The sequence below is a fragment of the Arvicanthis niloticus genome, chromosome 11, assembly GCF_011762505.2.
Source record: "Arvicanthis niloticus isolate mArvNil1 chromosome 11, mArvNil1.pat.X, whole genome shotgun sequence".
Classification (NCBI taxonomy): Eukaryota; Metazoa; Chordata; class Mammalia; order Rodentia; family Muridae; genus Arvicanthis; species Arvicanthis niloticus.
This window is the reverse complement of record NC_047668.1, coordinates 13,895,653-13,959,131: the sequence shown is the minus strand read 5'-3', so window position 1 is coordinate 13,959,131 and position 63,479 is coordinate 13,895,653. Positions and strand designations below refer to the sequence as shown.

At 43.3% G+C, this 63,479-nt stretch overlaps 1 protein-coding gene across 4 annotated transcripts; it reads right to left on the bottom strand.

The window, feature by feature from the left end:
* Window positions 1-4,423: 4,423 nt before the first annotated feature.
* Snx6 (sorting nexin 6) lies at window positions 4,424-44,782 on the bottom strand. Of its 4 annotated transcripts, none has more exons than XM_034514108.3 (14): window positions 44,692-44,782; window positions 44,499-44,546; window positions 32,350-32,454; window positions 31,681-31,791; window positions 28,827-28,948; window positions 25,946-26,069; window positions 22,411-22,506; window positions 19,579-19,684; window positions 17,162-17,237; window positions 14,247-14,286; window positions 11,167-11,253; window positions 9,341-9,500; window positions 9,177-9,262; window positions 4,424-5,130 (listed from the first exon to the last, which is right to left on the bottom strand). In XM_034514108.3, the coding sequence occupies exons 1-14, from the start codon at window positions 44,695-44,697 to the stop codon at window positions 5,077-5,079; spliced, it is 1,221 nt and encodes a 406-aa protein (XP_034369999.1). In that variant the 5' UTR covers window positions 44,698-44,782; the 3' UTR covers window positions 4,424-5,076. The 4 variants fall into 4 exon arrangements, with proteins under 4 accessions (XP_034369999.1, XP_076797982.1, XP_034370005.1 ...); XM_076941867.1 differs by lacking the exon at window positions 44,692-44,782 and adding an exon at window positions 34,219-34,442 and having other exon boundaries at window positions 44,499-44,528; XM_034514114.2 differs by lacking the exon at window positions 28,827-28,948 and having other exon boundaries at window positions 44,692-44,780.
* Window positions 44,783-63,479: the final 18,697 nt, after the last annotated feature.

Sequence of the window (63,479 nt, the reverse complement as noted above, 5' to 3'; positions counted from 1 at the left end):
TTTGTTGTTTTTTTTTTTTTAAATTACGAGTTGTTGTGCGACAAGACTTTTCCTGGGGACTCACGACACACATCTACGCACTCCACATCCGGGCCCCACAGCAGACAAAAGTACGGATACCACCAAAGTCCAACTCCAACTCGGTGGACCCAGGAGTTTCATTGGAGTTGCTTACGGGTGAGGGGTGACTTACAGGAACAGGGATGCCTCAAAGACAGCTTTGTGGAGAGACTCTCTTGGGTCCTGTATGGAAGCATCACCTGTCAATCAATACAAAAGCTGTTGGCCTATTAGCTTAGGCGGGAAGTAGGAGGCGGGAGTGTCGTGCCAAGAACCGTCCACGAACCCGAATCCGATGCAAGCGCATTAGGGTCTCTCTATTTAAGGTCGAATTTGGGCCACATCACTGTCTCTGTCGCAGGAGAACGGGACGTGGCCCGGACCTCAGTGTCAGGCAAGCATTTATAGAGGCAAGAAAGGGGTAACTAGCCTGGTACACATCTGACTGGGGTGGGGTGGGGGCATTACGGCCTTTAACGTAATCGGCTGGTGCTGGGAGCCAAACTCTAAACTCAATTCTGTTTTCCTCCCCATTGGTGCTTCTTAGGAAGTGAAGGGTCTGGGGCAGGCTTGTGGAGATGCAGATTTGTTGGGTGAGTAACCTGGAAACTGGTGCGGGTCTTGTTGGGGGTAGCCTGGAAACTGGCTACATACCCTCCTGTTAGTTAACTCGAGTTCAGCCTTAGGTCAGGTTCTCTAAGATGGAGTCTGAACCCAAAAGATTTGGTGTCTCAGGAGTTCCGGCAGGGAGAGAGGATTCTGGGATAGAGTTATTCGCCCAGAATGCTGATGGAGAATGTCACACGAACCTGAGGAGCCATAACTAGCTAGCCACGTGGCAGGACTTAGAAGAGAACGAGTGGGAACGAGCCAAAGCTTTTGGCCTAGGCACTTATTCACAAACATTTCAATCTCAGAGTTGTTATTCTGTTGTTACAAGCTGCATCACCAGAGCCCTCCCCAGTCTGGGAAACAGTTCACAAAAGCCAGGGCCCCGGGCTGCACAGAACAGCCTGCAGGCCGCTGCAGAGCAGGTTGGACAGTATCCCCTCCAGGTGGCTCAGTTGATCTACACCTCAGCTGCTCTGCTCTCAGAGGCTCCTCTGCAGCTTGCTTCTCTGAAGGCAACTCTCAGCAGCCTTTACTGTTTACTCCTGGGTGGGGGGGGGGGGGCGGGGACCAGTGGAGCTGGTCAGTTTCAGGGACTTCCTGAAGCTATTCTGAGTTCTGTTGCCTCCAGCTTAAGAAGTTGCCGTAGTGTGGAGAAAAGGCTACACAACAATGTGTGTGTATGTGTGTGTGTGTGTGTCTGTGTGTGTGTGCGCTATTCGAGAGAAGGGTATGGAATACCCTGGAAGTGGGAGTTACAGGCTGTCGGGCTGTCAAGGGATGCCTAAAGTGGATGCTGATGATCCCACTCTGGTCCTCTGCAAGAGTGGTACAGGCTCTTGCCAGATGGGCCCTCCCTCAACCCCAGCTCCAAATAGATGAATCCGTCACCCAACAGCAGCAGTACCTTTTTAAAAACCATCTGCTGGAGACTGCCTCAATCCAGTTTCTGCACCGTGCTCTGCTTGACCCAACTTTTCTGCCTCATGGGCCCAATAAGTCAGCCAGTGAGGGGACTCTAGACAGCTGGAACACGCAAGCATTCGGCGAGCATGACAAGCAATAAGCCCTTGGCCTTCTCCCCCCATTTCCTCTGCCTTGCTAAAATACCCTTAGATGACACTCCTAAAGCTAGCCACCCAGGTCATTTGGTCACGTCCTCCTCCAGAGGCTGACTACCAAGGTCCAGCTATCAAAGTATTCAAGTTCAGCAATTAAAAGCTCCGTTTCGACTACCTCAACTAACAAGTCCAACCAAGTCCAAACACCTCATTTTAGCACGGGCTTTCCCATTTTATCTCATAAGCTGCCATTTGCCAGTGGGTTGAGTCTGTCCCTCTCTTTCCACCTTTGGTAGTCTCTCCCACCCCCGACTCCCACTCCACCCCCCACCCTGTTATGTATCCCTTCCCCCTTGTCCTCTATCTCCTGTCTGTCTCGTATTTCCTGCCTTTTGTCCCTCTGGGGCAAATAAGTCTCCTTTGGGCTGAAAACTTGTCTCTCTGTATGTCTGGAGTCTATACCGGTTCCTCTAGCAAGTCCTGTCTGTGTGTGTGTGTGTGTGTGTGTGTGTGTGTGTCCCTCTTCACACTCACTGCCAAACACTTAACTCTTCCCCACCCACACTGGGCCACAGGCACAAAGTTTTCCTCAGTACGCCTCAGACAGAGCCCTGTTTGTACGGAAGTACATTCTTTTTGCTTTGGTTTTCATTAATATAAACCTAATCCTGTGCATGTGGGTGTGCCATGAGTGTCCAGGTCAGAGGCTGACTTCTGGGAGTTGGTCCTCTTCCCCTACCCCAGGGGGTCTGGGGATCAAACCCAGGTTTTCAGGCTTGACAGCAGGCAACTTTACCCAGTGAGCCACCCTGCTTGCTGCTCCAAACCCTTTTGGGGTGGGGATGGGGTACAACATCCATGTAGCCCTGGCTGGTCCGTTACTTCCTATGTAGACTAGGCTGGCATCAGACTCAGAGGTCCCCCAGGCGCAGCTGGGCTTACAGGTGTGCACCACAACGCCTGCCCTCCCTTGTTTTGAGAGGCAGGCGTTCACCTCTGGGTCTTGCCTGGCCTGAACCGCACAGCAGCAGGCCTGGGATCACAGGCATGCAGCACAAGGCCCAACTACCCAGGTTATTTTCCAGGTCTTGGTGAGAAAGCCCTGCACACTATCTGATCGTTTTGTAGGCTATGCAGCCTACCCAAGGCCTCCAGACAAGTATAGATAGCTGCTACTAACTTCCCCAGACACATGCTCACAAGGAATCCAGGACCTGATAAGTAGGTTTAGCGGGGCAAACACACCTGCCTCACAGCTGGCAGCTGGAGTTTGATCCCCACAATCCACGTGCTGGAAGATCTGACTCCCAGAAGTGCTCCTCCGACCTTCGCCCAGGTCCCTGCCCTCACACACTACACACTCATCTGCACATAGAACACGGGTTGGAGACATGTTCCGGTGATGGAGCACACTGGTTGCTCTTCCCTCGGACCCGGGGTTCGTTTTCCAGCATCCTCCACACCGAAGCTCCGGTTCTGGGGGATCCTATGTTCTCTTCTGCCTCACCTTCCCATTTTCTGGTGTTCTCTGGCACTGCACACATGGGGCACACAGAGGGGCAGGCGAAAGCACTTCTATACAGTACAGAAAAAATAAGCAAAAAATCTAATGTTCGGAATATTTACTCTTTTCCCCTCCTAAGGAGACCACGTTGATAAAAACAAACAACCCACGGGAAAGAGAACCGTCGTGTGCTTTGGGCCACTTCCATCTCTCGGAGTTTACACAGCACCTTCACATTTCCGAAGCACGGCACCAACGTTTATTAATCCTCACAACATCCCTGTGAGGTAGGTCAACCTGTCCTTTATAGCAGAGAATGGAGCCAGAAGTCAAGAGGATCTTGCCCATTCCGGATTGAGGCTTCAAGAGCAGCAGGTGAGGGCCGGACAGAATCTAGAAGCAAGGGCTCTTGGTCCTGCACTCACTCACTGGTGGACACCACGTGGGTGTATTTCTACCAATCAAGTTCGCATACATGAAGGAACGAAGGACGAAAACGATGTCTGGGGCAACAGGAAAACCAATGGAATGGCATGGGGAAACGTCAGTCGAGAGAGCAAGTACACTAACCACACAGGGAGAGAATGTGTGCTGAGAGAGGCTGAGGCTGGGTCTGGGACTTGACCTGTATGGAATCTTCAGGATGGTTTAGAGAAATGTAAACAATCTAGGAACCCGTTCCAGGGTGACCGGCTCAAGTTCCTGTGGTTTCCAAATAGGAGAGGAGTAAGGAAAAGGTAAGAGAAGTCCATCATCCAACTCAAGTTTAGGCCAGGAACACGGGGATCATGTCTGGGCCAGTCAGAAAGACCAGACGTGCCTGACACACATCCAGGGACTCACTCCAGGGACTCCGCATCCTGTCTGTACCCCACTTTCGTCCTGGGGATCCCCTCCCCCCGCCACGCTTCTCCTCCTAGCAGACAGTTCCCTCTACACCACTCACTACACAGCCATGGTAGGCACCAAGGTGCTCGGTTGACAAATGTCTCATGGTTATCTGACTGAGACAGGGACGGGAGCCAGGGAGCCATGCTGCTGCTGCATTCTCAAACAGTGCACCCAGAAAACTGGGTCACTCTATGAGAGGTAAAGCATTCAGTGAACCTGGTTTGGCCATTTCAACAGAAGAAAAAAAAAAAAAAAAGAAAGAAAGAAAGAAAGAAAGAAAAAGAAAAACCCTGCACTGTAAAGCATAATACCGGAGTAGATTTATTGTAGCTACCCCGAATTCCAGAGCGATACAAGGGGCACGGAGTAAAAACGCCGCTGGTGCCTCTGGGCGTTTACAATATTGGTTTAGTTCACAAGTTTAAGGCAAACATACTAACACATCTGCTTTTCTTCAGAGATCATACTTATAAAGCTCACATAAAGTCTGACCCAAAACTTCTACGTTCATTAATTTAAAGTAAGTCTCATCAAGATGCTTTACACGGATACATGAAAGAACTAAGGGAACAGGATGCTTAAAACAATATTGAGAAAGGCAACCTTTATCTTGTGTGAACAATGTACTTTGAGAATGTTAAAACTGGACAAGCGATTCTTAGGTAAATAAGGCCTGCAGCCATAGAATCGCCACATACGAAATAAACACAGTTAAGACAGGCTACTTAAAGAAAAGAGGTTGAACTTTGGGCTTCTTGGAAGGTGGAGTGCGAGGTGGCAGGCCGCTACCCTGCGGCCAGTGAGCCCAGCTGCTCCACTGTCTCTCAGAAGAAGAGCCGATGCACTGTGCCCGCTGTTTCTGTTGTTCCCAGTGAGCTTAGATGCCAGAGGTCGTCAGGAAAACAAACCAGATTTGAAGGCAGCCCTTTTCATCAGAAGGTGGAGTGAAGCCTATGTGTCTCCATTTAAAACGGCAAGGCAGTTCTGCAGAAGCTGGAGATTACCCTAGTAAGGAGGAAACAACCAATCACCATTTTTTTCAGTCCTAACAACTTGCAAGAGTTGTTGTTTGTAAAAAATTTTATTGTTATTTGATGATATGTATGGGTGTTTCGCCTGCATGTAAGTCAGGGGCCACACACAAGCAAGCATAAAAGAAATTGTATTCTAATGTCAACAATTCTAGAAACATCTCTTTAACAGTTTAAACACACAACTTGTTCAGTAAATAAATTTCTATCTAGATGAGAATGAATGGTTTAGATTATTTTACTTTAAAAAAAAAGAAGATTCATGTTTATTTTATGTGCGTGAGTGCTTAGTCCGAAGAGGGCATCAGGTCCCCTGAACTGGAATGACTACAACTTTAAGTCGCTGTGGGTGCTGGAACTGAAGAACCTGGGTCCTCTGCAGGAGCAGAGCAGCCAGTGCTCTCAGCAGCCAGACCATCTCTCCACATCCTTGACATGTTTTTGGCAAGGGTAAAATTAAGACTTTTGAGTCCAAAGTTAACTAGTGAATTTGATTTTTGATTGTATGTCAGGCCATTAAACTAGTATTAAAAAAAAAAACCCACTAACATTGCACACAAAAGTATTCTACAAAATTCACATGCAGGTAGCCATTTGTAGAACATCTGAAGTTGCTTCAAAACTTAAGAGATACGAGTGGCATCTGGTAGACATGCCTTTAATTCCAGCATTTGGGACATAGAGGCAGGTGGATGGAGCTATGTGAGTTCTAGTATAGCCAAGACTACGGAGAGAGACCCTGTTTAAACTCCCCTACAGCCATTGTGGTGGTTTGAGTAAGGATGGCCCCATAGACTCATATTTGAATACTTAGGGAGTGGCATTAGGAGGTGTGGACTTCTTAAAGGAACTGTGTCACAGGGGCAGGTAGGGGTGGGGTAGGCTTTGGGGTTTCTTTGCTGGTGGATCAGGCTGTGAAGGTCTCAGACTGTTCTAGCTACTGCCTGCATGCTTCCATGCTCCCTAACATGATAATAATGGACCACCCTCTGAAACTGTAAGCCAGTCCCCATTTAAATGCTTTCTTTTATAACAGGTTCTTTGAGCTGGATGGTGGTGATGCCTTTAATCCCAGCCCTTGGGAGGCAGAGGCAGATGCTGGTGGATCTCTGAGTTCCAGGCCAGCCTAGTCTACCCAGAAAAATCCTGTTTCAAAAACCAAAAAGGGAAAAGAGTTGCCCTGGTTATGGTATCTCTTCACAGAATTAGAACAATGACTAAGACACAACATTGTGCTAAAAGGAAGAACCTTCACATTGGGTGTAGAGGTTTACGCCAGTAACCCTAGCCCCTATGAGCCTGAGGCAGGAGACTGGTCAGTCTGAGACCATGCTAGACTACATAACAAAACCCTGGTACTTTAAACCTGTGGTGTAGGGAATGGGAGGCAGATGAAACAGGTAAAGGCACTTGCTTCACAAACCTGATGACCTGAGTTGAGTCCCTGAAACCCAAGTAAAGAGCTGAGTGTAGTGGAACCTCTGTAATCCCAGATGGTTGTTAGCTAGGGTTTCTATTGCTGTGAAGAAACACCACAATCATGGTAACTCTTGCAGAGGAAAACATGTATACTGGGACTGGTGTACAGGGTTACTACATGATCATCATGGTGGGAACATGGCAGCTTGGAGGCTGACGTGGTGCTGAAGAGGTAACTCAGAGTGAGTTCTGCCTCTGGATCAGTGTGGGGGGGAGGAGAGAGAGAGAGAGAGAGAGAGAGAACGAGAACACAAGCCACTATAGCACATTCTGGTAATTCCAGAACTCAGGATAGAAGTACTGCCATGAGTTTTGAGTTTAAACCAAGCCTGAATTACAGAGTGAGCTTTGGGAGATTTTAGTTTCAAATTAAAAAAAAAAAAAAAAGAGAGAGAGAGAAAGAGAGAGAGAATATCAACATTTGAAGATGGGGTATAGCTCAGTGGTAAAATACTTGCCTAGCATATGCAAAGTCCTGGATTTGATAGGCATCACAGAAAAGAAAAATGAAAATCAACATTCTGAAGCCAGCATAATAGTAGATTCAAACAAGAACCATCCATGGATTAAAAAAAAAAAGAAATCTCAGGTTTATTTTATGTATATGAGTTTTGGTACGCATGTATGTATGCACACTCCATGCATGCCTGGTGCCTATAAAGGGTCTCTAATTCTCTAGCACTGGAGTTACAAACCACATGTGGGGGCTGGGAATGAAACCCATCCTTTCTAAAAAAACAAAAACAAAAACAAAAACAAAAACAAAACAAAACAAAAAAAACCAGTGCTCTCAGCCTGTTGAGCTATTCCTCTAACACACACACACACATTGATGGGCTTTAAAAAACAGGGATCATGGGCTGGGGAGGTGGGAGGCTCAGTGGTTAAAAGCACTGATCGTTCTTCCAGAGAACCTGGGTTAATTCCCAGTACAGCAGCTCACAACTGTAACTCCAGTTCCAGGGCATCCAGTGCCTCACACAGGCACACATGCAGGCAAACACCAATGCCATGAAATAAAAATAATTAAAAAAAATATCTTGCTGGGTGGTGGTGACACACCTTTAATCCCATCGCTCTGGAAGCAGAGACAGGTGAATCTCTGTGAGTTCAAAGCCAGCCTGTTCTATAGAGCTAGTTCCAGAATAGCCACAGCTATGCAAAATCCCTGTCTCAAGAGAAAAACAAAAAATAGAAAACCTTCCATGCTCTATTAGGACTTTATTTCTTTTTTTGCTCTCGTAGAATTATAGCCTATGTATGAATACACCACAATTCATCTACTCACCCACCGGATGGAATATTGGTTTCCATTCCATTGGCTTTCATGGGTTTTTTTGTTTTGTTTTGTTTTTTTTGTTTTTTGTTTTTTTGAGACATTTTCCGTTTTTAAAAAGAGATGTTTTTATTTGTATGTGTTTACTACATATAGCCAGGTGCTTATGGAGGCCACAAAGGTCTCCATTTCCTGAACATGGAGCTAGGATGGTTTTGAGTCACCTGATTCAGGTGCCTGTAACTGTGTCATCTCTCCAGCCCCAAAGGTGTAACCCAGGCTAGCCTTGAACTTGTGACTCTACCTCTGCCTCACAACCATCTGTAATGGGATCTAATGCCCTCTTCTGGTGTATCTACAGGTATGCATTACCACCATTGGCAAACACCAAACAGTATTTTTGTTTACATTGTTTGTGTGTGCATGCATGCATGTTTGAATGTCTCAGCATGTGTGTAGATCACACAGTACAGCCTCCCAAGTAGAGGCTGAGGCAGGAAGAACACTGAGTTTAAGCCCAACCTGGTCTACCTAGTGAGCTCTAACCAAGCCTGTAGAGTTAAGAAGCTGCCTCAACAACCAGACCACCTCATTCCCATGCTCTCAGGATGGGAGTGTAGCTGAGTGACAGAATGCTGGCTGGCATGCACAGAATCCTGGGTAAAAGTCTAGTACTGAAGACAACAAAATCCCAAATAAGGACTGCTGAGAGGGCCAATCAACTACGAGCTTTTACTGCATAAGCCCGAACCCTCAGCTCATCTGGAAACTCATACGAGGGAGGAGCAAACCCAAGAGGTGGCCTTTGATCTTTACACGTACACACATGCAAACGTGTGCACACACACACAAGTGTAAAGAAAATATCCAAGTAATCCAAGGACAGTTGGATCAACCTCCTGCAGGAGGCGGACCAAAGGGTCAGCATCTATTCTATAACTGACTCAATTTAAAACTTACATGATTGAAGATTCTTTTGAGCTGGGCAGTGGTGGTGCACACCTTTAATCCCAGCACTTGGGAGGCAGAGGCAGGTGGATTTCTGGCCTCGAACTCTGCCACCACCTCCCCGCGAGATTTATTTTATGTATATGAGTACACTGTAGCTGTCTTCAGACACAACAGAAGAGGGCATCGGATCTCATTACAGATGGTTGTGAGCCACCATGTGGTTGCTGGGAATTGAACTCAAGAGCTCTGGGAAAGCAGTCAGTGCTTTTAAGCCATCTCTCCAGCCCTCATGATTAAATATTTAATGACACTACCTTTGCATGCTTCAGTTCTAGTTCTGCAAGTTCCACTAAATTTTTTCTGAATGCAGCAACTCTTCTTGTCTTAAAATCTATCAGTTCTGTAAACAAAAATAAAACAATTAGAATGGCCATCATAAAGCACGCACTGAGCACAAAGGCACACACGTCATCAGTACCTTGTTTTGCAGATTCGGATATTTTTTCAAACTTTTGACAACACAACTGTTGGGACGTTTCAGCCTGTAGAACATCTTTGTTTTTTGCTCTTGCCTTGTCCAGTGCTTTATTGGCATTCTCATAATCCACCAGCGATCTAGACCTTCTGTAGAGGAGGTCCTGCGAGACAGAACACTCACAGTGCATGCTGCACCCTTACCACAGTGGGGACTTCTAAATACTTTGTTTTGGGCTCGAACCAGGACTCACACTTTATGCTCTCAGCCCCTAAATGTTTTTTAATAAATAACAGCTTAATTGAAATAGAATTCCCATACTTTACAACTCACCCAAATAAAATATACAACTCAGGGCTTATACTATGTGCAGAGCTGAATAACTATCTGAACCAATTTTAGACACTATTCACCATTCAATAAGAAAAGTCCATACTCACTATCAGCTTTCTGTCTCCATGAATTTACCTGTTCTGGCCAGGGTCCCAAGTAGTCCAGGATGGCTTCAAACTCACTACAAAGCTGAAGATGACTTAGAACTCCTGATCCAGTCTCCTCTTCCCAAGCGCCAGGACTACAGGCATCCCCAACAATAGACCTGATTTAGCCCACCTCAACCCCCATTTCTTTTTGTGAGACAGAATGTTTCACTATGTAGCCCTGGCTGGCCTAGCATTCAACAGAGATACAGCTGCCTCTGCCTTCCCAGTGCTGGGCTTAAAGGCAAGGGCTACTTTACCCAGCTGATTTCTTCCTTCTTAATCCCACAACATTTATTAAAAGGTAAATGCTGATCCTCAGATGAAGTTAGAAAATACTGAGCTGGGTGTGTTGATGTGTGACTTTAATCTGAGACAGCAAAAGCAGGCAGATCTCTGTGAACTAGAGGCCAGCCAAGGCCTTACAGTGAGACCACTCCACCTCAACCCCCAAAAGGATTCATGAATTTGCAAGTCATTCTTATATAGGGGTTACACGAATCTTCTCTACACATTCCAATTTAATACATGTGCTGCTGAAGTGAGCAGCAGCCAGATTTACTTCTAAAGCCATGTCTAAAAAGTTACCTATTTCAACCTCATTGGATAACAAAGCCTTCAGAAGTGAGTACCTGGGCTGGGGTAGAGCTAAGTAGTAGAACAAATGCAAGAACCGCATTCAAGCCAACTGGGGGCGTACATGTTTTATCCCAGCCAAACTCTGGCCAACCATGCCCATACCATGGCAGTACACAAACCACAACTGATTTGAAAATTAGGGTATTCTCAGTGCTTTTTACCCATCTGTCTTAAAATACTTGTTTTATTTTGTTTTTCTAGGTCTTTGCTGTTTGATAACTAAGTCTTTTATATACAGCAGGAAATATGAGTTGCCTTAAAATACAAGGTACTTCTATTTAATAGAATCCTCAAGTCAGCCAGAGATTTATTTAGACCAAATCAGAAACTAGTAGGTATATGAATCTTATTTGAACACTTTTTTTTTTTTCCCAGACAGGGTTTTGCTGTATAGCCCAGGCTGTCCTGCAACTAACTATACACCAGGCTGGCCTCCAACCCCAAGATCCACCTGCCTCTGCCTCTGGAGTGCTGGGATCAAAAGTGTGCACCACTATGCCTGGCTCCAGGAAAGTTACGAATTTATTTATCTTTTGAGTCACTACACAGCCCAAGACAACTTCACACTCATTTCTCCTGTCCACCCCACCAAGTGGTAGGATCCCAGCCATAACAGAGCACTGCACACAGCGTGAAAATACAAACCAGTGTCCTCATAAGCCAACTCACACTTTTCCATCCGATCATATCTGAAGAAATGACAGCAGTTACCTTAGCTGCTTGAGACTCCCGCAAGTAGTACTTTAACAGGTCAGAAAGCTTGAGGTCCTCATCAGCAGACACCCGAGCTTCTATTTTCTGAAAGAGGGGACCTGTGTATTAGGTCACCTGCTACATTCTACTTTAAGTAAAAACACTGAAGAACTATGGATCCCATTTTGCTTTTTCAGGATGTCTTTGGTAATTCCAACAAGAAATGAACAGAAAAATCAAATAACATTAATGAATGTCTACATTTGAAAACTGGTTCCCACCATTTTAGCTTCCCCATTATAGCATCTAATGCAATGGCACTGGTAGGTGCTCGTCAATGGATCGCTTTTTGAGATGAGATGGAAAGACAAGTGGTCGTGGTGATGGCTAACCTTTAATCCAGCACTCTGAGGCAGAGGTCAGTGGATCGTTTAGTTCAAGGCCAGCCTGGTCTTCAGATCAAGTTCCAGAAGAGCCAGGACTACAGTTTCCAAAAGCTGCCCCCCTCCAAGAAGGAGAAGATGATAAAGGTAATGTTTTTTAGAAAGTGTCTCACTATGTGGCCCAGGGTGGTCTGAAGCCATGATTCCCCTGCCCCAGCCTCCAAGTGCTGGGATTATAGGCATGCCCAGCCCATTACATCTGGCTCATATAATTTAGAGGGGGTGGTTTTAAAAAAAATATTATTGTACATATGTATATGTGAGTGTACACACTATGAGGTCAGAGAACAACTTCTACAAATTGGTTCCCTGCTTTCAATTTTACATTGGTTGCAGGAATTTTGAAAAGCCTTTTTGTGCTAAGTCACCTGGCCAGGTTGGAACTTAGGACCCTTGAACTTAGGACCCTACTGCTGCTGCTCACCAGTGTTGGAATTACAGCATGTCCTCAGACCTAGCTGAGAGATGCTGCCGGTTGATTTTCGGAGATAGTGAGTGTTTCATTGTGCAGCCCTGGCCAACCTTGAACTCAGAGATTCAACCAACTCTAATTCCTGAGGGCTGGGATTAAACATGTATACCAACATGTGTCCAGAGAGATGTTACACATGTTAAATGCAGTAAGGGATCCAATGTGTCTCCTGACTTACGTTATACCACAAAAAGTAACTTAATTACTTAGAAAGTAAAGGGAAAAATCTGTATTTGGTGGCATCGAGGAAAACAGTAGGTTATATTTTTTGTTTGTTTGTCTGAGACAGGGTTTCTCTGTGTAGCCCTGGCTGTCCTAGAACTCTCTCTGCAGCCTTGAATTCAGAAATCCACCTGCCTGCCTCTGCCTCCCAAGTACTGGGACTAAAGGTGTGCGCCACCACTGCCCGGCTTTTCCTTTTTTTTTTTTTTTTTTTTTAGTATTGGCTATATTAGAAAATAATTCACCTTTAAAAAGAATCAAGATGCAAATAAACACACAAACACAGACAAGCATAAATATCTGGAATAAAAAAACATAAAAAAAAAAGCAACACAGAAGTGGTGGTTTTTAGGGAGCCTTGGCAATGTGTGTGTGACCTTCTCCACTGCTCCATACTCTGCAGACTACGCTCACTACTCTGTGTACTCCCTATGAAGCTGAAATGAGGTCATCTGTGGTGGTACACACATGTGATTCCAGGACTTGAGAGGTGGAGACAGCATGATCAGTATTCCAAGGTTATCCTCAGCTATACAGAGTTCAAGGCTAGACCCTGACTCAAAAATATGTATCTAGCTGGGCGGTGGTGGTGCACGCCTTTAATCCTAGCACTTAGGAGGCAGAGACGGGCTGATTTCTGAGTTCAAGGCCAGCCTGGTCTACAGAGTGAGTTCCAGGACAGCCAGGGCTACACAGAGAAACCCTGTCTCGAAAAAACCAAAAAAAAACAAAAACCAAAAAAAAAAAAAAAAAAGTATCTAAAATTACTGTTAAAATTGTCTATTTGTTTATTTCTTAAAGCATGCTCACCAACCAGCTAAAACACAGGTGACAAAAATCACCAAGTGTGAGCAAGTTCACCATAGAATAACCATGCTCAGTTATTCAAATGGGAACAAATGTGGTGAAATGGAACTGTATGTGGTGCTAGCATTGATGTCAGAGGTCAGCCTTTAGAAGTTGCTTCTCTTCTTCTATCATGTAGGTAAGGGTCAAACTCAGGTCCTGACAGCAAAAGCCCTGTAGCCCTTGAGCCTTCTCACTGCTCCTAAGATTCTTTTTCTCAGATAGGTCATGTATGTAGTCCAGTTTGGTCTTGAATTCAAAATCCTCTTGCCTCAGCTTCTGAGTCCCAGGATTATTGGTATGGGTCACTGTAGAGAAATGGCACCAGGAGGCTGCTCCCAGCCTGCTAGCTTTGAGGTGACTGAAGGGTACCTAAGAATCCCAGCATACTGGGACAAAATAAGCATACTTTCTCTTCAGACAGTCTTGATGTTCTGCCAAGTAAGCTGTATGCCGAAGGAAGTGGCCTTCATGACCCTTTTCTCATGAGAAAGTAACTTTGTTTTTAATTATAAGAAGCAATACATCTGCAGGTGGATTTCTGAGTTTGAGGCCAGCCTGGTCTACAGAGTGAGTTTCAGGACAGCCAGGGCTATACAGAGAAACCCTGTCTTGAAAGAAAAAAAAAAAAAGGCAAGACATCTAAGCTTTGGACTGCTGACAGATTGCTCAGTCTGCAAGGAGGTCTGGGTCACACTGAACCAAGGTAAGCTATTGCTAGGGAGACAGCATCTGGTGAGAACTGCAAACTGGAAAATCTTTATTCTGCTTTGCCTTTAAAAGAAGCTGAAACTTCAAATAAACTGTGCATTGGCTGACTACGCTGTATAGTCATTGTGTCCTGTTAATGTAGCACTACATTTGGGACCCCAACACACTAGACATTGACAGGTCACCACAGCTGACATTTTGAATAATTTTTTACATTACTATGACTTTGTATCACCATGCATGGATGCATATGTATGAGAAGTGTGAGGCGTCTCTTCTGTCTCATTGTTTTACAGTGCTATACAATGTTAGTTTCACAATGGATACAATGTTAGGTTTACAATGCCACACAATGTTCAAACTAGCACAATCTATGCAGCAGTTCTCTCAAGCTTAGTACTTACTCTTGTTTTATCAAACAGTTCTGAAACTTTGAGGAAAAACCTGCAAAGAAAAAATACTTTCATCAAGATGCATCATTTGATTAATTTTTCACTTTGTTTAGAGATGACTCCAAACCATATTAATAAAGGAATTTTTGTTTCATCACATAAAGCATCTGATGATCTTGCTAACTGAAAACTTCAATAGTTAAATAACAATAAACTGCTTATTTAAAACCCCAGTATTATTTTGATTCCCTAGAATCTATATGGTGTTAAGGAGAGAAAAACTCCCCCAAATTGTTCTTCGACCTCTACACTTATGCACACATACAAGTGTGTGTCTCCCAAATAAACAGATAGCCAAGTATGGTGGTGCACACCTTCAATCCCAGCACTCAGGAGGCAGAGGCAGGTGGATTTCTGTGAGTTCTGAACCAGTCTGGTCTACAAAGATATATAGCGATATAGATATAGTGAGACACTGTTTCCAAGAACAAAAAAGGTTAAAAAAGAAAATTTTTTAAAACAAGCAATTAAAGGAAAACACTAAAGTCAGAACAGTTTTTAGAATCCTCTGATAATATTGTTTGGTTCTGGGGCTGGAGAGGTGGCTCAGCCGTTAGGAGCACTGACTGCTCTTCCAGAGGACTGAGGTGGCTCACAACCATCTGTAATGGAATCTCTTCCGGTATATCTGAAGACAGCTACAGTGTATTCATACATATAAAATAAGTAAGTAAATATTTCTTTAAAAAAATTGATTGGTTCTTTATTTTTGGCATTTAAGAAAATTGAGCCCAGGGTCTCATGCACACTAGGCAAGGGCTCTACTACCAAACTCCAGCCCCACTTTAAACACTTCCAGATGTAGCAGCCTTTTTTCTGAAAACAAAAATAAATAAGCAACTGCTGTCTCAGAATTCACTTTCAAATAGACAGTGTAGCAAGTCTAAATATCAAATTTTCAATACTCCAGGCTGGGTGTGGTGGCTTAATCTTTAAATCACAGCACTTGGGAGGCAGGCAGATCTCTGTGAGTTAAGAGACCAGCACAGTTACATAGTAAGAATCTATCTCAACAAAAAGAGGGTTGGAGTTGGAGGGGCCTGTAGTAGATAGCTCAGCAGGTAAAAGCCCTTGCTACTCTTCCAGAGGACCCGAGTCCTGCTCACAGCACCATGTCACAATTACCTGTAACTGCAGCTCCAGGGGCTATGACATACTACTTGACCTCTGAGGACACTAGCACACAGTTGTCATACACTCACACAGACACACACATATATACATAAAAATGGAAAGAAAAAACATGTATGTATATAGAACATACAAAGAATACACATCTATGAACAACTTAAATTACTTACTTTTATATGTATGGGTGTTTTGCCTGCATGTAAATGTATATCATTTAATTTTATTTATTTATTTATTTATTTATTTATTTATTTATTTAATGTTGAGTGCTCTGCTGCATATACACCTGCAGGCCAGAAGAGGGCATTGGATCCCTGTATAGACTGTTGTGAGCCACCATGTGGCTGCTGAAAATTGACCTCAGGACCTCTGGAAGAGTAGCCAATGCTCTTAACTGCTGAGCCATCTCTCTAGCCCCGTAATTTTAAATTTTAATGTAGGTATGCTGTGTGAGTATTCTATATGTGTGCAGAAGAAGCTGTTGGGTCTCCTGGAACAGAAATGACAGGTAGCTCTAAGCCACAAACATATATGCTAGGAATCAAACTGAGACATTTCTCTAGTTCCAAGATTTGACTTTTTTCCTCTTCCTTCTTGGTTTTATGAGACAGGGTCTTACTAGGATGAGATATATACCACATCTGTTCTCCAGTTTTACTTTTGAAACAAGGCGTCATGTATATCAAACTTGATCCAGCCTCAATTCCATGATGTGCTGTGATATACATCCTTATCACACATACACACACAAAATAAATAAATGTAAAAAAAATTGTTTAAATCTCAATGTCAGTGCGAGGAATGGTAGTACATGCCTGTAAATCCCAGCAGCCAGCATTCAGGTAGCAGAAGCAGGAAAATCCAGAGTCCAAGGTCACTCTTTGCTACACAGTAAGTTTGAAGCCTGCATGGGCTACATAAGATCCTTGTGACAAAGTGTTGAGAAGGGTGACAGGGGTAGGGGTCGGGGGTCACTGAGGATTTAGCTCAGTGGTAAACCACTTAAATTGTTTTAAATTAAACACCACTGGAGGTGGGAAAATGGTAACCAAGGCATTATAAAAAAAATTTAGTCTGACTTCCAATGAAATATATAGCAAATGTGTAAAGTGTCCAATGTCTGTCCGTCTGTCTCTGTCTATCGAGATATTGAAAGGTTCTATCTATCTATCTATCTATCTATCTATCTATCTATCTATCTATCTATCGAGAGGGTTTCACTATGTAGACAGAGCTGGCCTGGAACTAATTATGTAGACCATGCTAGCCTCATACTCACAGGTATCTGCCTGCCTTTGTTTCCTTGGTGCTGGGATTAAAGGATGTACTACCATGCTCAGCCTGAAGTGTTGAACATTTAAAAATAATAATTAGAAAATGAGAAGACAAAAAAGAAACCAAGTATTTTATAATACTAAAAACCCAGTTTATAAAAAAAATCCTAAATGCCTATGGAAATTACAAGTAGTATTTCCTTTGCTGCCAGCAAATCCTTTGTCTGCCGTAGTCACATGAATGTTTTTTTTTTGTTTGTTTGTTTTTTTTTTTGTTTTTTCGAGACAGGGTTTCTCTGTATAGCCTTAGCTGTTCTGATAGCCTTAGCTGTTCTGGAACTCGGTAGACCAGGCTGGCCTCGAACTCAGAAATCCACCTGCCTCTGCCTCCCAAGTGCTGGGATTAAAGGCGTGCGCCACCACTGCCCGGCCCACATGAATGTTCTTAACTATAATCCTTACTTGCATATATCTGTAGAGTCCTGAGTTCCTAAAGCATATAATGAAGACCCAATTCTATTGTAATCATCAGCAGCACCTATGGAGAAAGTTTTAAGAATTAAAAAGCAAGTTTTAATAATATATTAACCTGTTGATTTAAAAATACTGATTACCTATTTGCAAAATATAAGACACAGAGTAAAGGAACAAGCAACTGTAATGCAGTATGGTGGACACTGAACATGTGAAAATTGCTTTAGGATGGATGGGAGCAGATACAGATACACACACACACACACACACACACACACACACACACACACAAAATGCCATCTAAGCTGGGGAGATGGTGGACACTACAGAATGAACTCACGTGTGTAGGATGAGTGACTCTACCAGGCGGAGAGCGCGCCCTGACTAAGGGAAGTGTATGGGAGGGTCACAGCGACAGAGAGCAGCACACCAGACAGCAGGTGTGACTCGGTACTGCTGGAAACCAAGGGCAGCAGAGGAGGTGAAGACAGGAAAACTGGCAGCATTCTGGAGGTCAAGGTCTTACAAACCACAAGAGTTTGGGTTTGGGCCACAAATATAACTAAGTATTTAAGCCAAAAGATGGCAAAATCAACATAAAAAGGATTTTAGAGCTCTCTACCTCTCCAGAAAACTCCGCTATCTACAGCCTAAAAGTAGAAAGATTAAAAAGACAAAATTTTAAATTATCTGTATCTATGTAAGGGTATGTGTTCTTGAGTGCACATCTCCTTGGAGGCCAAAAAAGGCCACCTTCAAATCCCTTGGAGCTACGGAGTTATAGGTGGTTGTGAGCTGTCCAACATGGGTGCTGGGAATCAAACTTAGGTCCTCTGGAAGAAGAGCAAGTGCTCTTAGCAACTGATCTATCTCTCCAGACTCAATGTGTCTATTAAATTTTGAATAAATTAGGTATAAGGTGCATACCAGTAATTCCAGAACTTATTATGAGGTGACCCGAGGCTCATTCAATCCTCCTGCCTCTGCCTCCACAGTGCTAGGATTATAGGCATGCTACCACGACCTGCTTTATTTTATTCTGTGATCAACTATTATCAACTCAATCATTTCTCTTTAGGCACCATCTATTTGACCAAATTAATACAAATCACTAATATTTTCTTCAATTCATTCCCTCCCTGTACTTTTTTCTTCTTTAAAATTTTATTTGTTTAAACTTTATTATTAGGGGCTGGAGAGATAGCTCAGCGGTTAGGAGGTCCTGAGTTCAATTCCCAGCAAACACATGGTGGCTCAAAAAAAAAAAAAATCTGTAACGGAATCGATCCAATGCCCTCTTCTGATGTGTCTGAAGGCAGCTACAGTGCACTCATACATATAAATAAATAAGTAAATCTTTAAAAAAAGATAATAAATAAGAAAGAAGTTAAACATTATTAACAAGCGTGTGTTTTGAGTGTGGGCACAGGCATGTCACAGGACAAGTGTGCAAGCCAGAGGCCAACACTATGGAACTGTTCTCTTCGTCCACCTTTATGTAGGTTCCTGGGATTGAACTAAAATCACTGTGCTTGTACAATACAGATTTTACCCACTGAGCCATTTCATCTCACTTGGTACATAGCCCAGGCTGGCCCTCAAGCAATGGGATTACCAGTATATACCAACAAAACCAACAGACACACCTTAAAAAGGTCTTGGGGACAGCTGAGGCAGGAAGCCTCAAAGTTCAAGGCCAGACTGAATCAAAACAGTGTGGGGCTATGTCTGTGGCTTAACTGGGAGTGTGTTTACTAAACATTCACAAAGCACTGGGTTTGATGGTCATCACCACATAAAAACTGGATATAGCACATACCTAGAATCTCAGTTTAGGCAAAGCAAAGGCAGGAGGATCAGGGGCTCAAGGACATTTTGGTTACACAGTCATTTCAAGAACAGCTTGGGATATATATATTCTGACCCAAAGAAGACCCTTAGGGGGCCTGAACGTTATAGGCCACTGTTCTATATTCAGACTTTTCAATTGTAAGTAACATGTTGACTTTACAATTATTTCAGTTACAATATAAGTTTGGAGGACAACATGACCTAGTGGTTAAGAGCATCTGCTGGTCTTGTAGAGGACCTGCCTGGGTTTGGTTTCCAGCACTCACATCAGGTGGCTCACAACCACCTACAATTTCAGTTCTTCTTCTGGCCTCCATGGTGCACATCTATACACCAAGGCATACACGAACACACATATTTTTTGGGGGTGGGGAGGGCAGTTGGGGTAGGGTCTCTCTACAGAGCCCTGGCTGTCCTACAACTTACTATATAGACTAGGCTGGCCTTGAACTAATAGACTGCCTTCTTAGTGCTGGAATTAAAGATATGTATCACTATGGACAGCAAAACAAGCAAATCTTTAAAAACAAAAAGCTTTATCACAGAAGCCTTACTTTTGTGAGATCTTGTCATTCTGTCAGATTTAGCAGATGCATCCTTAACTCGGTTGTGATATTCTAAAAGGAATGTTCGCTCATGCTCAAAGAAGTCATCTACGTCCTGCAGAGGAAAAGGAAAGATGAGGAAAGAGCACTGGCTGTTTACACATGCTTGGTCTACTATGATATAAAACCTTGTCATCATTTAGAGCCAGGAAAGGAGCACAACTATCTTGTAGCACTCTGGTTTGACCGCATCAGCACAGGGAGACTTTAGCAGACAAGCCTATGGTTCCCAGCTGAAGGCTAGAGAGTCCGTGTTTACCCTGAAACAGGCACTCTGCTGCCACAAACATCCCTGCAGGAGAAGTGGACAAATGCTTTTGATGAAGGGGACAGTTCTGGTATCTATAAATGAGAAACCCATCTTTCCTGGTCTATTATACTGTAAGGCCCGCCAGGAGGGGAGAAACTCCCTCTCAGCCCACAGGAATTCACGGCCACCCCAATAACTGCAAGACACTGAACTTGATGCAATTAACATGAGGTATATTTGATTTCAACGCATTGAGGCCGCACTTTAAGCCTGTCCTACGCAGAGGCAAGCAATGAAGTATGACCCCCACTTAGAGAAAAGGTAGACCTCTTAAAGGAAGAACCACAACCCAGGGAGACAAAGGGGGAAATCATGATTAAGTATCTATAGAAAGCACCTGTCCAGTGTTCAGCTTCCGTGACAGGTTCAAGAAACGGTCATGAGGAAATATCTCATAGAATCAAATCCTATCCAATTTATCTTGTGGTCAGTTCTGTTCCTGGTATCCAGGGTGCACAGGCATGCTAACTTGAACTCCCAGCTCAAACCCTATTCAATCTATCTTATGGTCAGTTTTTAGTTTCTGGTACCCATGGTGCATGGTCACGTTGACCTGAACTCTCAGCTCTGAATTCCTATCTATCTATTTTGTCTTGTGGATAGCTAGTTTCCTAGGACCCAGAGCGCAGAACAAGCTGATCTGCACTCTTGACTCCATCTATGAAGTTTAAAAATTTTTTAACTCTTTCAATACATTTTACAGGTCACTCAGGGGCTGCCTCGCCTACTATCTGATTGGACAAAGCTAGCCAAATGAGCTCTGTGAACACTGATACACTCACGTACCACTTTCAATCTTTTTTCTTTTAAACAATTATCTCTTTTTCTTTCACATGTATTGGTCTTTTGCTTGCATGAATGTCTGTGTACCACCTGTGTGCCTAGTGCTCACAGAGGACAAAAGAGGGCGTTAGATCCACTGAAACTGAACTGCAGACCATGTGGATACTAGCAATCAAACCTGCGTCCACTGGAAGACAGACAGCAGTGGTATTAACACTGAACAATCATTTCTTCAGCCCCCAATCTCTTCTTGAAATAAGGCTAGATATATGTTTTAAATTAAAAAAAAAAAAACACTATTAGTGCTTTCTAGCAACTGTTCTTTGAGTTACTGATATAATTTAACATTTATAGCAACAGAATCTGAGCAAGAGTCTGCTCTAAAGAAAGGGCCACTTAACCATCACTTCAAACAGACCTCTTTTCTTTTTTTCTTTTCTTTTTTTTTTTTTTTCCGAGATAGGGTTTCTCTGTGTAGCCCTGGCTGTCCTGCCTCTGCCTTCCAAGTGCTAGGATTAAAGGTGTGTACCACCACTGCCCGGCTATCAGACCTCTTTTCTTAACCATGAAAATGAGGATAAACATATCTAACTTGTAGGGTTATAATGAAGACTGAAGCACAAGCCTCAAATTAACATATTATACATGTTCAAAAATGTCCACTGATTGCCAAAATCGTAGCTAATAGTGGTTTATATTTACAAGCTAAGAAGAACGTTAGCTATCAATGCACAGCAGCATTGGAGATGCTGCAGACTGAATCTCCGTGGGAGTGCAGCCAGCACCTGAACTGTTAACACCAGCTCAGAGTGTAAGTCAAATAGCACACACAAGCTTTCCTGCAGACTGAAGAGCTGGCAGTAACAATGAGACAGAAGCCATGGCGCACGCCTTTAATCCCAGCACTTGGGAGGCAGAGACAGGCGGATTTCTGAGTTCAAGGCCAGCCTGGTCTATACAGAGTGAGTTCCAGGACAGCCAGAGATACACAGAGAAACCCTGTCTCGAAAAACAAAAAACAAAAACAAACAAACAAAAACAAAACAATGAAATAGAAGCACTATTTATCTTAATTTTTGCTGATATTATAACATTTACAGAAAAAAGATGTCAGATAAGTAAATTCTCATACCATTTTTAAAAAGAAATTGTACTATTTAGTAGGTGACTATTAAATATTTTCTCTTATTTCATTTATCTTTCCCACAATCCCATAAATAAAGTGTTATTACTTCATTTGAAGATGGAGAAACAGATTCAGTAAGAAGACAGTTTTCCCAAGATCACCTATTTATCCAAAGACACTACTGAAACCTAGGCTGATATCTACCTAAATTCAGAACCAGGTCTGCCCAGTATTTGCAAGCAAGAACAAGTGCTCAGAGGCAGTCCGTCCTACAGCTGTCTGTCCTGCACCCTAAAGGCCCCATGTCCACGGGATTTAACATCCATTTACACAGACATTTTCCCTTATCTCTCTTCTCTCTCCTCTAACCAGCTGCCTCATGGTCAGACCTCCAGAGCATTCATAAAATACACAAGAGCACACACCTTTAATCCCAGAATCTGAGAGGTGCAGGCAAGTGGATCTGTGTGACTTCCAGTCCAGCAGGGATATACAGTAAGACTCTATCTACAAAACAAAGTCTCTCTTCCGACTAGTGCTGCTCACCAAGTATAAATTTTACCTTTACTCCTGAAACAATAACTCCATCCGCCGACTTTACCATGTTTTTAAAGAAATCCTCCAGTTTTTCTTTTTTATTTTTTCCTCGAACACTCAACTGAAAGGCAATTTTAAAAAAAGTAAGTAAGTTTAATACAGGACTTCCTTTATACATAAGAGATGTAGTACGGGCTGGAGAGGTGGCTCAGAGGTTAAGAACACTGATTGTTTTTCCAGAGACTCATTATATAGACCAAGCTAGTCTTGAACTCAGAGAGAGATCCATCAGCTTGGTCTATACAATGAGTTTCAGAACAGTCAGAGCAACATAGAAACCTTGTCTCAAAAAAAAAAAAAAAAAAAAAAAAAAAAAAAAAAAAAAACAAAACAAAACAAAACTAAAGTACAACCAGGCACGATGGCACACACCTGTAGTCTCACCACTCTGAGAGGCAGAGGTAGGAGGAGCTTTGAGTTAAGAGACCTGACTGGTCCATAGAGTGCATTCCAAGATAGCTAGGGCTGCATAAAAGACCTAGTCTAAAAACAAACAAATAGAAGTGCTACATAAATCATTTTCTTTACTCAACTTCCCTAAATGAACACCGTGGGAGGCACACTGGATGGTCAGTAAAGGTGCTAACTATGTCTAATGTCTCACTAGGTGTGCTCATGTGTGCCTGTGTCTCAACTCTGGGAGCACAAAGCAGGAGGATTCTGCAAGTCTGAGGCTAACTGGCCCTGTTTCAAAAGGCCAAAATAAAATTAAAATCCAGTCTCCATTCTTTGTTTTAGGGAGGGGAACAGGGTCTCTCTACATAGCCCAGCCCAGCCTTAAGAGAGCCACCTGCTTCTTCTTAGTCTACCACACTGGCTTTGTTAAAAACTTAAAAGTGTACAACTTTCTCTGACAACTCAAATGCTACCAAAAGCTGTTTCAAATACTGGTCAAAATGAAAGGCATGAGTAATAAGCTGTATTAAATAAAGGACAAACCCACATTACCAAACCAGGAAGATGGCTAAGTAGGTAAAGGAACTTACTACTGAACCTAGCAACCTGCCTTCAATTCTGGAATCTACATGATGGAAGGAAAGGCCTCACATACCATCCTGTGACCTCCACAAGTGTACCCACATACAATAAATAAATGTAATTAGAAATTCTTTTAAAAGTGCTGGAGTCAGGTATGATGGTACACCCTTTAATCCCAGCACTCAGGAGACAACCTGGTCAACTCCTATGTATGAAGTTCTAGACCAGCCAGTGAGAGCTGGGAGCTCAAGAGCCCAGGCTATCACATGCCAGATGAGCACCCACAACTGAGATCTATCTTTAGCCCTTTTGCAATTATTTACTTTTAAAAAAAAACTTTATTTTTATTTCATGTGCATAGGTGTTTTGCCTGCATGCACTTCCATGTCAGAGTGTGTAATCCCCTAGATCTGGAGTTATAGACAGCTTTGAGTTGCCATGTTGGTGATGGGAATTAAACCCAGGCTGTCTGGAAGAGCAGCCAGTGAGTGCTCTTAATTGCTGAGCCATCCCCCCAACCCACAGTTACTTATTCTTATAAGTACTTTTGAAATTACATTTTACTTTCATATTGGCATATTTTACTTAAAAACAAACAATACACTTACAGCCATAAAAATTGAGTATCGTCATTAGCTTACCCTTCCCGTGAATTTACAAAAGAAACTTCTCTCAGTTTCTATTTAGTTGTTGTGGTTGTCTTGTTTTATTTTTTTAAGACATCTCTGTGTAGCCCTGGCTATCCTGGAACTCACTCTGTAGACTAGGCTGGCCATGAACTCACAGAAATCCACCTGCCTCTGCTTCCAAGTGCTGAGATTATTGCCTGGCCAAAAGAAACTACTTTTTTTTTTTTTTTTTGATTTCTTTATTTATTTTATATATGTGAGTACACCATTGCTGTCTTCAGACATACCAGAAGAGGCCATCAGATCCTGTTACAGATGGTTATGAGCCACCATGTGGTTGCTGGGAATTGAACTCAGGACCTCTGGAAGAGCAGTGCTCTTAACCACTGAGCCATCTCTCCAGCCCCAAAAGAAACTTCTTATGCCAGAAAAATAAGCATTTGGCCTTACATTAATTGATACAGCTAAAATTGAGACTACTTGAATATCAAATAATCTGGCCCAGGGCTCAGCGGGGGCTTGGTGTTAAGAAAAAAGGTTATATGAAACTCAGGGGTAGAGCTCTCACATCAGGTGGCTTCTCTGAGACATCTCACAGGCCCTGAAACTTACTGAGTATGACAATGGCTTAAGGCGCCAGGCTGTGGTGGCGCACGCCTTTAATCCCAGCACTTGGGAGGCAGAGACAGGCGGATTTCTGAGTTCAAGGCCAGCCTGGTCTACCAAGTGAGTTCCAGGACAGCCAAGGCTATACAGAGAAACCCTGTCTCGAAAAACAAACAAACAAACAAACAAACAAAAAAAAGACAATGGTTTAAAAAACAAAAGGTTAAGGGGCTGGAGAGATGGCTCAGCGGTCCAGAGCACTGACTGCTCTTCCGGAGGTCCTGAGTTCAATTCCCAGTAACCACATGGTAGCTTACAATCGTCTGTAATAGAACCCAATGCCTCTTCTGGTGTGTCTGAAGACAGCTACAGTGTACTCATATACATTAAATAAATAAATATTTAAAAAAAAATAAATAAAAGGTTTGGATTTCAGTCTGGCTCTGATGGTGCATGCCTGTAATTTTAAGTACTAAGTCAGCAAGCAGAGACAGTACTGAGTTTGAGGCTGGCCTGAAATACAGACTAAAAAACAGAGGGAAAAAAAGTTTTGGGGCTAGGGATGTACCTAAGTTTAGAGAGGCTCTAGGTTCTATCCCCTGTATCACATTTCTCTCTCTCTCTCTCTCTCTCTCTCTCTCTCTGTTTTTGGAGACAGGGTTTCTCTGTGTAGTCCTGGCTGTCCTGGAATTCACTCTGTAGACCAGCCTGGCCTTGAACTCAGAAATCTGCCTGCCTCAGCCTCTCAAGTGCTGGGATTAAAGGCGTGCGCCACCACTGCCCAGCCCCTGTACCACATTCACACTGGGCATAGTAGCACATGCCTACATGCCTATAATCACAGCAATCATGATGGGGAAAGAGGATCAGATATCCTATACCATCTAGGGCTGCACGGGGTTTGAGGCCAATCTGGGATACCGTGGCTTCTGTTTCAGAGAAACAAATTTTTTGATTTTAGGCTTTTAGATTATGGAAATTCAATTTATAACTTGATCTAACTGATCCACTCAAGTTCTACTGAAACTCTACTTTACTACTGAAAATGTGGCGCTTTAAACTGCCCTGAAAAAAATCAAAGCAGGAAGATGCTCTGCTGTTAAAGGTGCCTGCTGGCAACTTAAGTGTGACCTCCAGGTCCCACGTAGTGGAAGGAGCTCTTTACTGCTCCCTCTGACTCTAAAGCATTAGGTGCTGGGCACCTGGGCCAAGGCAGCCTCCTCCCCCATCTTCCAAACCCTTACGAAAATAACAGCAACTTCCATCACTGCTTTCGCTGACACTCACATCTTGATTATATTCCAAGAAGACATGGAAATTTAAATCTTTTCTCAAAATAGGATGTGCTGCAACACGACACAGGAAGACCTCATGCATCGCAACTGTCTTCTTAAAGATGGCCAGGTACTCACTAGAAACAAGAAGTAGAGTCAACAGCGGCATCAACTACAGATTCACCCCGCGCTCCACTCACTGGAGCATTTGCAACGTAAAACTCAAATGCAAAGACATATTCATATCAACAAAACTTTTAGTTGAACTGTTAAGAAAAGGTATAAGATTTATTTCTGAGAAAGTCTCATGCTATTTTAGTATTTACTGTATCTAAATGTTAAAATCTCAACTCTTAACAAACTTTTCTATTACGTAAGTTGATGTTAGGTTGGGATATTTGTTTTTTAGGTATAATTACTTGATACAACCTTAACAACACAATTTTTATGTAATTACAGCCTGAATATACATATGCAAAAAATCCCAAATCTCATTAATCATTTTTCAGTGTTAATATTATTTTCACACACATACACCACAGAGCAACTATTTATGACATTATATTGAAGAAATGTGTTTAATTTATATTATCAATGAATTCAAGCAACCACAGAGCAGCACACAACAGTTCTGTTATGTAATGTGTGTGTGTTATGTGTACATATGTGCATGCGTGCGCGTGTTCTCACGTCTATGTGTAGTGGTGGTGGTGAGAACCACTCAAGAAAAAAGCCTGATATTCTTGCTTCAACTTCATGCAAGAAGCTTAAGTTTTATAAACCTGCACCACAGCAGGCTCAGTGTTGGGAGAAGTTTGACCTTTGGGAGGGTGGTCATTCAGTGAAGACAAAAGGAAGGGTCCAGAGGATGCAGGTGGCAGTAGGGCAAAATGTTCTGCCCTCCAACCCCTACCCGGACCACAGAAGAACCATGGTCAGGGCCACGGGGAAGCCAGAGCTTCAATAGCCATGTGTTTCTTCCGCTGGTTTCTAGTCTTATTAGACTACTGCTGTACCCAGAACTGATGTGTCACTTTCCATTTGAACAATGATCTACTTTGTCCATTTATTGCTTCACAGTAACTCAGTCAGCATCCTGAAAAGGAGTTTAGTAGCACTGTGATGAGATGCTTGAAAGCAAACTTAAAGAAAGTGCACAAAGGTAGAGATGGCCATATTGTGTTCACCGATCATCACTTAAGATCTGGAAAGGTGGCTGGCAAATACCTCTGCTGCAGACAGCCAGATGGATGCTCTGGGAAGTAAGATCACACATGATGGCAATGCCTACCATCATAAAAACTAAAGTAAATTTCCATGCTTCCCAAAACTACAAAATTCAAGAGAATGAAACTATTTTTGTCAAATATGTTAAAAGCAAAAAATTATCAAAATTTCAAGGACTTAATACATTCTGAGTGTATATAAAAATAATAATTTTGTCTGCTTGTGTTTGTGCACACGTGTTCAACTGCCAGGGAGGCCAGAAGAGGCTGTCAGATACCCCAAAGCTGGAGTTACAGTTGTAAGCCATCTGATATGCTCTGGTCCTCTGCAAGAGCTGCAAGCACTCTAGCCTCTGAGCCATCTCTCCAGACCCCTAAAAGAAATTAATGAGAAAAAAACACTTGTCTAACTATTCTCATTAGTGTGGTCCTAGCTGTCTTCTTTAGGTCACCTAGAGTTGGCAGAGGAAAGGAAATGTAATATACAAGCACTTTACACATTTTGATATTGTTGTTGTTTTGAGATGGGGTCTTATGTGGGTCTAGGTTGGCTTTAAAATCACTAAAGATGAGGCTGGCCTTGAACTCCTGATCCTCCTGCATTTACCACCCAAGTACTGGGATTAGAGGTCTGTACTGCTTTTTATTTCCCCCTATTTTGTTTGCTTTTCAAGACTGTGTCTTTCTTTGTAACAGATCTGGCTGACCTGGAACTCAGTCTGTAGAGAGGACTGGCCTCAAACTCACAGAAGTCTCTGCTTCCACAGTGCTTGGATTAAAGGCTTTTGGCAGCAGACCTAGCTGGCTTGTGCTACTAAGACTAGGCTCTTTTCATTTGGTTGACTGATTTGTTATTCTGAGACAAGAAGTCACTATGTAGCCTAGAATTCGCTGTGTAGACTGGGCTGTTCTTGATCTGACATACACCTACCTGCTTCTAGTTCCCAAGTACTAGGTTCAGAGCATGCCCCACCATGCCTGTTTTATTTTATTATTTATCTTTTATTTTTTGTTTTTTTGAGACAGGGTTTCTCTGTGTAGCCTTGGTTGTCCTGGAACTCACTCTGTAGACCAGGCCATAAAAGAAAACATGTAAAGAGTTGCTCAGCACACTTTCTACAAGAAATGGAAGCTGTAGAGCAGACACGTGCCGAGAAAACAGACTAGGCTAGTATGACTGAGGCTCTATAAATAACTTGTAGAAAATACACACTGTTAAAGTCCTACTGCCTTCCTACTACTTCAGTGAGGTTTTAGATCCTCAATTTTTCAGAGTCTATTTAAATAATTTAAAGTCTGATAGTGGGGGCTGGAGAGATGGCTCAGTGGTTAAGAGCAATGACTGCTCTTCCAGAGGTCCTGAGTTCAATTCCCAGCAACCACATAGTGGCTCAGTCATTTGTAATGGGATCTGATGCCCTCTTCTGGTGTGTCTGAAGAGAGCAATAGTGTACTCACACATAAAATAAATAAATACACCTTTATGAAATAAATAAATAAAATCTGATAATGGAAATAACGGTACACTTCCTTGAAGAGGCCCTGATCATGGTCACTAACAGACTGTTATGACTTACCCTGGCCTTTTCAGTCACTATGGTGAAATGTGTATCAGAGAGTAACAAAAGTAACAACAAAAAAAAAAAAAAAACAAAAAAAATCACATACGCTTCCAGTTCCTGTTTCATCTTTGTGAACTCTTCCTTTGTCATCGACCCTTCCCCTTCTCCAAGCTTCTGCAGTTTTTCCCGTGAAGCATCAAAATCAGGCCTTGGTGGTGCTGGTGGGATCTATAGCAAAACCAAATAACTAACTTTAAGGAACGAGTTTATTTTTTTAAACGTTTATTTGTGTGTGAGTGCATGCACACAATAATCCCAGAATGTGTACTGATCAGAGAACAACTTGCAGGACCGGGTTCTCCTCTTCTACCCTGTGAGCCCCGGGGGCAGACTCAGGTCTTCAGGGCTTGGTGGCAGACACTACCTGATAAGCATCTCCCCAGCCCCATTCCATTTCTTTCAGTACTGTGCCACGGTATCTGAGGATGATGGCTTCAGCACTCAGGAGACTGAGTAGGATGGCTGCAAATTTGAGGCCAACCTAATATTTCTGAGTACACCTTAATTACAAGTGAAAACCTGACTCAAACAAAATACAACACTGTATTGATAACGCCAAAGTGTAGAATATGAACTGAACACCAGAGATGCCAAAATTCAGATGAGAAAACGTCTCAGTTCTAGAAATCAAGAGCTGTGGTGGTGGCGGTGGTACCCATCTTCAATCCCAGCCCTCGGGAGGAAGAGGCTGATCTCTCTGAGTTCGAGGCCAGCTTGGCTGGCTTACAGAGTGAGCTACATAGAGTAAAATCCAATCTTGAAAAACCAAACTCTTTTGCCTCACCCCCTCCAAGTGGCCAGCCCCCATCATACTTTGTCTGTCTGTCTGTCTGTTTTAGGGCAGTCCTCAAAGGGTGGAGAGATGGTTTGGGGTAGGTGGTCACGGGGGCAGGCATACACCTTTGATCATAGCACTTGAGAAGCTGGTGCTCTTTTATACAGCAAACCAAAGGGCAGCCTTGGCTGCATAAGATTTTGCCTCAAAGACAGTGGTCGTCCCTGAGAAGCAGATCAGTGTCTTGCTCAGCCATCCTCAGAGAAGCTGATGGCAGCAAATACAGAGAGCCGCGACTGGGCCACATAGAGTCAGAGACCTCAGGACACCCAGTCTAAATGGATGCCTCCACCAAACCTGCCCCCTCAGGCTTTGAAGAAGTCACCGAGGAAGCAAGGCCTTCACTCCTTCTAGACACATCAGGACTGATGCACACAGGAACTTCCAGACTGGCAGTATGTACAAGGCCTGCACAGGCCTATAAGCCAGACAGGACCCCAGCAAAGAGAGGAGGAAGTAGACATGAGCTCCCATCCCTAAGCAAAAAGCTATCTCCATGACAATCTCTCTTAAAGGAAAATTAGTTTTCTCCAATAGAGTCTCACTGGGTATAAAAATCGCACTTAAGGGCAGGCTCCACTGCAGCAGCAAACGGCCAACACCAATGAACTCGACAGTATTTTTTATAGATTTTTTTTAAAATCATAATGTTTTGTCTGGGCATTTTTAACCCTTCCAGTCTTTCACTTATATATATCCTAGTTTCCAATCTGTGTGTGTGTGTGTGCGTTTGTGTGAGCTTCTCATGCCCCTCCATAAATCTGTGTGCGTTTGTGTGTGCACGTGTGTGTGTGTGTGCGCGAGCTTCTCATGCCCCTCCATAAATCTGTGTGTGCGCGTTTGTGTGTGCGCGAGCTTCTCATGCCCCTCCATAAATCTGTGTGTGCGTTTGTGTGCACGTGTGTGTGTGTGTGTGTGTGTGTGTGTGCACGAGCATCTCATGCCCCTCCATAAATCTGTGTGTGTGTGTGCGTTTGTGTGTGTGTGTGTGTGTGAGCTTCTCATGCCCCTCCATAAATCTGTGTGTGTGTGTGCGTGTGTGTGTGCACGTGTGTGTGTGAGCTTCTCATGCCCCTCCATAAATCTGTGTGCGTTTGTGTGCACGTGTGTGTGTGTGTGTGTGTGTGTGTGTGTGTGTGCGTGAGCTTCTCATGCCCCTCCATATTTGTTTTATTTGCCTGTTTTCTAAACAGGAAGGTGTGGAGATGGAAGAATATGGGGATGGATGGGTGGGGAGTTGGGGAGAACATGGGGTTGATGAAGGAAGGGAAACCATGATTAGAATATATTGCATGAAGAAAAGCTATTTTCAATTAAAAAAAAACCCAAATAAATAGATAAATATACATTGAATTTTTTTAATTAAAAAACATTCAAGAGGCATTCATGTTTTGCCTCTGACTCTGTCTGCGCACCATACGTGTGCATAGTGCCCACAGAGGCCAGAATGAAAACTCAGCCGCAGTGGTGGCTCACACCTTTAATCCCAGCACTTGGGAGGCAGAGGCAGGTGGATTTCTGAGTTTGAGGCCAGCCTGGTCTACAAAGTGAGTTCCAAGACAGCCAGAGACACACAGAGAAACCCTGTCTCAAAAAAAACCAAAAAAAAAAAAAAAAAAAAAAAAGAAAGAAAGAAAAGAAAATGAAAACTCAGCTTGGAGAGACGCTTAGCAGTAAACATCAGTGTCTTGCAGAGGACCCAAGATCAGTTCCTGATTCTGTCAGGTGGCTCACAACCACCTGTAAGTCCAGCTCTAGGGATATCAGATGTCTCTGTCACAGGCACCTGCACTGGCATGCACACACCCACACATAGCACACAGATGCACATATCCATCATTAAAAATAAACTTAAGAGCTGGAGAGATGGGTCAGCAGTTTGGAACTATTCTATAGGACCTGAATTTGGTTCCTAGCACCCATGTCTGGCAGCTTACAACTTACTATAACTCAAATTCTAGGGTATCTCTTCTGGCCTCTGTGGGTACCTGCACACACAACACCTAGATACATGCACATTAAAAAAATAAATAAATAAAGGACTCCCCCTGCCCCCAATACTTACGATGTAACCTGCATAGTCTTCATTTTCAACAAAGGAATCATGAAGCCAGATAAATTCCTCATGTTGTCGAACGACTGAAAATTCATTTTGCTTAAAATTTGGCAATGAACTCTGTAAAGACAGCAATTTTTTTGAATAAAAATAAAATTATCCTCTGATCTTTGAAAAACAAGTTAATAGGCACTTATATACTGTACTGCTATCATCCCTTAAAATGTACTCTTTAGCTGGGTGCAGAGGTACTCACTTTAATCCCAGCAGTCCAGAGGCAGAGGCAGAGGCAGGCAGACCTAGGAGTTGAGGTGAGCCCAGTCTACACAGTGAGCTCCTAGACAGCCAAAGCTACTGGGTTAGACACGTACACGCACACGCACACACACACAAAAACAGAAATATAATTTATGTCTAGGTTCTGTGATGATTCCTAAAGTCATTAAATAAGTAACTTCTCCAGCAGACTGGTTTACATAGGCAGTTCCCAGACATACTATTTCAAAAAACCACTTAACAAATAAAAAGTACCTTCCCTAATCTTGTTTGTTAAAAGAGCACATAGGTCTTAATTGACCTATGCCTCTTTCCAAGATATTTAAAACTTAAGTTCCAATCAACACATTACACAAGTAACAGCCTTTCTAAAGTAACAGAGAACACAAAGCCCCACTTTACCTTTGTGTGGACAGTGAATTTGACTTTGTCCCTTTCACTGAGAGCGTCTGAGATGTCCACCTGCAGAGCTGCATCACTTTGGAGATCTACATTTATTGCTTTAAGCTAAAAAAGAGAAAATAACAACATAAGGAGAAATCTTTCTATCTTATCTGCGTGTAAATATGTGCACCATGTGCATGAAGGAGTCCAAGAGGGTCACAAGAGGGTGCAGGACCCTCTTTGAACTGCATTACTGGCAGCTATGTGGTCTTAACCAAGCAGTCATCTTTTCAGTCTTTTTTTTTTAAAGTTTCTTTTTTAAAAGACAGACAGGTTCGCCTCAAACTTGTGATCCTCCTCCTTCTGCCTCCTGAGGGCTGAAATGAAAGGTATATATTACCAAACCTGGTTCTGTGTATTTTTAAGCAATTTCATTCTTCTACCAACAAGACAACACAAAAATAGAGCAGAGACCAGGCCTGCACTCTCCTGTGGTCATAGCACACAAGAGGCTGAGGCAGAATGGTGAATACAAGACCAGCTAGACCCCATCTTAATCTCCACCACCAAAAATGTTGGGACTCTTTTCCCTTTTTGTTTTGAACTCATGTTCAAGCCACTTTTAAAATAATTACTGTGGCAGGCTGGCTAATGGCTCCTGAAAGGTATCTGTGTCCAAATCCCCAGTCTGTAAATGGGCCTTATGTGGCCAAAAGGATTTTGGAGATGTGATTCACTTAAGAGTTTTTTCCAGAGATCATCCTGGTGCACCTTAACTCTTATTTATTTTTATTTTATTTATTTTATGTATGAGTACACTGTCACTGTCTTTAGACACACCAGAAGGGGGCATTAGATCCCATTACAGATGGTTGTGAGCCACCATGAGATTGCTCGGAATTGAACTCAGAATCTCTGGAAGGGCAGTCGGTGCTCTTAAACACTGAGCCATCTCTCCAGCCTGTACTCTGTACTTTAAGTCTTTAAGGACAAACAACTTTGCATGGACTTTTAGCAGAAAGCGGCTAGATCATCTTTGCAGCCATCTTGAGCCATATACCCTGATAAGAGACTTGGTTTTCAACAGCCTACAACAGCTGAGCACACTCTGATAAACATCTAGTTTATCCCACATATATTGTTTTTGCTGTTTAGTGACCCCAGCTGCATGGAGCACGTGGTAAAGTGTCTTCAGCTGTGTTCCCTGCTTGTGCTTATAAATACCCAGGATTTCCTTGTAATAGGAGGAGTCAATGAGAGACAGTAAAGGAGACTTGACTACACACCCTGTTTTGTCTCCATTCTTCAAGTCTCTTCTCCTTCTCCCCCCCCACCCCCCTCTATCTTTCTAGACCCTGACCCAAGGACCGGAGCAGCAGAGCAGTCCGGGACATTTTGGTGCCAAGCGTGGGGCAGGGTGGTCCTCAACACATGGTGGTCCTTACACTCTGGAGGAAGAAACAGGTGGAGCTCTGTCAGTTAGAGGCAGCCTGATCTACTGATCAAATTTCAAGCCAAAGCCAGCCAGGGCTATATGGTTTTGAGATCCTGAACTAATTAATAATTAATAATAATATTATAAATTATTAATAAATTAATAATTGAGTCAGAACTAATCCGACTGAGAGAAGGCAACATGACTGTACTGCTCAGAGCAATGCTGCCCCCACAAGACTGCTGGCAGCTACTTCTAAGTTGAAAGAAAAAGAATAAGCCCTTACAGGGCTTTGGAGAGAAGACACTGGCTCTCAGGCAGGCAGGCTGATTTCTAACAGCTGTCCTCTAGAATTATGAAAACTGCTGTTGTTTTAGCCCATTTGAGGTGCTTTGTTGCAACACCCAAAGCAAACCAGTACATTAATCGTATATTTTTGGGAATAACTTTACCTTTATTTTGTCCTTTGTGCAGGCATGCATAAGCTGAGGGTGGGTGGGGCATGGTGGCGTAGGGTGTCACGGTCGATCCCTGCTCTTGGTAAGCATGGGCTCTATGGCAGAGCTACACCCCCAGCTCACATTTCCCTTCTGTTCTGTTTTCATCGCCCACATTAGCATTGCCTAAACACAACTGGTAAGAATCCACTTGGTCCCCAGCAGGTGTGTGGTGCACTCTGCAATCCCACAGACAGGAGGTACATCAGGATCGAAAGTTCGGCTAGCTTAGGTTACATAGTAAGCAATGGGCCAGCCTGAGCTGTATGCCAGGACCCTGTCTCAGAAGGCGAAGATTACTCCAGATAATCAAAAGTTTTCTTCAACTTCCTCATCTTTCTATACTAAATGTAATGCCCTCCCCATTTATCAATGGCACGACACTTGCCTTTTCCTTGTTTGTTATCTGAGATAAGGTTTCACTTTACAGCCCTGGTTGACCTTGAATTCAAGGGTTCGTGAGGGCTGGGATTTACAGGTTCAGTGGAATTATAGGCACCCACCAGCATGCCCCAAAAGACATTTGTCTTTTTGATTCTTCTATCTTTATAAATATCCCTGTGTGACATAATGAACTTTTCTTCAGTCCAGGGTCCTCAGCCTTCCTAATGCTGCTGCCCTTTAATATAGATCCTCACGTTGTGGTCACCCTCAACCATAACATTATTTCCGTTGCTACTTCAGAACTTTAATTTTCCTGGGGTTATGAATCATAATGCAACTCTCTGTTTTCCAATTGTCTTAGGCAATCCCTACAAAAGGGCTGTCTGACCCCCAGAGGGGTTAAAACCTACAGGTTAAGAACTGCTGGTTTTCTTGATAATTTTTAGATAAAGATTTACATATAATATGCAAGACTTAACAATCAGGTTACAAAATTCCAAACTGAGATGCCTGAAGACTCCCTTCCCTTTCAGAGAGCTCTTTCCCATCCCTTTAACAAACTTCACTTTTCTGGCTTTAGTTCTTGTGTTCGGCTATGAACACGTGGGGAGGTGCATGTGCTATGTGCTGCTAAAGGCCAAGTGTCTGTGTGTCGGGTGTCACCTTCTGTCACGCTGTAACACATACATACACACACACACAGGCACGCACACACTTTTTTGAGATAAGGTATCAACTGTGTAGCCTTGGCCATACTAGAACTTTCAAACACACACAGATCAGCTAGCCTGTCCCTCTCAAGTACTAGGATTAAAGGAATATGACACCATGCCCAGACAATCCTATCTTTTGAGATGGTCTCTCATCAAACCTGAAGCTGACTGTTTGGTTGGTTACCCACCTCCAGGACCTGCCTGTACTCATGTTCCCAGTACTGGAACCTTAAGTATATACTGCCATGCCCACCTTTCTTCTTCAGCTGATTCTGGAGGTCTGAACTAAGATCCTCGTGCCTGTACGGCAAACACTTTACCTAGTAAACTATCTCTTCTTCAGCCTTTTTTTTTAAAGATTTATTATTTTTATGTGCATTGGTATTTTACTTACACATATGTCTGTGTAGAGGTGCCAGATCTTTTAGAACTGGTGTGAGCTACGGTGTGGGTGCTGGGAATTGAACTTGAGTCCTCTAGAAAAGCAGCCAGTGCGCTTAACTGCTAAGCCATCTCTCCAGCCCTGAGACCTAGCTCTCAGCTTTTTAACTTTACTACTTCTCTTTTGTACACCTTATTAAAGCATATTAGACACTTTCCATGATACCTAAGAGTTATTAATTCAATCTACTATGTCTTTTTCACTCTTTTAAAAGCTGACTTCACCACCCTGTTCCAAAAACAAAATCTAGCTCTAGAGTTCATTTTAGAAGTACACACCAAACAGGTAGTAGAGAATCATGCCTTTAATCCTAGCACTCAGAAAGCAGAAGGCAGATCTCTGAGTTCAAGGCCAGCCTAGTCCAGAGAAACCCTGTCTTAAAAAAAAAAAAGTAGAATAAAGGATTATATTATTTGACAGTAAGTTGCATTTCACACTATACATACATAAGACTTTTTTCAAGACCTAATTATAATAACCAAGACATACAATGGAGAAGCCAATCTTTAAAATGAAATCTCTCTTCTCTGCTTTCTTATCTCAGGTGGTACTGTATCACATCAGTACAAATTCCACTGAAAGTTAACTTGCTATATTATTTCAGTGATTTTTTTTTTTTTTGGAAACAGTTTCTCTGTGTAGCCCTGGCTGTCCTGAACTCTCTTTATAGACCAAAGACTGTCCTTGTTCTCAGAGATCTGCCTGCCCCTGCTTTCAGATTAAAGGTGTGTATCACCACTGCTGGGTCTTCTGTGAATATTTTTATATTTTAACATACTTGAAATAGATCTTTCAGTTAACTATACTTCTTTGTACTACACAGAAAAAAAATTTCAATCACCTTTACTTAGACATCATAAAACATTGTAATTTAATGCCAATCACATAAATTATACAGATTTCTCAGGTAGACTCTGTTTTCCATTCTGTGAGGAAAAGCCAGTAACTTTATAGATGTTTTTAATAAGGAAAAGACTTAATATAAACATCCTATGATCACCAACATTTAATCAAATTTCTGCAACTAGTGAGTTCAGTTTGAGGAAATTTCTAACGACTTCAACTGGCTTAATCCTTATTTGGTCCAATAAACTTCGTCCTTCAGAGACAGAGCAGGTTAAACAAACATTTGTGTTGTTCCTCATAAGACAGACAAGGACATAAACGTTAAACAATAACAAGTACAGTATCATTAAAAATAACTTAAAAGGCCAGGGAAGTGGTGCATACCTTTAATTCCAGGGCTGGAGGCAGCTCCTGGCAGATGTCTGGGAATTTGAGGCCAGCCTGGTCTACACAGCAAGCTTTGTCTCAAAACAAAAAAACAACAAAAAAAATACAAATAAATAAAATAAAAATTTAAAGATCTTGGGCTGGAGAGATGGCTCAGCCATTTTAAGAATGCTTGCTATTTTTCCAGAGAATAGAGGACAGAAATTTGATTTATAGCACCCACATGATGGCTCACAACTACTGATGATTCTTCCAGCTCCAGAGAATCCAACACCTTCTTCTGGCTTCTAAGGGTGTCTGCCTGCACTGCAGGTGCTTATAAACACACACACACACACACACACTTAAAAAAAAATTACAAATGATGATAATCACTTAAAGACCCTAAGTTGGGTGTGGTAGTGCACTTGGGAGGTGGAATCCCTTGGATCAAAAGTTCAAAATCAGCCTCATCTATATAGGAAGCTGAAGCCAACCTAAGCTGTACAAGACCCAGGTTCTAAGCACCAGAACACAAAAAGAAAAAAGAAGGCTGACCAGCTGCTGGGTGGTTAATTCTTCATTTATAACTACTTAGACACAAAGACATTTTCAAGGTGGTGAGACGGCTCGGTAGGCAGGTGAGTTTGCTGTGAAGCCTGATGACCTGAGTCTGATACCTGGAACCCACATACTGGAAGGAGAGTTGACCTTAACAAGTTGCCATACACATGTGTGCTGACACGAGATAAATACTAAAAAAATCAGTTTCTTTTGCTAGAAAAGCATTAGCATTAACAAATGTGTAGAGATGGCTGAGGAGGGAGAAAAATAACAATTTTGTACTCTCCTGTTGGTTTCTTGTTTCTGTTTTGCCCTTCAGCAACCTGTTCCTTATAGACTCACTGCTACAATCTCATTACACTAGATGTTATTCCTGAATTCAAAAGGTTTTCACTTCAAAAAGCCAAAATCACTAGAGCAACCCACTGGGCATTCTAACATCTCATCTGATATCATCTCTAATCCACTATGACTCTGGCTCACCGAGGTCCTGCCATGGGTCCTTGTCATCTCTAGAACACACAAGCAAGCTGCCACTTCATAAGTTTTTGCACCATACCAGAAGAGAACCCAATGTTTTGTATTCCAAGTAAAACGAATCCCGGCCCTCAGGAGAATTGCTGTGCGTCTGAGGATAGTCTGGGCTATACAACAAAAACTAAATAAAACTAAGATGACCATGGTGAACCTGCCTTTAATCCCAGCACTCCAAAGACAGAGGAAAGCAGATCTCTTGAGTTAGAGGCAGCCTGGTGAGTGAGACCCTGTTTCAAAAACAAAGTTATTTTTATTTAAAGGGGGGCTGGGGAGCTAAATTCATGGTTAGGAGTCCAGACACTAGAGCTCAGTAGTGTCTGGCTACAGCTCTACTAGCTATACATGAGCACAACCGGTGCTTCAAGCTTTCTGGATCTGTGTATGTGTGTAAATACTGTACAGGCACACAAGTAATGCAAGTATTTGTTCCAGGTTTCAAAAGAATTTCCAGTCAAAGAAAATGTGTGAGGAGCCCCTTACAGCACTGAACTGCATACACCAGGTAGACAAAAGCAGAGCTTGTGTGGGGTGGGAGAGGTGTGGACGGGCAAGCCACAAAGGGTCGTGGACAGCGATAAGTAGGAGCATTAAGATGTCTGAACTTTACTCCAAAAGAAATGGGGTACAGGGAAGTCCTTTGGGGAAGTGATTTAATGACTTTAATTATGAAACAATGAGGGAGAATGGACATCAGAAGGACAGAAGAGCAGCAGCAGCTCTGCTTCAACCCAGAGAAACCACGGCTGCAGGAGAGAGGCAAGGAGGGCAATGAGATGCCAATGGACGAAGGCACTTGCCACTTGTGCTGGTTTTTGTCGAGACAGATTAGGAGTCACTGGAAAAGAGCAAACATAACTGAGAAACTTTACCAGACTAGCCCACTGTAAGGAGTGCCCCCCTACTCAGGTGAGCTCCGACTTTACCAGACTAGCCCACTGTAAGGAGTGCCACCCTTCTTAGGTGAGCTCGGTGGTGAAGTGAAGCAGCTGAACAGGCCCGCAAGCAGCATTCCTCCACAGCTCTGCTTCAGTTCCTGCCTTGAGCTCCTGCCCTGGCTTCCCTCACTGATGGATTATATAACCTGTATGCCAAGTAAAGCCTTTCCTTCCCAGGATGGCTCTGATCAGTGTTGTATCACAACAGAAAGCAAACCAGAACACCACTCAACAGTGACAGCCTGATGACCAACCCCCAGAACCTATGTAAGGTGGAAAGAACCAACCTCATTAAGTTGTCCTTTGACCTCCACACTTCCAATTAACAATAAATAAAAGTTTTACAAATTTTTAAAAGATACAGCAAATATTTCCAAGGTGAAATTAAGCTGGCCTCCTGAGGACTGTTCTGATCTGAGGTTCCGTGTATGACTGAACTTTCTTTGCACAGCTGGAGTATGACACCACTAGGACAGGGAGTCCACAAGATGCAGCCACCCCACCCACTACAGCTGTTTTTAAACAGCATACCATTTAGAACTGAAAGCACATGCTAAGAGAATTAGGCCATTGCTCTGACATGCACTGCACATCAAAACATAGTACACCCAGTCTATTTTTTTTTTATTAAATGATGCTACTGTCCTTCATTTCTGTGTGTGGCTCCTGAAGAAAACAAGGCTTAGCCTATAGCTACGATGCTGTGAGGGTTTGTTTTGTTTTGTTTAACTTTTGGGGGGTAGAAGAGCACACCAAAATAGGGTCTCACATGCTTAGCCGGGCCATCCTTCTGCCTCAGTTCTCTCGAGAACATGGATTACTGGTATATCACCAAATATACTATTTTAAGCCTTCATTTTAGCCGCCATAAAACATTTTCTTTTTGTCCTCAGAGCCTGTCCTGATAAAAATACCCTGATGAAACCCTACATCTGTTTTAAAAGATTCCCTTTAAAATACTGGCTTTACTTTTACCTACTCATTATTCTACATGCCTGTGTTATTTCTGAATCTTTAATGTCTTTTTCTGCAACCAAGATCAAACACTCACTTTATACTTTCTCTCAGACTCCTTTTCAAAAGCTGGATGTGATGGTGCACACAGGCAGTCCCAGTACTTGGGAGGGGGAGGCAGGAAAACCATGGTTGGGGGCTACATAGGGAGCCCTATCTGAGAACAAAACAAAGGAAAGGGGGGTGGGGGCGGGGAGAAAGGCTGTTACAATGGCTCAGTGGGTGAAGGAGTCTGAGAACATGAGTTGCCACATAGTAGGAAAGAACCAATAAACGCTGGTGGTCCTTTGACCTCACATGTACATCCCCCAAACAAAATAAACAAACACAATGTGAAGGGGGAGGGGGGAGTCCCTTTTCTATAGTCTGACAAAATGCCCTAAAGCAGTGCTTCCCAACCTTCCTAATGCTGCCACCCTTTATACAGTTGTTCATGCTGCGGTAACCTCCAACCAAAGTTATTTTTGTTGCTACTTCATAACTGTAACTTTGCTCCAGTTAGGGATTGTAATGTAAATATCTGTTTTCTGATAGTCTTAGGTGACCCCTGTGAAAGGGTCCTTAGATTTCCCACAAAGGAGTCACCACCTACTGGTTGAGAACTACTGATCCGAAGTCTAAATGAAAATTGCAATGCCTTAAAAATCTGACTATGGGGATCCACTTATAACAGGACAGACATGACACATGCAAATTTAAATAGGCCAGACATTTCTATCTCTAAAATGAGGAAATAGCAAAGTAAATGTGCAACAGTAATCAAACTTCAGTGAACAAGAAACTTGGAGCCAACAAGAGAAAGCTCAGTAAGTGAACTGTGTGCTGTACAGGCCTACTGACCTGAGTTCAAGACTCAGGACCCACTGTCCCTCTGTACATGGGCTGGAGGGTTGGCTGCATGCCTGCTGCTCTTTTAGGGGACCTGTGATTGTTCCTATACTCACACTCCTTGTGGCACCGCCATCCACCACACACTCACTCTACACAAATAAATGTAAAAGGAGAGGAAACCTAGGCTTCAGATAATTCACCGAACAGTCTGCACAGTGCTTAACATAACGTCCAGTCATAACCGCTGACTCACAGTTCCACAGACTGGACGGTGCACACACCCTAATAGCCTAAAACATTTCTTTTTAGAGATTCAGGCTTTCTTCTTTTCTTTTCTTTCTTTCTTTTTTTTTTTTTTTTTTTAATTTTACTTTTTTTTTCCAAGTGAGGGACGAGGCATGCCAAAAAAAAAAAAAAAAAAAAAAAAAAAAAAAAATGCATGTGGAGATCAGTAGCTGGGCAACTTTCGAGACCTGGTTTTCTCTCCATCATCTGCATCCCAGGACTGAACTCAGGCCTTCAGTCTTGGTGGAACCACACTTGTACTACACAGTTTCTAACGCATGATGCCTTTTTCCACTTAGGGGAGAGGTGTTCAAACCCAGTCGCAGAGCTGTGCTGGGCAATGTACCACTGGACCACACGCCAGCCTGTGCCGCGTTTGTGTATTTGTTTCCCAATTAGAGTAGGCCCTCTTGGAACCTCTTCCACTCTCTGGAGTCCTTCTCACTTTTCCTTAATAAACTGACATTTGCTCTACTAAAAATAAATATTTTTTTCATTCACAACATTCCAAAATAACTCCCAGGCAGCAATGTCCTTTGCTTCCCCCCCCCTCTAATTTTGTGACATATGAAAAGTTCTCAGACATATCACTGAAGTACTTTCAGTTCTGTACACAAATTTTACAAAGGCAAAAAGCCACCAACACAAGATATGCATTAGAAAACACTCTACTTTTCATATCATTAATGTAAAAAATATTTTAAAAAAATTGACACTTTAGCAGGGCTGTGGTGATGCACACCTTTAGTCCCAGCAGAGATGAGGAGGCAGAGACAGGTGGATCTCTGAGTTTGAGGCCAGCCTGATCTACAGAGTGAGTTCCAGGACCGCCAGGGCTACACAGAAAAACCCTGTCTCTAAAAAAAAAAAAAAAAAAAAAAACAAAAAAGAAAAACCAAAACTAAACAAACAAACAACAAAATGAACACTTGAACAATTCCCATCTGCTTTTTATGATAGACTACAAAAGACATTTTGTCTAAACAACAAAGACTACATGCTTTTAGATCAGTTTAACTGAACTAAAACTAATCTCATTTCATCAATTAACTGCTAGTTTCTCCTATTTTATTTCCAGGATCTAGGATCGAGGCCATGGTCTTACACTCACCACTGATTTTCAAATCCATTCTTTTTCCCTTGAAATCCAAAATATGCCAGGCAGTGGCTCATGCCTTTAACTTTAGTACTGAGGAGGCAGAGGCAAGCAAATATAGCTATGAGTTCCTGGCCAGTCACAGCCTCAAAGCAAGGCCCTGTCTCAAAACATCAAATGAAACAAACCCCAAAATACAGTTAGTAAATTCTAATTCTGTATTATCCAAAAATCACACACACACACACACACACACACACACACACAGAGTTTTGTAATTAATACATATAAACATTGTTTTGTAGTTAACTAGAAATTAAGTTTTAGAAACCAGAAATCATATGATGCTGCTATGTTAATTGAGGGAGTTACAAAAGCATCTGGCTGCTACTCTCAAGTCTGTATCCACACCACAAGTCTTTTAAAGACACCTTAAAGAAACTTACATCCCATGCTCTTGGGTGTGTCTGTCTTTCTGAGAGAATGGCTCTTTCCTAACCCTCATGCTTAAGCCTGTATTAAATATCTTTATTAAACCCCAACCTTGGCCTGCAAAATGGCTCAGTAAAGTGTTCGCTAACAACCTGAGTTCAACCCCAGAACGCATGCATAAGTGGAAGGAGAGAGCTGACTCTTCAGGGCTGTTCTCTGCAATGGACTACATGTATGACAGGAAAGCAGAAAGGGGACTATTTGGAGGAAGGAAACGGATCAGCAGTAGATCTGCCCTTCTGTGATACTAACTTTTAAAAACTCTGCTTCAGGGGCTGGTGAGATGACTTCAGTAGTTAGAGCACACTGCTCTTACAGACCTGAATTCAGTTCCCAGCATCCACACAGACAGCTCTCAACCACCTGTAATGCCAGCCTCTGGGATGTGACATCGTCTGGCCTCTACAGGCACTTGCACACAGTTGCACCTACCCACCACACAGACAAAGAATTAATCTCTTACCAACAACAATATCCTACAATGTTTATCATCTATCCCAAACCCACTAATACCTACATGCCTCACATGATTTAACATGGATAAGTAAAAGCAAAATAGAAAACAAAGGACAACTAGGCTGGGTGGCATGCATATTTGGGAGGCAGGAAAAATGCCTCGTACAAGAAATCTTGTCTCAAAACAAAAAACAAAACAAATAAAAGTTTGAGCAGTTAAACGGTAAAATGGTGACCATAAAACTTTGCTTAGCGACAGTCATACATCAGTAGCAGTATTTTTCAATCCTGCACCTGTACAAGGTACTACATGCATTGCTACCCTTCACTAAGACAAATGGAGCGCTGGGGGGATTAAGTGAGAGGAAGAAATGAGACCTTTAAACAAGGGACAGGAAGGGGGGAAAGGGGAGGGAGTGGTCAAAGGATACAAACTTTCAGTTTCAAGTTCTGGATACTTAATGTACAGTGGAGTGATTAATAATAATGTATACTTGAAACTCTGTTGAGAGTAGCCCAAGTAAGTGTTCTCAAAAAGAAAATGAAGGTACCTGTGGGAGGTCCTGAGTGAGGTCTATGCTAATTAATTTGACAATGGTAATTATTTCACAACCTTTACACGCCTCAAAATATCACGCTGTACAGCTTTATATAAATTATTATTTTGTAAGTCATACCTTAATAGAGCTAGATGGCAAACAATACCGAGGGAACCCTGAAAAGGATGGGGGCTGAGGGATATACTAGAAAAAGTAAACATTCTGAAGGCTATCAGTTCTTTGCAAAATCTTTTAGGGCACAACTGAGATTTGCTGATTGCAAAAAAAAAAAAAAAAAAAAAAAATCATTACAAAAGAGTAAATTTAGACCAAATCCATACCATTCAGCAGAGAAAGGAGAAACGAGGTTCCAGAAAGCCACAGAAAGATGATTCTTACGGTACCACCGGGAAGGTCTGAAAATGGGTTTCCTGGCCCAGAGAGCCAAGGATGGGGGCGTCCTAACCCGGCCACCACCTTCGCCACCCCACCTGCAGCGGGGCCTGGGAAAAGCAAGCTCAGCACAGGGTTGGATCGCCCGTCCAAGGCGAGAAAGCGGCCACGGGACCAGCGGAACCGAGAAGCGCCCGACCCCAGGGAAGAAGGGCTGCAGAAGGGCGGGGCGCGCGCCGCGGAGGTCGGAAGGGCGACGCCGGGCGGCAGCGCAGCCTGGGACCCCTCCTCAGGCCACGGCGGGGGAGGGACGAGGGTCCTAGGCGACAGAAGACAACTTACTCCGCGGTCTTCCTCCGAGAGGAAGTCGGGGCCGTCATCCAAGCCTTCCTGCGGGGTCGGCGGGCCCAGCACACCGAAGGGGAGTAAGGGAAGGGGGAGACACAAAGAGAGACATTAGCGCCCAGCCCGCGCCGTCCCCGCGCCCGCCGCCCCCACCGCGCGCCCCGAGTTCGGCGCCGCCGTGAACACCCACCATCATGGCTGCTTCGAGTCCAGGGCTCGCGCAGACGCACAAGCAAGGCCACGAACCGAGCGGGCCGCGCGGGTGGGGCCGAGGGCGGAGCCGAGCGCCAGCCCCGCCCCCTGCCCGCTCCAGGAGGGGGAGCTGTCCCTGAAGGGGAAAGGACGCCGGATCCTTCGCCAGGTAGGAGTCCAGAGGCCAGCCTAGGGCAATAGTAGCTGCTCACTCCTGGGGAGCTCAGGCTTGGGAAGGCCCCAGGGCCACCGGGAGAACGGTCCAGTTCCCTTGCCCCGAGGGCCCCTAAAAAACCGTACAAGCACTCCTTGGAAGTCACAGTAAAAATTCTTGTCTTTGTATTGAGTTACGTGATGATTAATCACCATTAATACCATATTGCCTGTGGAAGTTTCAGAAACCAAGCGCCTTCGCACAGAAAGCAGACAGGGGCTGTAATCAAGCTTTTACTGCTGGGGAAGTAATAACTACCTCAGTTTGGAGTGCTAATGACTGAACACTATAAAAACAGAGCTGTTCTCATTACAAGAGTACTCCTTGGCTTTATACTAAGAAACAATCCCCAGACCTGATCTAAAGGTCCAGCTGAATAGCACCAAACCAGTATCCACAGACGCTTCAAGAAAATAATCCCTTGGGCCAGCATGATGGCTTAGCAGTCAGTGTTCAAGCCCCAGGACTGACCAACAAGGTAGAATGGTACTGCAGGTTGTCCTCTCTCACACACATACACACAACCAATAAATAGATGTAATTTTATAAAAAATAATCATTTCTAACTTCCTGCACCTCACTTCTACAAAAAAATCACTCAAGCAAAGCTTGAGTCTCCATTTAATGGAACCATCGCTTTCAAGGTTCAAGCCAGGTTTCTACTTGTCCTATTCAGATCCTTCATTTCCTCCCTCCTCACATACAAACAAATACCACCGTGTTTGCAATTGACTCGTTTTCTCCACCTCCCTTCCTACACACATACATGTATATATCCATCCCCTGGCATGAATCTTCTCCCCACCCCTGGCCTTACCAGCATCTCAGCCTTCCTGGGCTCTGACAATGACACCCTAATTTCAGCTAAGAAGCAAGTTACAGAGAGATTACATTGCTCCTTCATCATCAACAAAAAGTCTGAAATGTCAGATCCAAAAAATAATGGCTAACTGTGGTACCTACTAGCATACCAGAGTATATGCTGGCTTCCAGGCTCTCTCAGCATCTCAGATACCTGCTACAGGGCCCATGCTGGCAGCCTGGCTCCTCTCAGCTCCTCTCAGCTCTTCTCACCCCTCCCCTCCCCTAAACATCTCCAGCTCATGGGCTTCCCCTCCCCAGCTTCCACTCCTATATAGCCCCGCCCTTCTGACCATGTGCTCTCTCGGTCCCCTCCCTCTTTTGCTCTCCCTATGCCCTCTTTCTCCTTCCTCGACCTGGCTCAGTCTGCTGCTCATGTTCAATCTACTTTCTCTCCTTGTTCTGGGCTCTTCCAGATGCCTCTATCTCCTTCGTATCTACAATAAGAACTTCCCCTCAACTATACCTTTGGGAGACCTCTGAAGTAGAAACTTTAAGGGTTCTTTGGAAAGTTGGTTGGATGATGTTTTGCTGGAGCAAACACGTGAAGGAGCGTTTTGTTAAAAAGGACACAGGTGTGAAAGGCTAAGGCCGACTCGGGAAGGAACGTTTGACTAAGGCCGACACAGGAGAGAGGATGATCTGCTAAAGCAAGCCCGTGAAAGGACAGGTGGTGAAGGATTCTTTGCTAATGACACGCATGTATTGGTTCACCTTACATTGCTTAGTTGAGCTGCATTTGTCAGGACTCCATAGAGAGAAACGTACCAAAAAAACTGGTAGTGTATTAAGGTTTGTTGCTGCTTCCAAGGACTTGGGCTGATTGGATGCACGTGCTGAGGCAAGAGCTATGCTCAGGTAAGGACACATGATGGACACGTGATGTTTGGAGGGTATAAACAGGACTCTACAGAATGATGGAGACAGAGCTCGGCTTGCTGGTACAGCTAGCCGTGCACCGATTGTGGGTCTCTCATCTTCGATGATGGTTGATTCCCTGAGAGAGGCACAGCTGAGAACTTCTGGTGTTCCTGTTGGTCCCTCCTGATGATTTGAGAGAGGCTGAGGCCTGGCTGTCTCTGCTAGGTCGTGTCACCACTGTGGCTAACTGACTCTACCGAACTGGACTGCTGGTGTATCTGTGAGGTGTTTACAAGCTGCCACTACCTGCTAACCTGTGAACTGAACTGCTGATTTCCAGACAACACAGATCAGAGTTGCTCCAAAGAACCTTTCTAAACAGCTCCACTTCCCCTGTATCCTTTCTTTTCCACCACTGGTGAGTGGTAGGCTACAAGGAAGGTTAAAGCATTTAAGAACCATCATTAAGGGATTGGAGAGATGGCTCAGCAGTTAAGAGAACTGGCTGCTCTTCTCCAGAGGTCCTGAGTTCAATTTCTGGCAACCACATGGTGGCTCACAACCATCTATAATGGGATCTGATGCCCTCTTCTGGTGTGTCAGAAAAAAGCAATGGTGTACTCATATATATATATAATAAATAGATAAATCTTTTTTTATAAAAAAATGTATTGCCGGGCTGTGGTGTCACATACCTTTAGTCCCAGGACTCAGAAGGCAGGGACAGGTGGATCTCTGAGTTCAAGTCCAGCCTGGTTCACAGTATGAGTTCTAGGACAGCCAGAGCTACACAAAAAAAAAAAAAAAAAAAAAAAAAAAAAAAAAAAAAAAAAAAAAAAAAAAAAAAAAAAAAAAAAAAAAAAAAAAAAAAACAAAAAAAAACACCTTGTCTTAAAAAAACGAAATGTTTGTATGTGTGTGCACATGTGCATATATGTGTGTAGGTCAAAAGACAACCTCGGGTGTCCTCCTTAGGAAGACTGTTCACTTTCCATGACACAGGGTTTCTCATTTGGCCGAAGCTCACTAATTAGGCTAGACTGTCTTGCTAACAAGACTTCCTCATTAAGCACTGGCTTCACAAGCATGCCATGGCTTACAAACAGGCAACATCATGTCTAGCATTTTCCCACAGGTTCTAGGGATGGAATTTACTAAGTCAGATACATAACCCCTAAAATAGTCTTCTAAATTAAAATAGTCTTTGAGCCATGAGGCATCATGAAATATCAGTTAGAGCCAGGCAGTGGTGGCTCACGCCTTTAATCCCAGCACTTGGGAGGCAGAGGCAGGCGGATTTCTGAGTTCAAGGCCAGCCTGGTCTACAGAGTGAGTTCCAGGACAGTCAGAGCTATTTAGAGAAACCCTGTCTTGTAAAACCAAGAAAAGAAAGAAAGAAAGAAAGAAAAGAAAGAAAGAAAGAAAGAAAAGAAAGAAAAAAAGAAAGATCAATATCGGTTAGGTGTGATAAAGTATCAGGAGAAATGTTTTAGTCAGCCCAGGCATTTGTAGTGGTTCACATTGATAATCCCAATATTGAGGAGGCTGAGGCAGAAGAATTGCCAGGAGTTGGAGGCCAGATTAGGCTACATGGTGAGTTCTGGGACAGCATGGGCTACTTGTAAAAACCTACCTTAAAAAACAACACTAACAGCCAGGGCTATACAGAGAAACCCTGTCTCAAAAAAGAAAAAGGAAAAAAAAAAAAAAAACCACTAAAATTCCAAACAAGTAGAGGTAGGAAGATCAGGACCACAAGGAAGAAGATCAGGACCACAAGGTTTTCCTCAATTTGAAACCAGCGGAAGCCACATGGGATCCTCCCACCCTCCCTCTATTCCTCCCTCTGTCCCTGCCTCCTGCCCCTCTCTCTCTCTCTCTCTCTCTCTCTCTCTCTCTCTCTCTCTCTTTCTGAGACAGACAGATACACACATTCGCACATAAAAAAGGGAGTTCTTAGACGATTTGTTAACAGATGAAAAGGCGCTGACTTGTTTTTTGGATGAAGAAGATAAGGGTGCCTGCCATGAATAGGTTGAGAAAGAGGAGTGGACTGCAGTGAATGAGCAGGGTTTGTGTACAACTCATAGCAGAGTTGTGTTTGGCCATGGAGATGAAGGCTGAGAAGGGTCACAAGGAAACACTTCAGATGCCTTGATTATTTTTAAATTTCTTATTTATTAATATTTGTGTGTGTAATGTGAGTGAGTGTGGATAGGCACATGTGGAGGTCAGAGACAACTTTTGAGAATTGTTTCTCTCTTTTCGCCCAAAGTCTTGAACTGAAGTAATCAGCTCTACATGTCACCTTTACCCACGAGCCATCTCGCAGGCCCTACCTCAGTCATTACCCAAAAGTCTTAAATGTCATTTAAATGAAGCCCAGAAACACTGTGATCTTTATATGCCAAAGGATTAAAATCCTTATAAAAAAAAATACAGGACAGGATTGAAAATACAAGTAGCACAATTTGAATGACCAACAAAGACCTATGGTACTGACTCCAGCTGTACTCCATAGCAGAAAACTAATGTGGATAAAGAATTTGTCCTTGAAACAATAAAGTTGTTAACTAATACCTAAGCTTTCCTTTCTGAGCAAAGGTCACAAGTAATACTCTGTGAGTGATTTAAAAAGTAACTATCAGCAGAACGTGGAGGCATACACTTTTAATCTCAGCACTGGAAGCCAGAGGCAGGTGGGTCTCTTCAAATTCAAGGTCAGTCTTATCTACATATCGAATTCCAGGACAACCAGAGCTACCTAGAGAGAGACAGAGAGAGACTATCTCAAAAAACAAAAACAGTAAGAAACAGCAACTGATAGTAAACAACTCTCAAAAAGTTATAAAAGTTAAGGAGAGGCCTGGAGAGGTGGTTCCAAGGTCAGAAGCACAGGCTGATCTTTCAAAGCACCCACATTTTGTAACTCCAGCTCCTGGGATCTGATGCCCTCCTCTGCTTCCACAGGCACCTATGGCACAAGCACATCCATAGACACATAAATTTAAAAATAAATTAAAAAAATAGTTTGAGGCCAGCCCAGTCTACAGAATGAGTTCCAGGACAACCAGGGCTACACAGAGAAACTCAGTTGCACAATAAATAAACAAACAAACAGATAAATCTTTTTTAAAACTTTAAGGAGGGGTTTGGGGAGAGGCTTGGTGAATAAGACCATTTGTTTTACAACCACCAGGACCTGAGTTTGAATACCTAGCACCCACATAAAAAAAACTAAATAAGGCTGTGTTTTCCTGTAACCCCAGCACCAGGAGATAGACCCATCCCTGAGAGTTCACTGGCTGGCCAGCCTAGTGGAACTGTTTGTCAAGCTTCCTGTTCATCAAGAGAACTTATCTAGGGAGAGATGGCTCAGTGGTTAAGAGCACTGACTGCTCTGCCAGAGGTTCTGAGTTCAATTCCCAGCAACCACATGGTGGCTCACAATCTTCTGTAATGTGATTCGATACATTCTTCTAGTATGTGTCTGAAGACACCTGCAGTGTACTCATATAAATAAAATAAACAAATCTTTATAAAAAATTTAAAAAAGAAAGAGAGAGAGAGAGAGCCTATCTCAAGGCAGTATGGTGGAAAGTGATAGAAAAGGGACACATGCCGGGCAGCACTTGGGAGGCAGAGACAGGCGGATTTCTGAGTTCAAGGCCAGCCTGGCCTACAGAGTGAGTTCCAGGACAGCCAGAGCTACACAGAGAAACCCTGTTTCAAAAAACCAAACCAAACCAAAAAAACAAAAAAAAACCCAAAAAACAAACAAACAAACAAACAAAAAAAAAAAAAAGAAAGGAAAAAAGAAGAAAAGAAAAGAAAAAAGTCTTGCTCTGGCCTCTGAATTCTCACGCATGGGCTCATGCACGAGTAATCTCATATGTATGCATGGCCCACCTACAACACACTCACCTGCACATACAAGTTAAGGAATTTCTTTCTGTCTCACGTAGCCCAGATGGCCTCAAACTCTCTATATACAGTTGAGAACTGTACTAAGCCCACGTTTGGGGGCCAAAATGTCTCGGACCGCTCTATCAATGTTTGAACCTGCGCTGCCAAAAGCCTTGGGGGCTAAGCGAGGGTCGGGGTTTAGCAAGAGAGAGAGTGAAGATAGACTCGAGGAATGAAGACCAGACAGAGTGTGATTCAATCCTGTTTATTCTTCAGTCTCTCTTCCTAGTTCAAGTCCCAAGTCTTGAGTTCCTAGTCCCTAGTGCCTCCAAGTTCCAAGTTACTTCTTCTAAGTGCTAAGTGCCTAATGTCTAATAACTAACTCCTCCAAGTTGTACTGAACTCTTCTGTCTGCCTCTTGCCTTTTATATGTCTCACTTCTAAGTCACGACCTTAAGTCACGCCCTTAGGTCTTATCTCTAAATCTGATCTCTAAGTCATACCCTTAAGTCTCACACACCTAAGGGAAAATCCTGGGTATCTAAAACAAGATGTTATCAGAGTGTGTTCAGCTGTTGTAGACTATTGTAAACAAGTCTGTTGTCAGGGTATATGGCTCAAGATGGCTGCAAGGATGATAGCCACCTACTGTCGGCTCCCCACATACCCCAAGATATTTTTTAAGTTGTGATTCTCCTGCTTCCAATTCTTGAGTGCTGGGATTATAGAGATGTGCCATGGCACCTGGCTATGAGCCTATTCTTAGAAGACCTTGCAGGGGGTTGTCCAGATAACTCAGTGGATTAAAGGTACTTGCCACCAGGCTTGACAACCTGAGTTCAATCTCTAGAACCTACATGATAGAGAGAACTAATCCTACAGTTGACCTCTGACCTACATATATGCTCCATGGTGCGCACACACACACACCAATTTAATTTTTAAAAATGGTCAGAAGGTTTGGTGGGTAAAGGAACTTGCTACAACACCTTACAACCTCAATTCAATCATTGGGACCCACATGGTGATAAGATAGAACCTATCCCTGAAGTTGTGCTCAGACCTCCACACTCAGCCATGGTGTGTGCATTCACATACATAAATACACATATGCTAAATAATTTTTAAAAGACCATGTATAGTAGATGTGGCGATTTGAATGAAAATGACTCCCTATAGGCAGCCTAATGACTCCTCGAAGGCTGATATGTTTGAATTGGCCCCCAGTTGGTGGGACTGTTTGGGAAAGATTAGGAGGTGTGGCCCTGTTGGAGGGTGTGTCTCCGGGAATGGGCTGTTGTTCCATTTTCTGTGTCTCTCTGTCTCTGCCTCCTACTTTCAGATCAAGATGTCAGCTCTCAGCTATTGCTACCATCATGACTTTGCTTCTCCGTTATGGACTCCAACACTCTGAAACCATAAGACAATTGAACAATTTCTTTTCTCTCTCTCTCTCTCTCTCTCTCTCTTTTTCTTTCTTCTTCTTCTTTTTTTTTTTTTTGAACAATTTCTGAATAAGTTACTTTGGTTGTAGTTTTTTGTCCCAACAATAGAAAAGTGACAATGGGGCTGGTGAGATGGCTCAGTGGTTAAGAGCACTGACTGCTCTTCCAGAGGTCTTGAGTTCAAATACTAGCAATCACATGGTGGCTCACAACCTTCAGTAGTGAGATCTAATGCCCTCTTAAGGGGTGTCTGAAGACAGCTACAATGTACTTACATATAATAAATAAATAAAAACCTTTGGGCCATGCCGGGGACTGCTCTGCCAAATGTTGAAACCCACACTGCCAAAAGCTTGGGGGCCAAAATTGTTAGAGCCTGCACTGCCCCAAGCTTTGGGGGCTAAATTGTCCCAGCTCGTACTGCTGCTCCAGTCTGTGGGTCAGGGTTCAACAAGAAAGAGAGTGAGAGCAGACACAAAGAATGGAAACCAGACAGAGTGTGATTCAGTCCTGTTTATTCTCAAGTCTCTCTTCTCTCTTTTCAAGTTTCTTGTTCCTAGTCCAAGTCCCAAGTCTCAAATTCCTAGTCCCTAGTGCCTCCAAGGTCCAAGTTTCCAGTCCTTTCTTCTGTCTGCCTTTTATAAGTCTCACTTCTTAAGTCACGCCTTTAAGTCACACACACCTAAGGGAAAATCCCAGGTATCTAAAACAAGATGTTGTCAGAGTGTGCTCAGCTCTTGTAGGCTGTTGAAAACAAGTCTCTTGTCAGGGTATATGGCTCAAGATGGCTGCAAGGATGATAGCCACCTTCTGTTGACTCCCCACAAGGCCAGCACAAACAGGGCTGGAGGGAGAGGAAGAAGGGAAGTAGGAGGAAGTAACTATGACAGAAGGTGAGATAACTCAGCTGATAAAGATGTATTTTGCCAACAGAGGGACCTGAGTTCAACTCCTAGGACTCCACCAGGATGGAAAAAGAGAACTGGCTTTGGCAAGTTGTTCTCTGATCATATAAGTACCACAGAATGCCTGTGTGTGTGTATACACACACACACACACACACACACACACACACACACACACCCTGGGCCCCGAGTCTTTAATCCTATCACTCAAGAGGATGAGGCAGACAAATCTCTTGTGTTCAAGGTCATCCTGGTCTATAGAGCAAGTTCTAGGACAGCCAGGGCTACACGGAGAAACCTTGTCTTGAAAAACCCCAAAACAAAACAAAACAAAACAAAACAAATGAACCAAAACAAACACATTCACACATATCTTACACAACAAAATAAATATACAGAAGAGTACTCAGCACATATATACAGCTCACAGCTGTTTGTTATAATGAGATTGTCGTTTGCCTAGAATTGCCTGGTCCATTAAAGATGTATTGTATCTGTCTGTGTAAGGATATGTTCATATGAGCATGTGCATGTTTTTGGAGGACAGAGAGGGTGTCGGATCCCCTGGAACTAGAGTTACATGCATGTTTTTGGAGGACAGAGAGGGTGTCGGATCCCCTGGAACTAGAGTTACAGTTGTTTGAGAGCTGCCTGGTGTGGGTGCTAGGAACCACACTCAGGTCCTCTGTAAGACCAGTAAGTGCTCTTAACTGCTGAGCCATCTCTGCAGCCCCCACTTAAATCTCCAAGAACCAAGAAAGCTGCCTGTCTACTCTGACAGTAGACTAGGTAGAAATTCTTTTTTTTTTTTTTTTTTTTTTTTTTTTTTTTTTTTGTTGTTGTTGTTGTTGTTGTTTTTGTTTTGTTTTGTTTTTTTGGTTTGGTTTGGTTTTTTGAAACAGGGTTTCTCTGTGTAGTCCTGGCTGTCCTGGAACTCACTTTGTAGACCAGGCTGGCCTCGAACTCAGAAATCCGCCTGCCTCTGCCTCCCAAGTGCTGGGATTAAAGGCGTGCGCCACCACCGCCCGGCACAGGGAGAAATTCTTAACAGACCTTCAGTAAATATTTTTTAATTGAGTTGCAATTAAATTCAGAAAGAAGCTGAAAAATAGGAAGCAAGACTAACATTGAACAGAAAAGCTACAGAATGGGGTTTCCAAACATGGACTTAAATCAGACAGAATTGCTTGGTCTTGAGTCTTGGACTTGCCACTTAAATGAAATGGCATTTGCTTTTGTAAATACTAAAATACCAAGTTTAGCCCGACACAGTGTCACATGCCTTTAGGCCCAGTACTTGGGAAGCAGAGGCAAACTGATGTCTGAGTTGAGGCCAGCCTGTTCTACCCAGTGAGTTCCAGGACAACTAGGCTATATAGTGAAACTCTGTCTTGAATGAATGAATGAATGAATGAATGAATGTCAAATGTAAGTCTCTAAATTTTCATGTCTAAACTTTATTCTGCAGTTTCCCATTTATAGGCTAAGATTCTGGAGGTTTACTGTTCCAAGCTGAGGCTCTTCCTTCCCTGGGAGCATTGTGAGGTGAGGTACCAGCAGGCTGCCCTCTTATTATTCAGTGCAGCTCCACTCTGGCAGAGGGAACTCTGAAGGTGTGGCTTCCCCTGTGGTGTAGTGGAGCCTCCAAATCTTCCCTTCTTAACCTGCGTGAGCCTGTCCTCAAACTCCAGAGTCAGAGTCTATGCAACAGGTCTTCCGTGGCGAAGCTTTTGGTGAAGCCGGACTGAAGCCAGGGTGTGAATAGAGGTCTTCAGAGGGCTCAGAGCAAACTCGGGAAAAGGCAGAGTAGCAGATCCTGTGGTTGGGAGGCTGAGACAAGAGGACTGCCACAAGTTTAAGGGCAATGTGGTCTGAATAGTAACATAGACCCAGGCTATAAACCAAGACTGTTTCAAATAGGAAGAGGACAGGGAGGAGAAGGAAAGGAGAGGAGGGTGGAGGGAAGAAGTGGGAGGAAGAGGAAGAGGAGGGAAGAAAGTAAGAGAGAGAGGGAGAGAGGGGACAAAAAGAAAAGTAAGCCTAGGCCCTAATATAATGGTTGCCATGGCTAGCTTAGATGCTCTTCCTGTCTGTGTCTACCCTTTATCTGTTCCCATTCCTCACTACATAGGATGGATTTAGTCCTGGCCTTCTGAGAAGCCTCGAGCCAGAACCCAAGACCTCCTGCTGTTTGTTTCTGCTCTGGAGTCCAGAACTGAATTATTTACTCTGAGATTCTACGCCGGATTAGTCACTTCCTCAGCCTTGCCCTGCAGTTTCTAAAGGCAAGTAACACAGAACATGTGTGTTCGTGGCCCCACTTTAGAAGCACATAGGCAGCAGACGCTGAATTCTAAATTTACATTTCTTTATCCTTCTTCCATTTAATAGAACAGGTACCTTCCTTACCTGTGGTTTAGGAAACATTCAAAACTTCCAAAAGAAACCAACCTCGGTTGTGCAGAATTCACCAAGACACTGAGATTGTAAAGGTCATGAAAGTATGGTGTGACCAAGGTGTGCATCCTTTTTTTTCCTTCAAAGTTTGTCGTTCTTGTGGAGCCTAGCAGGATTTACCTAACTTGTGGTACCTAATGCCTAGAAACTTCTATTAAAGTCCATAAAGGAGGCAGCTCAGGAGCAGCTGTGTAAGAGAGTTCAATGGACAATGGCTGGAAATGGTGTTTCCATACCTACCCCCAATTAACCTTCTCACATGGTTAAAGTCAGGCTTGGCAGACCAGGAACCTTCTAGAGACTTGCAGGAGGTGCAAGGCCTTGCATTCTCTGCCTTCTGCATTCCTTGGCTTTATGATCCTTTCTTGCACCCAAGTATTCCAAGCACTGAATCTTGTATCTCTTGCTTAATTCTTCCTGGTTTGACTGGTTTTTGACTGGTTTGACTTTCGATCTTTTCTTAAAAAATTTTTTTTTTTTTTTTTTTTTTTTTTTTACAATTACCGATTTCTGTATTTATTGGGAGGCAGCATGAACATGCAGTAGTCAGAGAACAACTTTCACGAGTCTTTTTTCTCCTTCCTAATGTGATGGAACACAGGTCCTCAGGCTTAGGCAAGCAAGCACCTTTACCCACTGAGCCATCTTGCTGGGTCATTTGTGTTTCGGTATGTTTTCAAGGTGGGGCCTCAAACTCACAATCCTCCTGCCTCAGCTTCCTCTGTTTCTGATTACAGCTATGCACCACTATGGCTGACTCCCTTTTGACCATTTCACCTTCTTTTCTGTTGTTGTTTCTTCTGTTTTCTTGTTGGATATAGCTATGTGGCCCTAGACAAGAACTGTTAATTAAGGGAACAAAGGAAGGGAAACTCACCCACCCTGGGATCTAGGTTACCTTTTCGGCTGACCAAAGGTCAAGAATTTGACCACAACCGATAATGCCTAGATTGCCTGGAGAGAGAATGTGTTTCCCTAAAGACTTCTCAAACAAGAGTTGCTGTAAACAACAATAAACATGCTTAGTCAGGGCCAGGGTGTTTACAGCCTTGAGCTTTACTATTTAGAATTCCTGTGATCCTTACATCTAAACCTCATAAAACCACACTTCAATTTTGTTTAGAAAAGGAAACGCTTTAGGTAAGTGAGAGGAGTAAACCATGTTTTTACTTAATTGTTAAACTTTTATTTTTTAATTTGCTTAATCTTTAAACTGTACTGTAGATTACATCCTGTGAGCATTGTAACTTACAAGTTATGGATCTGGTTCTAGTAGCAGACTGTGATCCCAGTACTTGGAGGTGGAGGTAAGAGGTAATAAGGGGGACTCTCCAGCTGCAAAGCATTTAGGCTGTGTAGGCCCCATTTTCTAAAGCTTCCATTTAAATCTAAAGTGTGTATTCTCCTTTATCTTAATATACTCAGACTCAGGGACTCAGCGGTTAAAAACATTAGCTGCTCTTCCAAGGACCTGGGTTCAATTCCCAGCACCCACATGGCAGCTCACAGCTCTCTGTCCAGTTCCAGGGGATCTGGCACCCTCACACAGACAGACAAAACATCAATGTACATAAAAATAAATAAATCTTTAAAAAAATTCAGACTTATCCTAAAAGTGTTTTCTGAGACATGACCAAGAATGTAGCTTTACCTGAGTGAATATCTCTAAGTGGGAAGGGATGACATCCCCTGTTTTGATTAACATATAGTCTCTTGTCTCTTGGTGGTAGGATTACAGCCATACACAATCATACCAGGCTTCCTTTGACCATAATGTCTTCCTTTGTTGTTTCTTTGTGGTACTAGAGATAAAATCTAGGGTTTTGTAAATGCCAGGCAAGCACTTTACCACTGAGCTACACTCCTTGACCTTAAATGAGCTGATAATGCAAAAAAAAAAAAAAAAAAAAAAAAAAAAAAAAAAGGGGGGGGGGAGAGGGTGTAGGTTTCATGAAGGTGAACCCCAGGGTTGTTTATTAATCTTGCTTTACAAAGGTCTATAGGTCTCCTAACCCTGTGAAACTAAAATAAAACATAAGTTGGACATGGTAGGCTATGTATACAACCCAGCATTTAAGAGGCTGAGGCAGGGGAATGCTGAGTTTGAGGGCAGCTTGGGCTGCATAGTGAGTTCCTGGCCAAGGGATGCTAGAAGTAAGACTACCTCACAGCTAGGTGTGGTGCACATGCCTTAAGCCTCAGTGCTGCCGAGGGGGACAGGTGGACCATTGTGAGGATAAGACCAACCAGTACTACATAGTGAGGCCTCGGCTCAAAAACAAACAAACAATAAAACCCCACAAACAAACAAAAACATTTAAAGGGCGATTAGTGGGATGGCTTAGCAGTTGAAAGAGCTTATTGCTTATCACGGAGCCTGACAACCTGGTTTGACCGCTGGGACCCACGTGATAGAGCACAACCAATTCCTATAACCTCTCTTATGCCTTCAATAAACATCCCTTCCCCCAAACGAATACATTAAAAAAAAATTAAGAATGCAGTAAGACTGCCAGACATTGAGGCATATGTCTTTAATCTCAGCACTCAGGAAGCAGAAGCAGGTGGATCTCTGTGAGTTTGAGACCAGCCTGGTCTTCATATCAAGTTCTAGGACAGCCAGGACTATATGGTGAAATCCTGTCTCATAAAAACAAACCAAACAGACAAAGAAAAAGAAGAGGAGGAGGAAGAGGTAGAAGAAGAAGGAGGAAGAAAAGGAGGAGGAGGAGAAGGGAGGAGGAGGAAGAGGAGGAAGAGGAGGAAGAAGAGGAGGAGGAGGAGAAGGGAGGAGGAGGAAGAGGAGGAAGAGGAGGAAGAGGAGGAAGAAGAGGAGGAAGAGGAGGAAGAAAAGAAGGAAGAGGAGGAAGAGGAGGAGGAAGAGGAGGAAGAAGAGGAGGAGGTAGAGGAGGAGGAGGAGAATCATTGTCGTCATCTTCTGGTAAAGAGCTCACTGTGTAAGCCTGAGCCACAGAATCTAACTCTCCCTCCCTAGGAACCTCTGTGAAGGTGGAAAGAGAGAGCCGGCTCCACACACATGTCCTCTGACATGTTCCATATCATGTACCACCATCACACATACACACACTTTTTAAATCATAATAAACCTGTTAATCCCATGCTCTTTGATCTGCCTGCCACAAGCGAGCTGCTTCCTGCAGCCTCTGGCTGGGCAGTGTTGGGGTTTGGGGGAAGGAGAGTGTAGCATGTTATTACTAAGACTTGATTTGCAGCTTACTCAGGCAAGAAGCCAAAAGCTAAGTCCTGGGAGAGAATTTGTTTGTTTAACCCTTTGGGAAACTTCAACGGCACAAGGGGAAATGACTGGGTTCCTGGGCCTTAAGCCCAGCTGTGCCTCCACTGTCTGCCTTAAGCCCAGTCTAGTCTACCAAACTCCATTGCCCTAATACCCAGTTCTTTTGTGTGTGAAGCGGGGCTCATTACCCCAGGCTGGCCTCAAACTTACTCTGTAGCCAAGGATGACTTTGAACTCCCAGTCTTTCTGTTTTTACCCCTCCAGTGCTAGGGTAACAGTGGTTCATTACCACCACACCCAGCTGGTTTGTTTGTTTGAGACAGGAATTCACTTTGTATCCCAGGCTGGCCTGGAATTCACTATGTAGCTTCCAATTTGTAATAATAATTTTGCCTTAGTTGCTTGAACACTAGGATTACAGGTGTGAGTCACCATGCCTGGTTGAATGATTGTGGTTTGAAACCAATAATGTTTATGGTAGCTTACTTGAAAGCAGTGACTGGCGTAACCCCTGAAATTTGTTTTGTTTATTAAAATAAAGTCTCACCATATAACCCAGAATGGCCTTGAACTCATGGTGGGTGATCTTCCTGCCTCAGTCTTCCAAGTGAAGGGATTACATGTGTGTGCTAATAAACCAAAGACTGACTGACATCTTCTCTTCTCTTCTCTTCTCTTCTCTTCTCTTCTCTTCTCTTCTCTTCTCTTCTCTCTCTCTCTCTCTCTTCCTCCCTCCCTTCCTTTCTTCCTTCTTCTCTTCCCATCCTTCCCTTCTTTTTCTTTCTTTCTTTTCCTCTCTTTCTCTCTCTCTCTTTCTTTCTTTCTTTCTTCCTTCCTTCCTTCCTTCCTTCCTTCCTTCCTTCCTTCCTTCCTTTCTTAGACCAGGTGTCACTATGTGTCATTGGTTGCCCAGGAACTCCCTATGTAGACCAGGCTGGACTCAAACTCACAGAGATCCAATTCTCTTTCTGCTGCTGGGATCAAAGGCATGTATGTGCTACTGTGCCCAGCCTGAGACTGGAATTTCAATATTGAATGAAAATGAGGACATGATTGTTCCTAGGTAGGGTGGAGGAGAAGGTTTTTACTGTAGATATTAGGGTGAATGTGATCACATTGTGAACCCCTAGCTTGTGAACTAGAAAAACCTTGTTGTGTTGTGGCTCAGACCTAGCACACACCTTTAACCCAAGAGCTAAATAAAGTCAACCCTAGGTCAAGAGGCGGAGCAAGCAACCAGCTGACAGGGACTGAACATAAGTAAACAGAAAGGAGGGACACTGAGTCGAAGGATATTTAAGACATCTTGGAGAAGGAGCCTTTTCCTTCAGGGACATTGGTGGAGTAGGAAGGTCAGCTGGGTGCTTTCTCTGCCTCTCTGATCTAGCAGGCTTTCACCCAAGCATCGGATTCCCGAGTCTTCAATGGTAAGATTGAACAACTGAAATTTAGTTACTTAAAACAACAAGAGAAAACAGCCAGAGGCATCTGGAAGAGTCCAGATTGAAGAAGGCCAGCAGAAAAGTCCAGGGTATGAGAGGAGGGAGATGAGGGAGAGCAAGAGGAGAGAAGAGGAACAAGAGAGGACCAGGAGCCAAGAGCAGAGGACCAAGATGACAAAGGCGACAAAGAGAACTGGTGGCTGAAATGGTGGGGTTTTATAGGATTCAGAAGCTGGGAGAACAAAAGCTGAGCTCAGGAGCTGGTGAGGTTTAGGGTAGGGGGCAGGGGTGAGAAGTCCTGGGAGGAGCCAGGACTCTGGGACAGGTACTGAAGCCAATTGTACTTTGGTATGTTAAATAGGCACCAAGTTAGCCATTTGCCCTGAGTTTCTTTGGGACCTGACAATGTGTTTCACACACAAGTTACTATAAAACAGGAGTTAGGGCAGAAAGCAAGTGAGGATTCTGGGAAAATGGAACATGGTAGCCAGAGTGCAGACTGGGAGTCTTACCCCAGTGCAGCAGCTGTCCTCAGTGACAGACTGAAAGAGCAATTGTGGAAGAAAGTGGAGGAGAGGGCGCCACACAGGAGACCAAAGGTAATGACAGAACTGGAGATGGAATGCAAGGCCTGTCACATGACAAATACCTGAGCCACTGCTGACTGGGCAGCCTGGTTTTGAGACTGGAAAGCTAACTTTGGAAAGGAAAAAAATTCAAGTTGTTAGACTCTGCAAATTGATTAGAATGTGATAGTTTCAGAGAGTTGGAATGTAACAGACCCAGAGCCACAGTTAACTCCGGGTATCCCTCATTTCCTTAACGGTAATTACTACCGTTTCTATATCAGACTTCCCGTCCTTTAAACCAGTGGTTCTCAGCCTTCCTAATGCTGCCACCCTTTAATACAGTTCCTCGTGTTATGGAGACCCATGACCATAAAGTTATTTTTGTTGCTACTTCACAAGCATAATTTTGAGACTGTTACGAACTGTAATATAAATATGTGTGTTTTCTAATTGTCTTACTTGACTCCTGTGAAAGGGTTGTTGGATCCCCAAAGGGGTGGAGACTCGCAGGTTGAAAACACTGCTCTGGACTATCAAAATCTTTGTAATATATTAACTTAGCTGGCCAGTAGTTCCTTCTAATTTTAAAGCTAAGAATGTCATTTGAAAGCACCTGAAACCTACAGAAGAATTCTGTCCTCTTTGCTGTAAACCAGATACCTGATGCCCCCACTGGTGTATTTGATAAATACATTTATTTGTGCTTTTCTTTGGTTCTGTTACTATAAAAAGATCATGTAACTGAACCTGGGCATGGTGGAGCACACTTGCAATCCCAGCACTGGAAAGGTAGAGGCAGGAGGGCCAGGAGTTCAAGGTCATACTTAGCTTCAAAGGGAGTTTGAGAACAGCTTGAGCTAGAGACCTTGTCTCAAAGAATACAATACAGCTGGGTAAGGTTTAACCTTAGTAATCAAGAGGCAAAGGAAGTTAGATCGTTGCGAGTTCGAGACCAGCCTGAGCTGTCTCAAAAAGATAATATGCAATCCTAGCAGGCGTAAAATTTGAGTGCTGGTACCAAGTGCAGTGGTGCACACCTTTAACCCCGTCACTTGGTAGGCAGAGGCGGGGCGGGGGGGGTGGTGTCTCTGTGAGTTCAAGGCCAGCCTGGTCTACATAGTGAGCTCTAGAACAGCTAAGGCTACACAGAGTGAGACCCTTTCTCAAAACAAAAACAAATAGGGTGGCCAAGTACCTGAGACCAGATAAGCCAGGGACCTTGAGGAACACCAAATACTACTGTACTGCTAAAGGAACATAGACATGAAAAGACTTAACAAGATTCTGCTATGCTCCTAGACTAGTGTCTTTGTCAGTCAACATCAGAGAAGTGTCCTCCTGCAGCAGATGGGAACAAATTCAGAGACCCACTAGATGGCCTCCTACCCTATCAGAGGCCAGGCCAGTATCCTGAAAGCCAGGCAGAAGTCTCCTACCCCACCAGAGGCCAGGTCAGTATCCTGAACTCCAGAGGACCCTGGGCCAGATCAGAAGGCACACACATCAACAGACCTTCAGACCCTAACATGGGGAGAAACCTCCTGCTTAACAAGAGCAGGCTATAAGAAGTCCAGTTCCTAGCTCAGGTGGAGATCTTCTATTCAACAACAGGCCACTCCAGCCAGAAGACCAGAGAGGAAACAGAGACCAAGGAAGAAAACGCCCATCCAACAAAGACTAGCCCAGAAATTGTTGCCTAGACCTATAATCACTCCAAAACCACATTCTTAAACATCAGTGTAAGAATACCGTCGACAACAACCAGGGCAGTATGCCACCACCAGAGCCCAGCCATCTTACTACAGCAAGCCCTGACTCCAACACAGGTGAAGCATAAGAAAACAACCTTAAGATGGGTGTGGGGTGTGGTGGCACATGCCTTAATCCAGACACTTGGGGGCAGAGACAGGTGGATCTTGTGAGTTGGAGGCCAGCCTGGTCTACTAGGTGAGTTCCAGGACAGTCAGGCTGTTACATAGAGAAACCCTGTCCAAAAAAAAAAAAAAAAGAAAAGAAAAGGAAAAAAAAAAAACCTTAAAATCAACTTTATGAAGATAATGGAGGTCCTTAATGAAGAAATGAATAAATCCCTTAAAGAAGTAAAAGAACTTGGGAGGCAGAGGCAGGTGGATTTCTGAGTTCGAGGCCAGCCTGGTCTACAGAGTGAGTTCCAGGACAGCCAGGGCTACACAAAAAAAACCCTGTCTAGAGAAAAACCAAAACCAAAACAAAACAAGAAATAAACAACAATCAAACAATTGGAGGAAATCAATACATTCCTTAAAGAATGTCAAGAAAGCCAAGAGAAGAAAACAGTTGAAGGAAATGAATGGAACTGTTCAAGAGCTGATGATGGAAACAGAAGCAATGAAGGAAACAAACCGAAGGAATTCTGGAAATGGAAAATCTAGGTGAGTGAACAGGAACTATAGACGGAAGCATCACCAACAAAATACAAGAGATAGAAGAGAGAATCTCAAGCCTTGAAGACACTAGAAGCAATAGATGCATCAGTTAAAGAAAATTTTAAGTCTAAAAAATTCCCAACACGCCGGGCGGTGGCGCACGCCTTTAGTCCCAGCACTTGGGAGGTAGAGGCAGGCGGATTTCTGAGTTCGAGGCCAGCCTGGTCTACAGAGTGAGTTCCAGGACAGCCAGGGCTACACAGAGAAACCCTGTCTCGAAAAACCAAAAAAAAAAAAAAAAAAATTCCCAACACAAAACATCCTGGAAATCTGGGACATTATGAAAAGACCAAACCTAAGAATAATAGGAATAGAAGAAGAATCCCCCCTGCTCAAAGACCCAGAAAATATTTTTAACAAAATCATAGAAGAAAAAAATTCTTAACATAAAGAAGGATATGCCTA

Coding starts and splice junctions, on each gene's coding strand:
- Snx6 (XM_034514108.3), bottom strand. Junction 19,685..22,410: donor TTATTGTTTCAGGAGTAAAG/GTAAAATTTATA, acceptor TTTCCTCTGCAG/GACGTAGATGACTTCTTTGA. Junction 17,238..19,578: donor AATGACAAGATCTCACAAAA/GTAAGGCTTCTG, acceptor CTTTCTCCATAG/GTGCTGCTGATGATTACAAT.